This window comes from Triticum aestivum, chromosome 1A (assembly GCF_018294505.1).
Source record: "Triticum aestivum cultivar Chinese Spring chromosome 1A, IWGSC CS RefSeq v2.1, whole genome shotgun sequence".
Lineage (NCBI taxonomy): Eukaryota > Viridiplantae > Streptophyta > Magnoliopsida > Poales > Poaceae > Triticum > Triticum aestivum.
Window position 1 is genome coordinate 60,482,987 of NC_057794.1, and position 72,089 is coordinate 60,555,075.

General features: G+C 44.9%; 2 protein-coding genes and 1 pseudogene across 2 annotated transcripts; 1 reads left to right on the plus strand and 2 right to left on the minus strand.

The window, feature by feature from the left end:
• The first annotated feature begins 27,224 nt into the window (after nucleotides 1–27,224).
• On the plus strand, nucleotides 27,225–30,741 carry LOC123092917 (uncharacterized). The gene is made up of 5 exons (XM_044514838.1): nucleotides 27,225–27,343; nucleotides 27,432–28,373; nucleotides 28,459–28,684; nucleotides 28,762–29,836; nucleotides 29,918–30,741. The coding sequence occupies exons 4-5, from the start codon at nucleotides 29,603–29,605 to the stop codon at nucleotides 30,551–30,553; spliced, it is 870 nt and encodes a 289-aa protein (XP_044370773.1). The 5' UTR covers nucleotides 27,225–27,343; nucleotides 27,432–28,373; nucleotides 28,459–28,684; nucleotides 28,762–29,602; the 3' UTR covers nucleotides 30,554–30,741.
• An 840-nt stretch (nucleotides 30,742–31,581) lies between these two features.
• LOC123093095 (uncharacterized) lies at nucleotides 31,582–35,011 on the minus strand (annotated as a pseudogene).
• LOC123093027 (uncharacterized) lies at nucleotides 32,787–34,552 on the minus strand. The gene is made up of 3 exons (XM_044514935.1): nucleotides 33,853–34,552; nucleotides 33,542–33,767; nucleotides 32,787–33,464 (listed from the first exon to the last, which is right to left on the minus strand). The coding sequence occupies exons 1-3, from the start codon at nucleotides 34,390–34,392 to the stop codon at nucleotides 33,007–33,009; spliced, it is 1,224 nt and encodes a 407-aa protein (XP_044370870.1). The 5' UTR covers nucleotides 34,393–34,552; the 3' UTR covers nucleotides 32,787–33,006.
• Nucleotides 35,012–72,089: the final 37,078 nt, after the last annotated feature.

Below are 72,089 nucleotides of genomic sequence, written 5' to 3' on the forward strand. Positions count from 1 at the left end.
TACCACCGCAACTGTAAGCACGAGCAGTAGGAAGATTAGGAGTGGGGAAGCTTACCCTAAACAATGGTACCGCCGTCGTTCAGACGAGGGGAGCGGCGAGGGAAGCGTGGAGAACGGCGGGGAAGCGATGTCGCAACCACTGTCCTCCTCCTCTTGCGCTTCGGAGTCATCTCCGACTCGGTTGGAGGCTCCACAATCTGCAACGGCACCTCATGCACCATGGGTTCCTGATCCAGTGGATGTTCTACCCCGGATCTGAACGCCCACCACCTACGCCTGTCCCACGGGCTGGACGAATTGGCCTGATCCATCACCCACAGGAGGATCTCGATGTCGTGCCTCGGTTGTGCGGGCGGGGGAAAAGCTTTTTCTTCTCCCTGGATGTCATTTCCCTCAAAGTGGCCCTTGCCATCCAGTGCAACTGCCTTATGTTGTTAAACCAAGAACGGATCTCCATCAACCTGGCCATCTTTACCTGGTCGCCGCCGGCGATCTCCACGAAGTCGGCGTTCTTACCGCCGGCGATCTGCTCCTCTATCGAGGTTCTTGCGTGGATGGAAGAAGGGGTGGGATGTGGAAGAGGAGACGAGCAAAGTTGCGGCTGCGAGAAGGAGGAGAAGGAGAGGGAGAATATGTCGCGGTTATAATGGCGATGGGTGAGGGGAAGGACGATGGCGGCGGCGGTTCTGCATTGGATGAGAGGGGCGGCGGTTCTGCATTGGATGAGAGGGGCGGCGCGTGATTGTTTTCTTCCTATGACTTTTTTTGAGACAATTTTTTCCTATGACTAAAATGCCAGAGATTAAAACGGTTCCAAAAATTCCCAACCACTGTAAAACTTTGTATAATAAATATAGATAATTCGGGCCAACCAAAGCCCACAACATGAATTAATAGTACGCTTACAACTTAAATAACACCAAGTCAAATATAGATAGATAGATTTTTTAGCTAAAAAAGATAGATAGATAGATAGGTGGCCGCCGCTTCTCCACCAGGCTCCTCCTTGCTCCTCCTCCTTCGGGCGCCCTTCACTGCTCCTCCGCGGTGTTGTTGATGGGGTATGGCAGAGTGTGCATGCGCTCGTCGGTGGGGAAGACGTTGTCGTAGTCCGTGAAGATGTTATGGGTGGTGAAAGCTATGAACTCACAGCCACACCAGAACACGCGGCCGAGGAGGTAGAATGTGTTGAAGGGGTTAGTGAAGTGGGCAAGGATAGCAACCACAACCCCGTTGTGGATGACCTCCTCGACTCGGTACATCCTTGGAGATCCCCGAGGGAGGTGCCCGTAGCCGGCCCGAAGGAAGAAGTCGGTGAGCCCCCTTGCGCCCCTCCACCTTGACATCGCCCACACACGAAGGGTGCTCTCGACGTACACCCCGGCGGGGTAGAGCATCTCCGACACGGTGGGGGGTGGAAGCGGTAGGTTGGCCCGGTGTACTGCATGGCTGGGGTGGCTAGTTCTTGGGGTTGTTTGTGGTGAAGAAGAAGAAGGGCAGGCGTAGAATGCAGGTGGGAGAGTATGGGAGATGGATGAAGGGTGTGAGAGGAAGAGGAACATGATAGGTGACTTAAATAGCCACCGTGGCAGTAATGGGGTCAAATGTGAACAAATTTTTCACCCACCGCGGCATCGGGAGTGTACACGCGTGGGAAACTGTAGTGTGAATCAAAATGCGAAGTTTAAGTGCTGGCCTATGTGCCGTCGGTCGGGTCAACCGGGGACGGCTCTGCGGCGCGTGCTCCTTCGCTTATGTGCACGCATGCAACATAGGCTGAAGCGGACGCATGCATGCAACCGCATGCAACGTAGGCTCACTCGGGCGCATGCAACGGCGGCGGACAACGCTCGGTCCAACGGGTGGGCTTCTTTACACAGCCCAACGACAAGATGCATGGCAGCCCACCCTCGAGCGCAGAAAAAAAAACAGGCGCAGAAAAAAAACCGTAAGTATTAGTATGATTTATCGACGCGAAAGCCCTAGATAATCCTTACAATGTCAAAAAGCTACGAAACTTGGCAATGATGCTAGTCATGTTGGTACAAGGTTGTTGGTCCACTTCAAGGATGTCGACAAAAACATGCTTCGAGACGGACCATTCCCGTCCCGAAAGGCCTCCCATGAAGCAGGTTCAGAATGACACCGAATTTTGCCAGGACGTAAGTCCAATGAGATCAACACTTGTTCATGTTGGCCAATGTGGGACTGACCGTCGAAGGAGATAAAGATTGATACTTGTTCATGTGGGCCCATATTTTTTTACATTTGGTGTCGATAGAACACAAACGCCAAACATGACTATATGCTTTTAGGTCTTCACCCTCCCCAATTTGTTGGCCAACTCAGCAGGTTTTGCCTTAAGATGCCACCTCTTTCTGTAAGCTGCAATTGCTGTGGTTTTGGAATGCTGGTTCTCTTTCCTGCAGAACGGGTATTTATAGAGACCGCTACACCGGTACACAATCTTTGCAGCCATGAGCCACTTGAAGATTTTCTTTCTGAAAGCTTCCCTCAGTTGTAGGTAGTTCTCCCATTCTTCCAAATCTGCAATCTGGTATTAGAAGAAGAAAAATCTCATGCCAGCGAATTGTACATTATATCAAAGGCAGGTAATAGATTGTTTTTCTTTGTATTGGTTTCCTTAAACTTTGGTTATATGAAAGACAGGCATAAAATGGAATACAAATGATCCATTCATCTAAATTTGCAAACCCTAGGACTGATAACCGTACGATTAATCAAAAAAGGCGAACAGTACGATTGTCTATACGAATAGCGAGGAATAACAAGAGAGCAATTTCTAGGGTTAACCTCGAGAAGGCAAATTCTAGGGTTAATATCTGCAGACACTAACCGATTCGTCGTCGTTGGTGCTGTGTTGTACTAGCTGCGGCTGCGAATCGGCAGCGACGACGTCCTTGTCGACCAGTTCCTTCATGGGGTACACATCCGCCGCACGGAGCGCACCAGCCACGCACCCTCTCCCGGCAGGTAAGATCATCCTCGCCGGCAAGAATGTGGGCTTTTTGGCGGCGGCGAGTAGTGGGCGGCGGCGAGTAGTGGGCGGCGACGAAGACATGGGTGAATAGGCAGAGGCAATCGAGCGCTGGAGGCGGGAGCGAGATTTGGGGAGTGAAAATTCAATTTGATTGGGAGAGAGAGGTCAAGGCCGCACACAATTCGTCACTTTTGAAATTTAGGTACAAACATGCACGTATACGGCATCGTGCACACCCAGAGATTTGCCCGAACCAACCAATCAACTAACCAAGTAAAAGAAAAAGTGCACAATGTCGGTCCACAAACGTGGCAACATAAACCGAACACCAAAATAGTGTGTTAAAAAACAGCAAAATAGGAGGGACGTTTTTTTGTTTTGCGCAGTACTACTAAATACTAGAAGGGAGAACTACTGGAAAAAAATACTAGAAGGGACAGTTGGCACATTTAATTTCACATGGCATCTACTAGCTTTTTTGTTCATCGCTAGCTATGTTGTACCGGTTAGGTAAAATGAATGGATAATTATTAAACCCTAGCTATTGTCAAGGTTTATCGGTGTGTGTCTACGTGGCCAAGTGTGCTTGCACGATGTGGGTCCAGGTGAGTGTGATACACGGGACGGGCCTTTGTGGTTAGGGCCCACATGAAGCGGCACCGAAGTTTGAGGAAAGTGAAGGAACGAGCCCCACACACCGTCCGCATGCCGGACTTGTTACCTCCCATTGGCTATATCCAACATGCGATATGGCCTCGTTTACACTTACCCCGCGTGAGGGTTTATGCATGCCCCTCTCGGTGTTTGACCATACCCTTCATGGGTCATATGATGAGACCACGCCAGCCCCGTGATGCACCGCCTATGCACAAACCGGGCGCGTTACCTCTCGACAGCTAGATCCAAACCATGCACCCCCGCTGTTTAGACCGAAGTGGAGTAGCACCTAGACACATGATCCGCGACACTTGTGCTAGCCCCCGAACCATGCATTCCCGCCGTGTAGACTCACACGTGGACATGTGTGCATGCATGTTGTGGGTCCAGCTGAGTGCGATGCACGGGACAGACCTTGGTTACTAGGTCTAACATCACGCGGCACCGAGATTTGAGGCAAATGAAGGAACGGGCCCCGCACTCCCTTCACAGGACGGACGCATTCCCACTCTATGGCTTGATCCAGCGTGGGATATGGCCCCAGTTGCCCACATCCAACGTGAGGGCCTACGCATGCCGCTCTCGATGTTTTAGCACACTCTCTAGGGGTCGTATGATTACACTTGCGCTAGGTCCCATGAATTTTCGGCCCCTTAATAATTTGCATGGATTATAACGGCAGATGATGAGCATCATAGCCTAGAGAACGGCGTCGAGGCCACCCCTCCCTTTGGTAGCATATGGTGCATACATGGACCAAAGAGCTTAACATGGGGCTTTCATCCCAATCCTTGCTATGATTTCATGTGGCCGCCGTAGATCTTGAACTTTTGATGTTACAACCCTAGAAATGCGGTAAATGTCCCGAATATGGGAGGGAGGGGGAGGGGGGAAGGCCACGCAATAAACGATCCCCATAATTTTATGTTTGTTTTATCTGGCAAGACAAACAAGTTTTTTAAAATAAGGGTTTTTAGCATGTTTTAATAAGGATTTTATAATTTCACATTATAAGGTGCTTATTTTTTCCTAAAACAAATGTGTTGTAAACGCATAAAGCTCCACATTGAGCCTCTCACCATCACGTTCACGTTGAACGCACCCTAAAATGAAGGAGAGGTAGATCGAATCACCCCACGGGGGCAACCTCCAGCTAATAGCTAAATATGGTTAGTTGAGAATTTCTCCCCAAGTCGTTTTTTGAGGCAAAATCACTTTCTTTTTTTCCTCCAATATTGTGGCGAAATACATGGAAGAAAAATCGTGGGAGGCACGGTGGAACGAGTGCACCTGTTTTTCCCCTCCAAAAGTGCACTAGTTGCCATATTGCATGTGAACGTGTCACCTGTACAAACAATTGAATTGTCGTTTTTATTTTGTTAACAGTTCCTAAATATTGAATTTCAGCATGCCCCTACCCCATGTCAGTTAGGTCAAATTTGTTTTATCCAAGCTTCGCCAGCGACCGTGCAGATTCTTGTACCATGCACGTGCTGCTCCGGGCCTCTGGCGTCCGGTACCGGACAGGGGAATCTAGATGTGATGCAATACAATTCATGTTGACCCATATCATGCACCCTTAGCCAACCAAGCCGACAACATGCACTGCTAGCCACCTCGATGTAGACCATGCGGTAGTGTCCACGATGGGCAAAGATGCTCAGTTGGACATGTTTGGTGGCACTAGTGCATGATGCCCAATCTCGGTGTGCAAGACGGGTAGCCGTGTGTCACTTTGACATGCTTGGCTTACAGAGGGAGGGACTGGTTGGAGAACTAACGAACCGAGGTGGGGTCAAGGGTGGATGGATGGTGTGGGTCAACTTGGGTAAAGGGGAACGGTTTGAGGCCATTTGAATAATGGATGCCATGGCTATGGTCATGAGCTACCTCACTTGCCTTACCACGAAATTTTTCATGAGGGGACAGTGTAAACCTAAAAATTTGAGTTTTATTTTTGGATATCCTGTTTGTTACATTTATGGCATCGTGTACAACAAATTTGGGGTTATTTTGGAGATGGTCAAAAAAATTACTTCATTACAAACGGACCGTTTGGTCTCACTTAAGCGAGTTTTTCTAACAAGGTGGTTTTTTCGACCACATCCAAATCACCTGAAATTTTGTACACATGATCTTTTCATAAACATAGACGGAATTTGAAAGTTTTCCATTTTTTAGAATTTTATATAATTTATAGTGGCTCAGTGAAACTCAGGTACATACCTCTGACTTTACCCTAAGGGGACAGTGTAAACTTCATTATTGCTGAATTTTCTTTGATAATCATGTTTATTACATGGATGTGAGTGTGTTAAAAAAAATTGGGTGATTTAGAAAAGAAAAAGCCCACCAACTAACAGGAGATATCAAACCCCACGGCCTGCATACGACTAAAAACCTGACAACCATATGGGCCAGGATGCAGGCCCGTGGGATATTGATTTCTCCTGCTAGTAGGCCCCACAGGGCATACACAGAAGTGGATAGGGAACTTGCTGTTTCAGTGAGAGAGGCTCATAAAATTGGTGTCTCAGCCGTGTATATAAGTAGGTGCGTGCGCGTCTCGCTTGGCGAGGTGGGACTAAACTCCCACCACCCGTCAGTTGCGCCCGGTGCGTCTCAACGTTGGGCCAAATTTTGTTGGGCTGTCCCAGGCGAACCTCACCCGCGTGCTGGACCACGTGTCCCTGTAGATGGTTGGGCTGGCCCGTCATGTACGCATATCCTTTTTATTTTTTGTTTTTCACATATTTTCTTTCATTTATTATTATATAGTTCTAAAACAAAGGTTGTTATAAACGCACAAAACTCCTTCTTCAGCCTCTCACCATCACGTTCACGTTGAACTCACCCTAAAATCAAGGAGAGGTAGATCGAATCTCCCCACGGGGGACAACCTCCACGGAGTAGCTAAATATGGTTACTTCAGATTTTCTTCCCAAGTCGTTTTTTGAGGGGAAAATACATTTTTATTTTTTCCTCCAATATTTGTGGCGAAATACATGGAACAAAAATTGTGGGAGGCACGGGGGCTACCTATTTTCCCCCTCCAAAAGTGCACTTGTTGCTAAAATGCATGTGAACGTGTCATATTCCACATTTTCCTTAATACATGTTGTACACCTGCACAAACAATTGAATTGTCGTTTTCATTTTGTTATCAATTCCTAAATCTTGAACTTCAGCATGCACCTATCCCATGGCGTCTCATCCAAGCTCCCACATCAACCACGTAGATTCTTCTACCATGCATGTGTGCTGCTCCGACGTCCGGTACAAGAGAAGGGAATCTTGATCCGATGTGATGCGATTCATGTCTACCCATAGCATGCACCGCTAGGCAACCGGGCCGACAACATGCACCACTAGCCGCCTCGATCCAGATAATGGGCAAAGATGCTCAGCTGGACATGTTTGTTGGCACTAGTGCATCATGCGCCAATCTTGGTGTGCAAGACGTGTAGCCGTGTGTCGTTTTAACATGCTTGGCATACCGAGGGAAGGGACTCGTCGGGGATCCAACGAACCGAGGTGGGGTCAAGGGTGGATGGATGGTGTGGGTCAACTTGGCTAAAGGTTTACGGTGGGTGTCTACGTGGCAAGTGTGTATGCATGGTGTGAATCCAGCTATGTGTGATGCACTGGACAGGCCTTTTTGGATAGGGCCCACATGAAGCGGCAACGAATTTTGAGGAAAATGAAGGAATGGGCCCCACACTCCGTCTGCATGCCGAACTCGTTCCCTCCATTGGCTACATCCAGCATGCGATATGGCATGCCTTCCACATAGCCCGCGTTAGGGCTTATGCGTGCCGCTCTCCGTGTTTGACCACACCCTTCATGGGTCATACGACGAGACCATGCCAGGCCCCGTGAAGCACCGCCTAGACACAAACTGGACGCGTTACCTTTTGGTAGCTATATCCAAAGCACATGCAGACCCGCCATCTAGACCCACGTGTGGAGCATCACGTAGATGTTTAGACTCATACGTGGACATGCACCCTCTTGGTAGACATTTAGACTCATGTGTTACCTCTTGGTAGCTAGATCCAAACTGGACTCACACCACTTACGCCAGTCCCCGAACCATGCATCCCCGCCATTTAGACTCACACGTGGACATGTGTGCATGCATGTTGTGGGTCCAGTTGAGTGCGATGCACGAGACATGCCTTGGTTACTAGGTCTAACATCACGTGGCATCGAGATTTGAGGCAAATGAAGGAACGGGCCCCGCACTCCTTTCACAGGCCGAACGCATTCTCTCTTGATGGCACCACACCCGGTCCGGTGAATTTTTAGCCCCTCACGAATTTGCATTGATTATAACGACAGCAGACGGGCATCATAGCCGTAGAGAACGGCTTCGAGGCCACGCCTCCCGTTGGTAGCATATGGTACATATATGGACCAAAGAGCTTAACATGGGGCACCCATCCCATTCCCTGCTATGATTTCATGGTGGTCGCGTAAGATCTTGAACTTTCGAGGTTACAACCATAGAAATGCGGTAAATGGCCCGAATATGCGAGGGGAGGGGCGAGAAAGGCGATGGAATTACCTACCCCCATTATTGAAGTTTGTTTTTTCTGGAAAGAAACAATTTTTTATAAATAAGGAATTTTCAGCACTTATTAATAACAATTTTATAATTTCACATTGTGAGGTGCATTTTTTCTCTAAAACAAAGGTGTTGTAAACGCACAAAACTCCTGCTTGAGCCTCTCACCATCACCTTCACGTTGAACTCACCGAAAATGGATTTCCCCCTTTTTTATGATTTTACTTTGTTTTTGTTTTTTAGACAAAAGGATTTTGCTTTGTGTTTTTTGTATTAGTAACATAGGGTTTTACTTTGTGACTGGTAAGCAGCCTGTGGGCTTGTTTGGTTGTTTCTTTACGAACTGGACCCACGGGCCATTATTTTCTGTTCTTGACACGGATAGGGTCTGTGTCATCACCCCCATCGCCCACACACCCCCGCCCCCCTCACCCCCACCCTCCCCACAAACCACCCCGCCGCCTACTCGCCTGGACGCTCTCGACGGTTGGAGCAGAAGAGCGCGGAGTGAGGTTGGGAGGCCGTCAGCAAGCACCTAGCGACTACCGGCGACTAGTTGAAGTGAGAAACCCTAACTTGTAATCTTCGACTTCTTTGTTCCTTGTTGTGTTGCCGTTTCGGGAGTTGGATATGGTTTTCAAAGTCAGAGATTAGATAGTTAGGATTTTTAAATCGGAGTTTAGGTGGAAGGCGATGCAGAGATTGAAGGAAGTTTTCTACATCGGTGGCTAGCTGGGTAGTTTTTTTAGGGCTTCGGTATTCCAGGGTTTTCATAACAATGAACAAGTGCAGATGCGTAACACAATAGCAACAAATTTCAGCAAATAGTCCTTTAGAAACTTTAAAAAATATTGGCCTTGTGCAGTGGCGAATCTAGGAAGAAAGCAGAGGGTGGGCTCAAAACTTATAAGCTGGGCTAGTGGATTAAATTCCTTTTTAGGCCGAAATTAGGTTGGGTTTAGTAAGGCAGCCATTAACCTGTACTCCTAGATTGCAAGTCAACTAAACATTTCTCAGAATAATACTTACTGCAGTGTTTTTTTGCAGAATATGAAATTTTGATCCAAATATTTGTATCTTTGTAGGGAAATAACAATAAACTCTTAATTCTGTTGCCCAAATTAGTTCATATTTTAAAGATTATAAATGTGAGGGCATACAATATATCCGAGTTTTTAGGAATTATTTTAGTCTTTATTTTGTGTGGTTATGTAGTACCAGGAAAAAGTGAAGTAAGTTCATTTTCTCCAACATGACAGACAAGTGGCTAATTGAGTTGGTTACCCTGACGATCCTTCGTCCGTCCAGAACAGATTTTCTTTTCTTTTTCAAGGACCATATTGTTGGATGCGGATGTATGTTGATGGGCTGTATGTTGAAGGTGTGCGTGTGTACATTCGGGTGGGCCGAGTAACAGTAGTAGTAGGATTTATGTTTTCATAGGACTTTTCTCAGAGATTACTGCTCAGTCTCAGACACTACCTCAGTTGTGCTGCAGAGGAGGAGGGGCCAATGCCGTGCGTTGACGCTCAGGGTGAGCCCATGCTGCCGGTCGAGGATGAAGAGAAGGACATGTCTGAACAAGCTGTGGTGCGGCGGGCACGCGCTGCGTTGCGGGGTTATGAGGAGTGGAGGGCGAGCCACCCGCTCAGTTCAAGTGTATGATTGTTGATTACTGATGCAGTACCTTCGTTGATTATACTGTATGATTATTGCCTACTATGTTTACATGCATAAGCCCTTTTCTTAAATTCTCATCCTTTGCTTTTCTTCATTTTATTTTGTTTACACAGGTGGTGTGCATAACCTGTCGACAGGACTGCAACAGGCCCAATGAAGATGGGTTGGCATTTACCATCAGGCTAGATGGGGACACTTCAGCTTTGGTATAAATAATCATGTTAATTTTACTTGCACTATGTTTGCTCCCCTCTACTTTGAAGATTAACAATATGTAGGAAATAAATAGCAATTAAATTCTACATCTACAGATCATGCCATGCTACGCAAGGCACCAGTTCAGCGCCATCCCAGACAGTTCATTGCTTTTTCAGGCGAGAGGGAGTCGCATGTATGATTTTGGCATGTACAAAGGGAATTCAAGGGCGATCATCTGTGGTGAAAACTGGTGCAGGTTTTTTGAAGACTTCGACCTGCGAGAAGGCGACCTTGTCTCCTTCGATTTGACTGAAGACATTCCTATGGTGTACTGCTGCAACCTGCAAAGGACATGCGATCAAAACGAAGAGCGTAAAGATCCTCTAGAATTAGCTATCATAACGAAGGGAATTAATCTTACGAAGCAAGAGGAGCGTAACCTACATGACCTTTTGGCGATGAAGAAAGGTTATATAGGTGCATTTTTTGTCCACCGCTTCACCAAGTCGAACATAGGAGGAAAGACGATGGTATGTTTTTGGTGTACTAGTATTTTCTATTTTGTATGCAATTTTCTTTGTTTTTTCATGGAGAGAAAGTTTAATGATATGCTATTGTAGCTGAAACCCGTGAATAGATTGATGTGTGTTTTTGCATATCCTTTTGTTTCCCATAACCGAAGATCCTTACGTAATATATGTAGATGTAGCTGAAGATCCTTTTGTTTACTGCTCCTTCACATATTTGATAATTTTTCTTCCTATGACGGTGCATACAGAGATTACCGGTGAAAGTTGTCGACGCCCTGAAGACCCCAGGAGATGGGGAGATACCGGGAGATGGGCTTGCTGGCATTCGGCTGTGCAAGGACAGTTTGATGCCGGTCAAGTACCACAAGTGTGATGATGGCCGCATCATCTTCGACAAGGGATGGAGTGATTTTGTTGACAGTGAAGAGCTTAAGGTTCATAAAGCCATTCTTTTCGGTTTCAATACCACCACCCGTGAAGATCTTCAGATCGAGGTGGTTATGAACATGCTGACCAGGAGCCACAAATGTAGCACGACAACGCAAGAGTGTCCTTTACACTAGGTATAGTGCAAAAACTATTTTGATAGCAGTTATGCATCTATGGGGTTACGTCTTCATTATGTCTTGGGTGATGATGACTATGAGAGGAGGACATGTTGCAGTTAGAGTAAATGCTAGGATTCGGCCCTATTCAGGACTCAAAATAGGTCTTTCACAGGTGGTTGCTTTATTGGCTGCTGTTTCCCTGGCTATAATCATGAACGATGGTAATGCAAATGGAATCGTTAAGGGGTTTTTATTAATATTTTAAATCATGGAGTTAAGATGGTAGAACTACCTATGAGTGTTTGCGTGGGAGATGCGGGAAGGGCATCAGTTGTGTTCTTGACTCTTTGGCAATGTAGGAATAATGTGAGATTACAAAATAAATGGTATAGTGATCTTATGATTCTTGTTTAGCTAATTTTCTTGTGGATCATGGGATGGTCTATATTGCAGATGAAGGTGGTAAACAAAGAGGTGCTGATGTTGGGAGCAAAGAGGTGATGATGGTCTATATGCGCACGCTAGAGCATGTAGCAGGTGAATTGTACAGTTCATCGCAAGTGTGGAGTCATAGGGTACTGCGGTGTCGCCTGCGCATCTCTGCCGTAATTTTATTATTTGGACCTTCATGTTAAGTCTGGCTGGGCTTGCTACCATGTATGATTTGTGCTGCTAGTTGATTACTTTAGTTTCTAGCTGTAGTTTGTATCAGGGGCTTGAAAGACCATGTGTTTTCTGTTAATGGAAAATCAGAGGGGGCGACCCTTCTTTTGATTAAAAAAATGGACTTTCTCTATGCAATTAAAAAATAAAATTTCTCTATTCAAACCCAGTTGAGAACAGTATTCATTATAAATCTGAAATAATCTTTTGGAAAAAATGGCTATCGCATTCTGTGTATTCATTATAAATCTAAAATAATCTTTTAGTAAAAATGGCTATCGCATTCTGTATCATAGCTAGCGAAACCGAAACAAAATAAACATCTTAAGTGTAATATCTCGTGAACGTGGATCAAATTAGGCAAGACAGCTAGAATAAAGGATGATTCAACTTGCAGGAAATTTGAACCTACGACTTACTAGCAGTATAATAAAGTTTACAGACTATCAGCTAGATAAATAGAAGAAACATTTTATGTTGATTCATTCTTCCTTCTGGACTTCTTTGACCGCCTGGATGGTTTGGCGAGATGCTGGCGCTGACTCTCGAACCCCTTCTGGAAGTTCAACAACCGCCTGTATACGTCGTAGGTGGCATACGCGTCCATGGAAGCATAATAGATGTTCTTCAAGGGCAAGGGCGCTTCTGCCCATATATGGTGGTCATCTTCTGTGAGAATGCCCTTCATCTTGTTGTAGCTGCGGTGGATGATGGAACCAGCGTAGTCAGCCAAGCCATACTTTGGCTTAATCGTCATTGGATCAGGCACTCTCCAACATGCTTGAGTTTTTTCTTGTCATTCTCGATGTCCACCCCAACAAAGGTGTACTCCTCGTCGAGCAGGAAGGTGGCAAGCAGGCCGCAGTGCTCATCAGCAACGCTTATGTGGTAGACAAGGACGTAGATGCCAACGCATAACTGGACCACGGCCGCCATCTGTGTCGCACAACGAGGCCAGATGTACTCCACATCCAGTGCAACTATCTTCTGGTCGTCGTTCCGCAGCCAGTATTTGAATCTGCCAATACAGTACTCAACACAGCTAGCCTTGTTCATGTACTTCACACAAATTTCGGTATTTCCATCTGCCCTAGCATCATAATCATTCTCGAACGCCATGCCGAAGGACTGTAATTGATGAAACCAGTATAAGACATGAAGCATGACAATAACATGATAACAATAAGCCGAGATGAATATGACAGCAGATAGTATAGGAATTCTGGCGCTATTGAAAGTTTATGTAAACAAGTGCATGAACAATTTAAACTAAACAAGTACTCCCGCTGTAAATAAATCACTAAAGCAATGAACCAAAAGTTGTTATATTTCCTTGCAGAGGGAGTATATGTGAATTAACAATATAAATTTATGCTCTTGAAATATTTATCTAAACAACTGCATCAACAATCAAGAAACATGTATCTATGAATTGTTCATCACCCATGCAGATGAAATTGTGTGTACAAACTAAAGAAGCAGGAGAAAAACAAGAAATTGACAAGACAACGGACTAGATGTTGCATGCAGATGAATCTGTGTGCAAAATTCTCATAAGGCAACGGACTACATGTTGTAGGCAGATGAATCTGTGCGCACAAAATAAAGAAGCAGGAGAACAAGAAATTGACAAGAAGAAGGCCATCGTATGTGCTGCTACTGGAGAACTACTAACAAAATTGACAGGAAGGAGAAATCACCGTTCCAGAAGCCAGATTGTTGGGAGAGTGGGCGACGCAGAGGAAGAAGGAATTGAGAGGACGTAGAGGCAGAGGAACCGTTTTTGGAGAATCGTGGCAGTGAGGATGAAGCGCCCTCGCGCATGCCCGTCCTAAATAATTGGGACGGGGCTCGTCCCGCCTGCTGGAGTCCCCGCTTCCTTTGTCATGTTCACATTTAAAATGGGCTCACCCATAGGCCCGTATAAGAAAGCACAAGAAGCCCAAGTGCTTCATGGTTGAGATTACTGATCTAAACTTGCTAAAAAAATTTCAAAATAAAAATATAGCTAAAAACACTTTACGTGATCTAAAACTACCTCTTCGTGAGATCCCAAATTCCCAATATTTCCTTGTGGTGGGTTGTTAGAGAATCCCCTATACATAAACATTACGTGATCTAAAACTACCTCTTCATGAGATCCCAAATTCCCAATATTTCCTTGTGATCGGTTGGTAGAGAATCCCATATAAATACGAAGCTTTTCACGGCATAGATCGTATACTTCCACCCCACGCCTCCCACCCCATGCCGCCCATACCTAGCCTTCCATGACTACACCGAATTACCACCCCACGCTGCCCAAAGTAGCTCCCAGGTCGGTGAAGCCGACGGAGCCGTCATCTTCAAAGCCTGCGTCGGCGAATCCTGAGATGAAAGACAAGGGCATGTCAGAGAAGCCGACGAAAGATAAGGGCACGTCGGAGAAGCCGGCGAATCAAAAGATGAAAGCAAACGGCAATGGAGCCGGTCGCCATCGAGAGAATCCTCCGGTAATGATTGAGATCCTTGTATTGTGTATACACCCTCCTTCCCAAGTCTGCATGCAATCCCATTATTTACGGCGCACTACTTTTTGATCTCGTTTAGTTACAGCCATAATGAACTATCCCTATTTTACCGAAGGGAGATTGGTGTGTCTAGAAAGGCTTGCATGAATCTTAGCATAAAATCAATGACATAGGAATTAGATAAGAAATACTTAGAGCACATCTACATGTGCTTTAGCAAAACTTAAGGGAGATCGTGGATACCTTCCTCTCTTAGTTTTTAGTCGTGAATGCCTCTCTCTATAATGAAACTTGCGCTAATTTTCGTGCTAGAAATTTCTACGTGCAACGATATGGAAAGGAAGGACTAGTAATTCAACTTTGTTTAAAACCAGCAACCGAATCAACAAAATAATCGTAGTACTCCTAAATGCCTGATCAAATACGCAGTAGACAGAATACAAAGTAGTTTTGTACGTAAGTTGCATGCCTCACTTATTTGGCATTGAGAACATCAAATGTATGTACTATATTAAATTTTAGGTTGACGAGAAATAAAGGAGAAAACTAAAGAGAAAGATGGACAGTAGGATCACATGTCACATTCCTAGTATGGTGATTATCTATAAACTATTGATCTTGTGATCATGTATGCAATTATTTTCGTAAGCGTGACGCCTGAAACTTTAGTAGTGTACATAGAACAAAGTCTGCTCTTTGTACTAAAAATCTATACTATTATCAGTCAATTTGCGGACAGAGATAGCTTGTTTTTCTATGTCTGGTGTTCATTATATGGCCTAGAAGCTCTATAATTTCATGCAGCAATGTAGAGCACAATTTTGATATTGGCATAGATTACATCTAGTCGGTTCTATGCGTGTTTAAATGAATACCATACAAAATCTAATCACACTATTTGTACATTCAGGGAACTCAGGTTGCTTCATTGCTGCAATACGAGAAGTTCATAAAAGATTTAAACGCACAACAACTAACGTACATCAAGTTGATTGGACTGGGTGAACTTCTCAAGACTCCTGGCATGAGAATGAGACGTCTACTGTGCCAGGCCGTCGCTTATTCATATGATGCAGAGCAGGATGCCTTTATAATTAATGGGAGACCATGTAGGATCACACTAAAAGATGTGGAGCATATAACAGGCCTGCCCTGCATGGGGAAGAATCATGTCTCTTCAAATCACAACGATACTTTGGAGTTGTGGAAGGAACTGAAAGACCCCAATGACACAAAAGTAACTTTGAAAGGATTGCTAGCCAAGATGAAAGGCAACAGCACACCTAATTTTGTCAGTCCATTTGTCTTGTACACCATAGGCAAATATGTATGCCCGACAACACAGCAGTATGTGGACAACATATACCTTGGGATTGTTAGAAACGTTGAGACAATAAAGAGCACCAATTTTGGACAGCTTACACTTGACCATCTTATGACTAGTGTTAGGAAATTTGTAAATGGTGGAGAAAATCTGGAGGGCAACCTACCATTGCTGCAAGTAATACAATCATTATTAACATACAATACATTTAATTTTATGGAAAATTTTCTAAGCTATTTTTGTTGTAATGCAGACGTGGTACTACGAGAAGTGGAGGGTGCACCAATTGGACTCTACCATCTCGTATGCATCAAGGTTAAGGCCGTTGATCCAAAACTGGAGTGACGAGAAGGCACAGAAGGTTGACAACATAATCAACAAAAAAATATAGGGGTTGGAGAGGGAAAGTGTTAGTACCATGTGCCTGGATTATCTACCATATGTTTTGAATGATACTAACGACACTAACATACAGTATGTCGATGACCTGCTGCGGCCTTTCAATTCGCCACCAGTTGGGACGCCAGTCAAACCAAAGACTGACGGTCAGGTAAATGATGAACATCAGACACAAATATATATTGTAACTTTGCAAGTACAATCGAAGTCATATACTTCTAACTGCTTGTAATTTGCAGGATAAGGCACTCATGGGCCGTGTATTGGCTGATTTGAAAGAAGTTGCCTCCATTGTGCGGGAAGCCAGTGCACAACAATTTGATAGGATAAGCACCCTTGAAAAAAATGGACGAGTGCCTTAGGCGTACACTTGCGAATGGTAGACGCACGGACGACCTCATCACCGAATTCGATGTAAGTATACCATTATGAGTTTCTATAAATATTTTTACTATCAATACTCTCCACACTAACACATTTGTTTTAAAGAACCACCGCTATGGAATATTTGATGATGATCGCCCAGGAGTAGAGGACATACAGCTATCTGACCTGGGAGTACCTGCGGACCCAATGGAGGTCCCAGGAGAGAATACTACTCACCAGCAAAAACAAAAAAAAGATACGGAGGTCATTGCCAAAGGCATTTCTGCTAAGGGGATACAAAAAGATAACATGGATGCCCCCATGAAGAACGTAGCTGAAGATGTGCAGCCAGCTCCTAGTTTGCAATCGCGAAAGAATTCAAAAACCACCACAAGCCTTGAAGCTTTCATGGTGATACACATTTCACAGCTAACTGATTTTGTTTTAAGTTAATGAAGATTCGTAGCTAACAAGTGCTTTATTTCGAATCACCGGATCCTCTGAATTTGAGGCACAATGAGAATGTGCAAAAGGCTGAAGAAAGAAGAGATCAAGATGATGAAGATGTCAGTATTGAGGTGGGGGGAGAGGCAGGTACCAAAAGCAAACACCGGTCTGCCAAGGCTAAGGCAATAAGGGAGCCGGTAGAGACACATGTCTTCCCAGTTGATGAGGACAACTATGATGATTCTTTAGCAAAGCAGCGACAAGATAGCGTGGTTGATTCCATGCTACCAACTCGTACGAGCATCCGGAAAAGAGTGGCATCTTCATTATTGTGTAGTGAAGATTATGTTCTGTACGATAGTGATAAGAAGAGAAAGAGAAACAAGACTCCATCGGAGTCTACCAACGATTCCAAGGACACAAAGAATACAAAGAGGAAAAACCGTGCAAGCATTTTTAAAGATACAGACACAGGTGCTTCGAGGCTGGAGACCGACCTTGACAAGTTTCGACAGAATCACGTGGCCGAAATTGTCAACACCTCAGATATTGATAAACAATTGGTGGTAATTGATGACATTGTTCTGCTACAGAAGCATTTGCAATGCCTCACCATGACAGATGGAGTTTTAGATGACAAATGGTTGGGTGACGAAGTAAGATATTTGCCAAATTATTTTATCAATTTTCTTTTGCACAGTACAATTAACTTGAATTTTGTTTTAGTTGGTTGATGATGTGATTCAGATCATGCATCATGATCATCCTGAGGACATAAGGGACGGGCAACTGGTTTACATTGAGAGGGTGGCCGGCGTCGCTATGCTCGAAAAAGATGGTAAGGTAGAGAATTGCCACGAGGCCGCTTTGGCGGGCAGTCATGGAACAACAAAAGGAGACAACTACCTCGGACATGATCTGGTACCATCTAACCATGACATAAACACATTTATTTTTGTAATCATTATGCATGTTGATGTAATCATCTTTGCTGTCCAGGTTTTTCTACCTACGAACATGGCGAACACCCACTGGTTCCTTGTGGTCGTAAACCCCAGAAGGAGGGAGATTCAGATTCTTGATTCACTTTTCAGCTACGTAGTAACACAAGTGGTTCACGTGGTGAGATTTTAAACGTCTTTCAATATAACACAACATTTAGCATCATACCTAACCTTGAACCATGAGCAACTTCTCATACCATGGACTTTGGCAGATACGTGGGGTGGAAGCACATCTGAGAGCATCGCTGCGAATCAATGGACCACAAAGCCATGCATGGCAAGACATTAACGTGACCCAATGGACAGTAAAGCATGTTCATGTGCCAAGACAAGATGACAAGTCAGTCAACAGTATTAACTTCTCAATATGTTTTGAATTTTTAATACGTGAAATGGTGCTAACAGAATTAATTGTTGTAGTTCTCCTTGTGCAGTCTACATGCTGAAGAACATCGAATTCTTTATGGGAGAAGATCTTACGCTATGTTATGACCAAGTACGTAGAGTAACACCTAAAATTCTGTCAATTTTGTAAACATATGGAACGATACTAACATATCCTCCTATGCAGGAATACATTGACAATTATAGAAGAGAGCTGCATGTTGCCCTTCTTACTTCGCCCTACAACAAATTGAAGTCCATGAAAAGGCTGAAGACGTACATTGCTAGCCTATCAGATGCAGCTTCGATTGAAGATCATGAAGATGCAAGCAGTTAGTCCAGTAGTGGTTGATTCTTAGATCTGGAGTGTACACTTGGTTATGAAGCGGTAGAGTAGGGTGTGGTTTGGTTTTAGTCCCCAAGAAGGTTTCCTGGCCATGTTCATAGTCCAGTGCGGATTAATCAAGTTGTAATATTTCACAGTACTGGTTCCAAATACTATTCTTGAAATAAATTTGGTCTGCATGGGAGACGCTGAAACATATATTTGCTTTTTACAACTAGAACTTTTGAAGCTTTTTTTAACATTGCTAGTTAGAAGTTTCAGAAAAATTTCAGTTAGTGCTGAAATATTTTGGCTGAAAGGCAAATATTGCAGTGAGTGCTTAAATGAATGAAGTTCAGTTATTTCATCGAAATTTCACCGAAGTGAAAACCATGGTGTCGTGCCATCTTGAGCAGCAACAGAAATGATTCAGCGTTATTAACAAAATTTGGTCTCACAGATACGAGGAAAAAAGGTATGATTTTGAGCATGCAAGATCGGATGGGCAATAAAATAACTTCACAAGAGAGCCAAATACTATTCTTGAAGAATGTTTCCTAGCCATGTTCATAGTCCAGTGTGGATTAATCAAGTTGTAATATTTCACAGTACTGGTTCCAAACACTATTCTTGAAATAAATTTGGTCTGCATGTGAGACGCTGAAACATATATTTGCTTTTTTCAACCAGAACTTTTGAAGCTTAGGAAGGTTAACTGAATTCTTAAATTTATATTTAAGTATCGTCGGAGTCTGGACAAGATTTAGAACAATTACATCGCTAGTTAGAAGTTTCAGAATTTTTTAAACATCGCTAGGTAGAAGTTTCGGAATTCTTTTAACACCGCTAGTTAGAAGTTTCAGAAAAATTTCAGCGAGTGCTGAAATATTTTGGCATCGCTAGTTAGAAGGTTCAGATTTTTTTAACATCGCTAGTTAGAAGTTTCAGAAAAAATTTCAGCGAGTGTTGAAATATTTTGGCCAAAATTCAGTGAGGCTGAAATATTTTGGCCGATTTTCAAAGAAACGGGAACAATATCTTTTTGATGATCGTGATTCTCAGGAGACCTACGTGTTGTTACGCAACTTACCTTGGTTTTTTTAAACCATAACTTACCTTTGCTAAACTCTCCACGCCCCCCTAATATTCAACCAGGTAGGTCCCCTCCCTTGATTTCCTCCAACCAAAGAAATCTATACGTAGATATATGTCCGGGTTGTTACGATCCCTATAAATAGGGATCCTTTGAAACCTCGTAGATCATAGTTCGTCCTTCTGCGCCGCCCAAACCAGCAAGACAGAAGGACGGAGCAACCCAGGAATCCAGCAAGACCGAACGACGGAGCCAAACATGGGTCCTCTGGTAACTCCCCACGATCTCAGCCGCTGCTATTTTTCGTGCCACGATCTTCCTCGCATGATCTTTTGCTGCGACCCCACTCGTTGTTTGCATATTCATGTAACTCAGCATGTTTTTAAACAAATTAAGTTGGGGGCGTTAGGGGAGGGCGCTAGGATTTGTTTCCTACCAGATTGGCAGTTCATTGATTAATTCCAGGCTAAATCTTAGCGTCTGGTCTTGTCGATGCCAATTAGTGCAGCGGGCGCCTGCATTCTTTTTTTCCTTCCGCACGAGTCATGGAAGGCATCGATGGCCCATGTTTTAATTCCATACTACTGACCATGATTAGCGCCTAGAGTTGAGGAGACCACGGTTGGATAGTTTTTTTATTTTCCAATGTTTATTTTATTTCAGATAAGTGCCTTGCAATGAAGATTACCTTAGATGACCGTTCAAACATAATCAAGCTGAATCACATGATAGTATTTGCACATACATGGAACTCATCATGCTTGTACCTCATGCAGTAGCGTAGAGCACAATTTTTGTGTTGGTATATATAAGATGTATTCGTCTGTATGAGTGTTTAAATTGTATACCATGCTGAATCTAATCACACTTGCACATCCATTGAACCCAGGATGCTTCTTTGCTGCCATATGAGGAGTTCATAAATGGATTAAACACGCAGCAAAGGATGTACATCCAGTTGATAGGACTGGGTGGACTTCTCAAGACACCTAGCATCAAAATTAGACATGTACTCTGCCTGGCCATCGCTAATTCATATGATGCAGAGCAGGATGCCTTTATCATCAATGGGAGACCATGTAGGATCACACTAGAAGATGTAGCGCATATAACAGGCATGCCCTGCCATGGGAAGAAGCATGTCCCTTCAAATCTTGATGATAATATGGAGTTGTGGAAGAAACTGAAAGACCGTAATGACACCAAAATAACTTTCAAAGGATTGCTAGCCAAGATGAAAGTCGACAGCGCACCAAATTTTGTCAGGCCATTTGTGTTGTACACCATATGCAAATATGTATGCCGAACAAAAGAGGAGTATGTGGATAACAAATATATTGGGATTGTTAGAAACGTTGAGACGATAAAGGGCACAAATCTTGGACAGCTAACGCTTGACTATCTTATGGATAGCGTGAAGAATTTTGTAAATGGTGAGGCAATTCTGGAGGGGAATCTACCACTGCTGCAAGTAATTTGTAGTAGTACAATTATCAGTTACCTAACATACATTACATAATGTACGGGAATGTTTGTAAACTGCTTTTGTTGTCATGCAGACATGGTACTACGAGAAGTTCAGAGTGCACCAATTGGACTCTAGCATCTCGTATGAATCAAGGTTAAGGCCGCTGATCCAGAACTGGAGCGAGGAGAAGGCAAAAAAGGTTGACAATATAATCCAGAATAATTATCTGAGAGTTGGAGAGGTAAAATGTCAGCACATTGCCTGGATTACGTAACATATATATTTTCTAAATCATACTAACAACACTAAACTGCAGTATGTTGAGGACCTGATGAGGCCTTTCATTCCAGCACGAGATGGTACGCTGGCCAAACCGAAGACTGGCACTCAGGTAAATGAGTTACATAAGGCACAAATATATATTGTAACATTCCAATTAGTATGAAGTTATATGATTCTAACTGTTTCAAAGTCTCAGATTAAGGTACTCGTCGGACGTGTATTGACTGATTTGCAAGAAGTTGCCTCCCTCGTGCGGGAATCCGGTACAGAACAAAACCATAGGATGTGCACCCTTGAAAAGAAAATGGATGAGTGTTTTAGGCGTACCCGTACAAATGGCAAGCTCACGGAGGACCTCATCAAAGAATTGAAGGTAAGCCTAGAATTATGAGATTAGTATATATAATTGGAAATTTACGTGTACAAGTTTTTTTCTAATTTAGTTTACTATCAAAACACCCCAGACTAACATGTATTTTTTTTAAAACACGATGGAATATTTCCAGGAGTGGACGACATACATCTATCTGACCTCGGGGCTCCTTCACACCCATGGAGGCCTCTGTTCAGAATGCTGAGCAGGCTTCTGACCAGGGGAAACAAAAGGATGTCACGGAGGTCGATGCTAAGCACGATTGTAAGAAGGGAATAAAAAATGATGACATGAAGCCCCCCATGAAGAACCTTAATGAAGATTTTGACGTACGCATGTTAACTTAATTATGAAACAATCATTGTTGTTTCAGAAATAACATTTGATCTTCCACGTACAGGATGAAGCATTCGAAAGAGCTGCTGCAAATATCAAACAGGATCTCAGTGGTATTCATAAGCTTCTGAAAGAGGTGGATGATATCCAGGGAGCTCCTAGTTTTGATAACAAAATGCATTCCAAAGCCACCACAAGCCTTGAAGATTTCCAGGTGATGCACATTTTACCTATAATTGAGCAAGAATCTGCTAAAGGCTAACACACGTTTATTTCGTCTGACAGAATCCGTTCAACAGACGGAGTAAGCAGCACTCTGTGAAGGCTACGGGATCGCAAGATCCTGAAGAGCCCCGTGCCTTCACAGATGATGACAGCCATGATGAATCCTTGAAAAGCAGCAACAAGTAAGTGTGGTTGGATCGACACCACCAAATCATGGGGGCGAAAAGAAAAGGGTGGTATTGCAATTATTTAAGGATGACGAGTATGCTTCGTACGACACTGAGAAGAAAAAAAAGGAAAAAAAAGACTCCATCAGAGTGTACAAATGATTCTGAGGACACGAACAGTAAAAAGAGGAAAATTGGCTCTAGCAACTTAAAAAAGAGGTCAGAAGTTCCTGAAACCCAGAGGGACCAGCTAGACGTGGTTCGACAGGATTTCGTGGCGTCACTGATCAACACTACAAATCGTGAAAAACAAATGGTGTTAGTTGATGACATTGCCGTGCTATCAAAGCATTTGCAATGCCTCACCCATAAAGATGAATCTGAAGATGGCGTATGGTTGGGTGACGAAGTAAGATAGTATTTCACAAATTTGTTTATGAAGTTTCATTTTTGTACAATACAATTAACTTGATTATTTTTGTAGGTGGTTGATGCTGCGATCTAGCTCATGCGTAATGATCAACCAATTGACACAAGGGACGGCCAACTTGTTTACATTGAGAGGGTGGCCGGCGTCGCTAAGCTCGAAAGAGATGGTAGGATAGAGGAATGCTACGAGGACGCTTTGGTAGGCATTCCTGGAACAACACAAGGAATCACCTACCTGAAACATGATATGGTATATTAAGCTGACGTAGAACAGATTTTTTTATTACTATGCACGTTGATCTAATTATCTGTGCACTCCAGGTTTTCCTACCTACGAAAAGTTTATACACCCACTGGTTCCTTGTGGTCGTAAACCCCATAAGAAAGGAGATTCAGGTTCTTGATTCACTTTTCCACTGTATGATACCCAAAGAAGTAAATAACATGGTGAGAATTTCAACATATTTAATTATAAGAAAGGATTTAACATCGTATGTAAGTATTAGTCGTAGGCAACTTCTCATCCCATTGGGCTTGCAGGTACGTGGGATGGAAGCACATCTGAGAGCAGCGATGCGAGTCAATGGGATTGAAAGCAATGCATGGGAAGACATTAACGTGACGCAATGGCCAGTACGGAATATTAATGTGCCAAAATCCGATGAGACGTCAGTCAACAATATTAGCTTTTGTTTTTGTTTTAGATTGTTAATATCTAAAATGCTGATCTAACAACATAAAATGTTGCAGTTCTTGTAGTGCACTGTACATGCTGAAGAACATCGAATTATTTATGGGAGTAAAACTAAGGTTGCAATATGACGAAGTACGTAAAGTAACACCTAAAATTTTGTCATTTTCTAAAACATATGGAACGATACTAACATATCCTCGCATGCAGGCCTACATCGAAAAATTCAGAAGAGAGCTACCCGTTGTGCTTGTCGATTCACCCTACAACAAAATGAAATACGGGACTAGGTTCAGGCAGTACCATGCTAGGCAATCGGATGCAGCTGCGGTTGAAGACGACGAGGATGCAAGCAGTTAGTCCAGCATTGTGGTTCATTCTTACATGTGGAGTGTACACTTGGCCATAAAGCGATAGAGTAAGGTGTGGTTGGGTTTTAGTCCCGAAAAAGGTTTCCTAGCCGTGTTATTAGTCCATTGCGCATGAGTCAAGTTGTAAAACTTCAATAATATTGGTTACTATATTTTGCTTGAAATAAATTTGGTCTCTAGGGGATCTCGTAGAAATCTATATTTGCTTTTTACTACCATGTGACAATAATGGTTCTTGGGGAAACCCTAGAAGAATAATGGATTATGATATGTCTATTTTCATACGAGAGAAAAATTTATTAAAGCATGAGCATAGCCTCACAACAGAAGTCAAAAATACTGCCTGATTCAACACGCAATCCCAGCTATGTCTCGTAGGCAGGCCGCAAAGCCAAAAAAAAGAGCATATGATAACAAGAGTAAAAGCACGTACCATAGGGGGGCTCTGCAGGTGCTGCAACGCTGAATTGAAGCGATCACCTTCAGGAGCACAGTGGTGTGGACATGGTACATCCATCCTGCCTCAGGAAATCACATAGCATGTTCTGTCATAGCCCAGCAAAACAGAGGAAAAATTACTACTTGTACTAACCTTGTCAAGTGTGTGCATGTAACAAATGTTGGACATAACTAAACGCGAAAGAATGATATGCAACATATGGAAGAATCGAATGCTCATTCCTTTCTCTCTGCTTTTTGCGAGGACCATTACTCTCCCTTTAACAAGGCTAAAACATCATAATAAGACTTAACAGCAATCTTGAAAAGGTGGATATCCCATGTGAATCTAATTTTTCATATAAAGCACATGCCAAGTCTGTTGATCCCAGTCCAGCAATTGCACAAGAAGAAGCGAGCGTCATAAATATTGAGCAACATAAGCTATGAATTGTTTATAGTACATTCCAAAATTAATAGCTTATCATCTCCATTGATCTCCAAATCTCACCTATCAGCCAAATTGAAAGAATACATGTTGAATGCAACGATTGAATGTTCGTAGATCGAGCAGTCGGGGGTGGACGAATGGGGCTGGCCGTCGAGGCTGGCAGCCGGCTTCATCTAGTCCCGCAGAACATGATCCATACCCAACCACCTTGCCATCGGACGAGATGCATGACCAGATAGAAGCTGCAGCCATGGCTGAGAAATGATATGTAGAGGACGCAAACAACCAATTGGGGTGTGGGAAAGAGGTTGCCTATAACCTTGTGGCTATAGGCACCCGCATGGAGAACTGGGAGGTGGGATGGCGCTGACTCTTGCCGGCGGCCGCCGCGGGGAGGGCAGTGGGCCTCCTCTCGTGTTCGTTGAAAATGCGGTGCGAGATCGCGAGGGAATTGGGGTGGAGGAAGGGAAGGGCCGCGACGCGCGGCTAGATCCTGCCGGCGACGAGGGAGGGAGGGGCCGCGACGAGCGGCTAGATCCTGCCGGCGACGAGGAAGGGAGGGGCCGCGACGAGCGGCTAGATCCTGCCGGCGAGGATCAAAACCGTAGCGGCGGCGAGGCATAAACCCTAGCGAACGGGATAAATATCGAACCAAAAATAGCCCTCAAATTCATACCGAGAATACCCTCGAAATATTTGGGAGGGAAAATCAGATCAGTTCGAAATATTTTTTTTCTCCCGAAAATGCCCCTCGGAGTCTGATATAATACACGTGACATCAGTGTATTGCATCGGATCTGGACCGTCGATTTCGCTCCGACGAACGGTCCATATCGTCCGGATGCACTGTAAAATGACTCTAAAAAAAGTTGCATATACACTCCCCGTCTAGGAATAAGTCTACAAATAAATTTTTTAGGATAAATTATAAAGTAGAGTAAAAAATGCAATGGAAAGGTGCAAGACACCATCTCTCTCATCTTTAATTACCTCATCCCAATATTTTTTACTAAGAAGATATAAATACATTTTTTTGTGAACAAATTTTAAATGCTAAATGTACGCTTATTTATGAACGGAGAGAGTGCTGCTTATTGTGCGCGCATCTGCAGGCCATTGTACATGCCACCGTTCTAAGGAAGCGTAATGAAGGCTCTGCAATCTCTAATGCGGCCGAAATTAGGGTTGAGGCAGAGGCGTACCTGCAAGTCATGGTCAAAAGGATGATGCACGTGGAATTGCCCTCCTTTCAAGGTGCTACAGCTGACATCAGCTACGAAATGAACCGTTATCTCTACTCGGTGAGACATAAAATATATCCTCTCATACATGCATGTAATTATATTATTCACTGAGAAAAAACAGCATCCTGATTATTTCTGTCTTTGTTGGGCAATTATTGCATCGCCTGTCAGACTATTGTGCAAGCCAGCGTCGTTCAGAAGCGCACAAAGGTCATCGAGACAATATCCACCATGGATGGCAAGATCGTCACAGACATGAGGACGGAGAACACCACAACGGACATCGAAAGAACTTTCGGTGACCGAGACGACGTCCACAGACCTCGATGGAACTTCAGAGAAGGTGACGGAGAAGACGTCCACAGATTTCGAAGGAACTTCAGAGGAGGTGACGGAGAGGACGTCAACAGACGAGAGGACGTCCATAGACTTGGAAAGAACTTCCAAGGTGACGTCGGCGGAGTTGGAGAGGGCAAGGGCGCGGATCACGGAGCTGGAGCAAAAGCTACAGGAGAAGGAGACCCTTGTCGTCCAGGTCGCAAAGCTGGAGCTGCAGCTGCGGGACAAGGAAAGCCTGGTGGTCCGCCTCACGGAGCACAAGGAGACCCTGGTCGTCCGCATCACCGAGATGGAGCAGACGCTCCAGCAAAGGGAGAGCGTGCTGGTAAGCCTCCGTTCGGAGCTGGAGCAGCAGCGCAAGAGCTGCGAAGAGAGGTGCACCGTGTGCGACGCCAGCGTGAAGAGGTGTGGCCAGATGGTCGAGATGTGGAAGGCCCGGGTGGTGGAGCTGCTGGGCGCCGTGGAGGAAGACAAAGGGGCTGTTTGGATCCCAGCCTAAGCGTGCCACGCCTAAGGTGAGGCGTGCCACAGCCCCTTAGGCGTGCGTTTGGTTCTGAACAAAAGTTAGGCTCGCCATAACGTCAAGGGTCGTCCGCCGCTGAAATTTCGCCAAAAAGTGTGGCGCTCGTTTCGCCCGCCACACTCGCCGCGGCGCGCCAACTGAGCCACAAAAATCCCCGCGAACTGATAAAAGTCACCGCTTTCCTGTTCGTCCTCAGTCCAAAAATCCCTCACCCCTTCAGTCTTGACCCCATGGCTGAGAGCCCTTCTCTCTCCCCTTCCAGATCCAGCTGAGGACGACCTTGCCGCCGCACTCGATCTGCTCCTCCCTGGTACGAATCCTCATCACCGCAGCATCTATCTCCTCCACCTCCTCCATCTCCTCCATCTCATCACGTCAGATTCATCTCATACATGCAGATCTGGGCGTCCTTGATTTTCTCAAGAGAAAAATACCAGCTTTCTTCCGTGATTTGTGGGATTTCCCGTTGCTTGTTCCTGCCCTTGTTGCATCCAGACTAGGAACTTCCATCTCATAGTGAAAGGTCAACTATTTGTTAAGAGGAAAGGTAACACCGTAATCCCCCTTTGCAATTGTTGCATGCTTGTACGAGTGAGATTATAAGTTAGTAATTTCTTGTAACTATGTGGTGTTGATGTAAGATTTGACATCTCTCTGTGTTCTTTTCTTAGATATGTATTGTACAATTTATTGTCTGAGTAATATACTGTCCTCTGTATAATTTGCGTTGGATAAAAAATTTATATATAGTTCCACTCACTGATGTCATCTGATTTTTTAATGCTATTATTGTTTCATAGATGGACCAAAGAACATTATGCTTACAGTAGTACATGCATTATTATCACTACTACATGTGGAGGAGAAGATTGCTTGCTGCCATTATTGTGTGTTTAGGGATGTACTGGTACAAGATTAATGTCCGAAAAAGGAAGAGAAAATCTATAACTTATGCTCCCATGTTCGAACGAGATGTTGAAAGGATGTCACGCCTGAACCGTATGTATTATGGAACTGAGGCTAATTGCATAAGTGAGCCGCGCATGCGGAAATTTGTTTTTCACAAATTGTGTGCCAACCTGAGACGTCGTGGTCTACTGGTAGACACATTCCATGTAACTGTGGAGGAGCAAGTTGCCATGTTCATCCATGTTGTGGGTCATAACTGGAAAAATAGATCGATTGGTTTCGAGTTTTATCGATCGGGCGAGACTGTTAGTAGGTACTTCAATGCTGTTTTAGATGCCCTGTGTCTCCTTGCTCGTGATGTCATATGCATCAGAACCATCGAAACACATTCGAAGATAACAAGTAGCTCCAGATTTCACCCTTACTTTGAGGTACATCCAAAATTATTCACAAGTATCTGCAATGTATTTATAGGTTCCATTCAGTCTGTTTGAAACTGGTTCTCTCTTTTCGTAGGGATGCATAGGAGCTCTGGATGGTACTCATATACCGGCATGTGTGCCAATCCACATGCAAGATAGGTTTAGGGGTAGAAAGTCCTTTCCCACACAAAATGTGCTAGCAGCCGTTGATTTTGACCTAAGATTTACATATGTTCTTGCTGGATGGGAGGGATCGGCTCATGATTCTTATGTGCTCCAAGATGCCCTATCACGTCCCAATGGCCTTAAAATACCAGAAGGTGGGATTCTAACCCATGGCTTCAAACTGAAACTTTCTTTAGTTCTTAGCTAATGTGTTAGCATCATCATGATGTAGGTAAATATTTCCTAGCGGATGCGGGATATGCTGCAAGACCCGGTATACTACCCCCATATCGTGGTGTCCGATATCACCTAAAGGAATATAGGGGAAGTAGAGAGCCTGAGAACCCAAGGGAGTTATTCAGCCATCGCCATTCCTCACTTAGAACAACCGTCGAAAGAGCATTTGGTACCTTGAAGAATCGATTTAAAATATTTGCAAGTCAGCCATTCTTCCCTCTAAAAACACAAGTAAAAATTGTGTTTGCTTGTTGTGCGCTCCATAACTGGATCCTAGATGATGGTCCTGATGAGTATGTCTATGATGATGCTACTTGGTACTCGGCCCTTCCACGGAGTAGACGACACCGTCGTGACGTCTACCAGGAGAGCCAGGCATGGGCACACAAAAGGGATGTACTAGCTCAAAAAATGTGGGAGGATAATTTAGCAGCTCAAGATCAAGATGATTAAGAAGTTAGTATGTAAGGCTGATGTTGATGGGTTCAATTTTAGGTTCCATTCAGTCTGTTTGAAACTAGAGTTCTGCCTTATTTCTATGTATCAAACATGAGTGCTATTTTGTTACATTTGGTCATTATGTATGTGATTCATGTGAAACTATGTTGGTTGTACCTCTGTAAACTTATATCACTTATTTTATCTTTAGTAAATTATTGGTTGTTTCATGCTTATTTGCCTCACCTATTATCTTTTAATTAAAATGGCTCACTGTATGAGAAACAACGATGGCCAAGGGAAAGGGGAAGTCTGATGGTGATGGGTGCTCTCGTGAGAGGACTATTTTCTGGGTTGATGATCAGACCAAGTTTATGTTGGATTGGTGCATTTAATACATGAAGGAACAATATGCGGGATTTAGGTTCAGGAAGCATCATCTTTTGAAGTGTGCTGATGCTTTAAATAGAAAATTTGCTATGGGGGTGACACTTGCTCAAGTTGATCGTCACTTCAGGCACTACAAAGAAAATTGGAAGTACATTGCCGCCGCAATTAGCAAGAGTGGCAATGTTTTCGATGATATTAGATGTGTGATAACTATCTCCGAGTCTGAAAAGTCTTGCCTCAATGTACGTATAATTTAGTTTCTTTTTAAAACTTAATATGGCTAATTTAATTAGGATCTTAATGTGTGTGTGCTTGTAATGCAGGATAGAGCAAGGCGCTTGCTTTCTAAGCCCATCAAGTTCTACTATGAGATGCAGGACCTATTCACAGGCACTAGTGCTGATGGTTCTTTGGCCATGGACCAGCATACATGCACAATTGATTCCGATGACTCGGACAATGATGAAGGGTTGTATGATCTCAACTGCTATCCACAGTATGAGGGCCCTCTTGAGGAGGATTCTGACACTTTGCCAACAACACATTGTCCTAAAAGACCTCCAGTACCTGTAGGTGGTGATAATTCAACATCTCGCACTAGCCGAGTTGGTAAGAAGCGCCCAAGAGGTAGCAAGTCACCTACTAAGAAGCCACTAAGAACCAAGAGTCGTTTCATGGAGTCCGCTGAAGAAATCAACTCTACATTGAGGTCACTCCAGCAATCCCTTGCTGCCGCTCCTCCTCCAATGCCCCAAGTTGTTGATCCTTATGCTAGTTTATGGAAGAGGTTGAAGGACCTCCCAATTACCACAGATCAAAGAATTACTGTTGGTGTGCACTTATCTTGCAAGGACAATGAAGGTTTGTGTGGTTGGTTATGCAGTGCAAGTGAAAAAACTTTTGAAACTTGGGTTTGCAAGTTCTTTGCTGACAAAGATCATGTTTATAGCAACATGTGAAGTTATCTAGTTGCTAACTTGTCATGTCTAGAAGTTGGCAACCTGTGAAGTTTAAAAGATGGCAACTTTTGGTATTTAGGAGATGAACTTGTGCTACGGCTACTGCTTTTGGGAAGTAGATCTTTTGATGTGTGGTGAAACACTTTAATGTAACTTGGCCAGAACTTGTGTCATTGCTATGAATGACTATCACTTGACTTTATAATGATGGACGAAACTTGCACGTATCTATCTTATTTTCTATCTTGATTATGAGTTTGCATTTTGAATTATTTTGTACAGATGGGATTAATAGAAAATGCTCCATGTTACTTTTTATGGTTATTATTATTGCGACAAAATCTTCTTACATTTACTGGAGCATGTTGTAGTATGATTGCTTTGCGAGACAAATGGCAAGTAATCTCATCACCGTGGAGTCTAGCAGTAAGGTGATTCTAACCACCTGTGGCAGGAAACCGTGGCAGAAAACCAAACGCAAACCATAACTTTTTGACAAACATTTGTGGAAGCCATCCAAACACACGCCACACAAAATCTGCCACACCTAACCTAAGGCATGGCTACCAACCAAACAGTTTGATTTTGCCACACATTATGGCAAGCCACAGGTGTGGCTAGTAGGAAAAAAGTTATGGTTGCGTTTGGTTTTCTGCCACGGTTTCCTGTCACAGGTGGTTAGAATCACCTTACTGCTAGACTCCACGGTGATGAGATTACTTGCCATTTGTCTCGCAAAGCAATCATACTACAACATGCTCCAGTAAATGTAAGAAGATTTTGTCGCAATAATAATAACCATAAAAAGTAACATGGAGCATTTTCTATTAATCCCATCTGTACAAAATAATTCAAAATGCAAACTCATAATCAAGAAAGAAAATAAGATAGATACGTGCAAGTTTCGTCCATCATTATAAAGTCAAGTGATAGTCATTCATAGCAATAACACAAGTTCTGGCCAAGTTACATTAAAGTGTTCCACCACACATCAAAAGATCTACTTCCCAAAAGCAGTAGCCGTAGCACAAGTTCATCTCCTAAATACCAAAAGTTGCCATCTTCTAAACTTCACAGGTTGCCAACTTCTAGACATGACAAGTTAGCAACTAGATAACTTCACATGTTGCTATAAACATGATCTTTGTCAGCAAAGAACTTGCAAACCCAAGTTTCAAAAGTTTTTTCACTTGCACTGCATAACCAACCACGCAAACCTTCATTGTCCTTGCAAGATAAGTGCACACCAACAGTAATTCTTTGATCTGTGGTAATTGGGAGTTCCTCCAACCTCTTCCATAAACTAGCATAAGGATCAACAACTTGGGGCATTGGAGGAGGAGCGGCAGCAAGGGATTGCTGGAGTGACCTCAATGTAGAGTTGATTTCTTCAGTGGTCTCCACGAAACGACTCTTGGTTCTTGGTGGCTTCTTAGTAGGTGACTTGCTACCTCTTGGGCGCTTCTTACCAACTCGGCTAGTGCTAGATGTTGAATTATCACCACCTACAGGTACTGGAGGTCTTTTAGGACAATGTGTTGTTGGCAAAGTGTCAGAATCCTCCTCAAGAGGGCCCTCATACTGTGGATAGCAGTTGAGATCATACAACCCTTCATCATTGTCCGAGTCATCGGAATCAATTGTGCATGTATGTTGGTCCATGGCCAAAGAACCATCAGCACTAGTGCCTGTGAATAGCTCCTGCATCTCATAGTAGAACTTGATGGGCTTAGAAAGCAAGCGCCTTGCTCTATCCTACATTACAAGCACACACACATTAAGATCCTAATTAAATTATCCATATTAAGTTTTAAAAAGAAACTAAATTATACGTACATTGAGGCAAGACTTTTCAGACTCGAAGATAGTTACCACACATCTAATATCATCGAAAACATTGCCACTCTTGCTAATTGCGGCGGCAATGTACTTCCAATTTTCTTTGTAGTGCCTGAAGTGACGATCAACTTGAGCAAGTGTCACCCCCATAGCAAATTTTCTATTTAAAGCATCAGCACACTTCAAAAGATGATGCTTCCTGAACCTAAATCCCGCATATTGTTCCTTCATGTATTCAATGCACCAATCCAACATAAACTTGGTCTGATCATCAGCCCAGGAAATAGTCCTCTCACGAGAGCACCCATCACCATCAGACTTCCCCTTTCCCTTGGCCATCGCTGTTTCTCATACAGTGAGCCATTTTAATTAAAAGATAATAGGTGAGGCAAATAAGCATGAAACAACCAACAATTTACTAAAGATAAAATAAGTGATATAAGTTTACAGAGGTACAACCAACATAGTTTCACATGAATCACATACATAATGACCAAATGTAACAAAATAGCACTCATGTTTGATACATAGAAATAAGGCAGAACTCTAGTTTCAAACAGACTGAATGGAACCTAAAATTAAACCCATCAACATCAGCCTTACATACTAACTTCTTAATCATCTTGATCTTGAGCTGCTAAATTATCCTCCCACATTTTTTGAGCTAGTACATCCCTTTTGTGTGCCCATGCCTGGCTCTCCTGGTAAACGTCACGACGGTGTCGTCTACTCCGTGGAAGGGCCGAGTACCAAGTAGCATCATCATAGACATACTCATCAGGACCATCATCTAGGATCCAGTTATGGAGCGCACAACAAGCAAACACAATTTTTACTTGTGTTTTTAGAGGGAAGAATGGCTGACTTGCAAATATTTTAAATCGATTCTTCAAGGTACCAAATGCTCTTTCGACGGTTGTTCTAAGTGAGGAATGGCGATGGCTGAATAACTCCCTTGGGTTCTCAGGCTCTCTACTTCCCCTATATTCCTTTAGGTGATATCGGACACCACGATATGGGGGTAGTATACCGGGTCTTGCAGCATATCCCGCATCCGCTAGGAAATATTTACCTACATCATGATGATGCTAACACATTAGCTAAGAACTAAAGAAAGTTTCAGTTTGAAGCCATGAGTTAGAATCCCACCTTCTGGTATTTTAAGGCCATTGGGACGTGATAGGGCATCTTGGAGCACATAAGAATCATGAGCCGATCCCTCCCATCCAGCAAGAACATATGTAAATCTTAGGTCAAAATCAACGGCTGCTAGCACATTTTGTGTGGGAAAGGACTTTCTACCCCTAAACCTATCTTGCATGTGGATTGGCACACATGCCGGTATATGAGTACCATCCAGAGCTCCTATGCATCCCTACGAAAAGAGAGAACCAGTTTCAAACAGACTGAATGGAACCTATAAATACATTGCAGATACTTGTGAATAATTTTGGATGTACCTCAAAGTAAGGGTGAAATCTGGAGCTACTTGTTATCTTCGAATGTGTTTCGATGGTTTTGATGCATATGACATCACGAGCAAGGAGACACAGGGCATCTAAAACAGCATTGAAGTACCTACTAACAGTCTCGCCCGATCGATAAAACTCGAAACCAATCGATCTATTTTTCCAGTTATGACCCACAACATGGATGAACATGGCAACTTGCTCCTCCACAATTACATGGAATGTGTCTACCAGTAGACCACGACGTCTCAGGTTGGCACACAATTTGTGAAAAACAAATTTCCGCATGCGCAGCTCACTTATGCAATTAGCCTCGGTTCCATAATACATACGGTTCAGGCGTGACATCCTTTTAACATCTCGTTCGAACATGGGAGCATAAGTTATAGATTTTCTCTTCCTTTTTCGGACATTAATCTTGTACCAGTACATCCCTAAACACACAATAATGGCAGCAAGCAATCTTCTCCTCCACATGTAGTAGTGATAATAATGCATGTAATACTGTAAGCATAATGTTCTTTGGTCCATCTATGAAACAATAATAGCATTAAAAAATCAGATGACATCGGTGAGTGGAACTATATATAAATTTTTTATCCAGCGCAAATTATACAGAGGACAGTATATTACTCAGACAATAAATTGTACAATACATATCTAAGAAAAGAACACAGAGAGATGTCAAATCTTACATCAACACCACATACTTACAAGAAATTACTAACTTATAATCTCACTCGTACAAGCATGCAACAATTGCAAAGGGGAATTACGGTGTTACCTTTCCTCTTAACAAATAGTTGACCTTTCACTATGAGATGGAAGTTCCTAGTCTGGATGCAACAAGGGCAGGAACAAGCAACGGGAAATCCCACAAATCACGGAAGAAAGCTGGTATTTTTCTCTTGAGAAAATCAAGGACGCCCAGATCTGCATGTATGAGATGAATCTGACGTGATGAGATGGAGGAGATGGAGGAGGTGGAGGAGATAGATGCTGCAGTGATGAGGATTCGTACCAGGGAGGAGCAGATCGAGTGCGGCGGCAAGGTCGTCCTCAGCTGGATCTGGAAGGGGAGAGAGAAGGGCTCTCAGCCATGGGGTCAAGACTGAAGGGGTGGGGGATTTTTGGACTGAGGACGAACAGGGAAGCGATGACTTTTATCAGTTCGCGGGGACTTTTGTGGCTCAGTTTGCGCGCCGCGGCGAGTGTGGCGGACGAAACGAGCGCCACACTTTTTGGCAAAATTTCAGCGACGGACGACCCTTGACGTTGTGGCGAGCCTAACTTTTGTTCAAAACCAAACGCACGCCTAAGGGGCTGTGGCACGCCTCACCTTAGGCGTGGCATGCTTAGGTTGGGATCCAAACAGCCCCTGAGTCTCCAACCAAACAGCCCCAAAGTGATCCAGCAGACCGTCACCAACTGAGGTCAAAGTGTCTTGCATGCGGCAGGCCACTCTTTTCTGTAATTCTATTTTGTGTGATGTTTTCCTTTCCTTCAGCTTGCTTGAACTTGTGTAACTTATCATGGTGTGGACCTTTTCATGTTATCTATCAGTAAAACTTATGGTCGGTTCAGTATCAGTCGTTTAGGCCCCATTTGGTCTGCAGGAATTTTTATAGGTCTGGTTTCTCTCGGAAAAATAATCTATGATGTGTCCGATTTGAAGGAACGTCCTCGCTCATTCCACAGAAAAGTTTACCCATCCTGTACTTTTCACGGGAATGAAAAAATCTACTGCAACCCAATGTTTGGGCCGAAGCCCAATGCAAGGTGTCAGTCGGCCGTATTTAAAAATCCTTGCATGTGAGTGTCAAACGGGCGGCCTGCATGTACAGCTAAACATTTATATTTTCATATAGTTGGAGACAAATGCATTCACTCGCTTTTATCCTCATATTCATTGGGTTTTACTCGTTCACGTGCAGCAAAATTCTACTCCTAATATAAAAGCATTTTTTACACTAAATTAATGTTGGAAATATCGTTTTTACACTAAACCTAAGTTGAAAATGCACTTATATTATGATACGGAGGAACTACGTCCCTGTGTTTCACGTTCCAAGGTTTCCCCTAGTCAGGACTCAGGGGAAGCACATTTCTGTGAAGTTTTCAATTCCCTTGTTTTCTACCCCCTCCGCTCCGAATGGAGCTTAGTTTTTGTTTTTTGTTCATTTTTTTGGATATTTTTTCGTTCAGTAGAACTAGAAATGCAAGAACACCGCTACCACTTTTTCTCTGATTTGAACTACGGTGGCTGCCCAGTTGAAATAGTTACAGTTTTGAATCAATCAAATTGCCGCGCGCCAGATTCAAGCCATTTACTGCCGATTCGTCGAGGGGTTTTCTGGGCGGTGGATAGAGGTGAATCCTAGTTTGACGCCCGTGGAGGCAATGCCCGCAGGGTGAGCCACTTGGGTCGGCCCAGTTCTACCATTTTGTTGCACGCTGGGTTCGTTCACTGTGCCATTTTATATGGCAAATGATAACTAGAAAACTTTCCCTGCATGGGGGGATCCTGTTTGACGCATAGGTTGCTAGTTAGCGACCGCCCTTGCCACTACGCACAGTTTGGGAAATACTTGCGGTTTTTCTCTTTCTTTAGGTTTTTTTCTACTTTTTATTTTTCGTTCTTTTCTTCCTTCTTTCATTTAAGTGTTTTTAGTTCTTTTTTATTTTATTTCTAGTTTTCATTTTATTGTACTTTTGCTTTTGTTAATTTTTATTTTTTGAAACCTTGAACATTTTTAAATCATGAATATGTTTGCACCCGCCAACATTCTTATGAAATCAAGAACATTTTTTCAAATTAGCTACCATTTTCTAAAATTCGTATTTTTCTAAATCATGAATTTTTTCAGTTTGCGATCATTTCTTACAAATTTGAAAACATATAATAAAATTCTGAACATTTTATACGAAACTAGTGAACATGTTTTGAATTGACGAACAATTATTGAAATTCATGAATATTTTTTGAATTGATGAACTTTTTTATAACTCACAAGCATTTTTTTTATTTTGCAAATATTTTTCGAATTCCGAACATGTTTTCAAATTCATGAACACTTTTTGATTACATAAACATTCATTAAAATCATGAGCAGTTTTGAAAAATGATGAACATTTTTAATTTCCCGAAAATTAATTTTTTTAATCATGAACATGTATTTAAATCACAAAAAAATCCACAAATATTTACGATTTCTTGGATATTTTTGTTAAAATTATTTAGAATCCGAATTATTTAAAGAATAAAAATACAATAACAAAAAGCAAAAACAATAAATTTAAAAAGGGTGCCCGCACTTGGCTGACCCAAAACGGGCGCGCTGGGGGCATGGGGTTGCGCATTGGCTCATTCGCCAGCGCCTAGCGCCAGGTCCAGGGAATCCCAACAACCCTTGGATCCAGACCACGTGGTGGCAATTTTTTAAAGAAAATCACAACAATTTTATGCACTACTTGGCAAGTTTCGCTTTTCGATCAGGGAAAGCTTTTGTAAAGTTGCCTTGCGTTGGAATGGCGAAGATCTTCGACAAAGTGTTGGCGCGCCGCCTTGCGCTGGAGTTGCCGCACCTGGTGGGCATTCATCGAAGCGCGTTTGTCAAAGGGCAAGCTCTGCATGATAATTTCATGATGGTTCAGAGCACCGCAAGACAGCTACAAGCACTTCGTCAGCCTGCAATCCTGCTAAAGCTAGACATCTTAAATGCATTTGATGAAGGAAATATGTCATAGAGGCAGTAATAAAGTTGTTATTTATATTTCCTTATATCATGATAAATGTTTATTATTCATGCTAGAATTTTATTAACCGGAAACTTAGTACATGTATGAATACATAAACAAACATAGTGTCTCAAGTATGCCTCTACTTGACTAGCTCGTTAATAAAAGATAGTTAAGTTTCCTAGCCATAAACATGTGTTGTCATTTGATGAACGGGATCATATCATTAGAGAATGATATGATGGACAAGACCCATCTGTTAGCTTAGCACTATGATCGTTTAGTTTATTGCTATTGCTTTCTTCATGACTTATACATGTTCCTATGACTATGAGATTATCCAACTTCCGAATACTGGAGGAACACCTTGTGTGATATCAAACATCACAACGTAACTGGGTGATTATAAAGATGCTCTACAGGTGTCTCCGATGGTGTTTGTTGAATTGGCATAGATCGAGATTAGAATTTATCACTCCGTGTATCGAAAAGGTATCTCTGGGCCCTCTCGGTAATGCACATCACTATGAGCCTTGCAAGCAATGTGACTAATGAGTTAGTCACAGGATGATGCATTACGGAACGAGTAAAGAGACTTGCCGGTAACGAGATTGAACTAGGTATGATGATACTGACGATCGAATCTCGGGCAAGTAGCATACCGTTGACAAAGGGAACAACGCATGTTGTTATGCGGTTTGACCGATAAAGATCTTCTTAGAATATGTGGGAGCCAATATGAGCATCCAGGTTCCGCTATTGGTTATTGATCGAAGATGAGTCTCGGTCATGTCTACATAGTTCTCGAATCCGTAGGGTCCGCACGCTTAACGTTCGATGACCATCGATATTATGAGTTTATGAGTTTTGATGTACTGAAGGTAGTTCGGAGTCTCGGATGAGATCACGGGCATGACGAGGAGTCTCGAAATGGTTGACACATAAGATTGATATATTGGAAGACTATATTCGGACACCAGACTAGTTCCGAGGTGTATTGGGTATTTTTTCGGAGTACCGGGGGGTTACGGAACCCTCCGGTGGGTTATTGGACCTCATGGGCCTATTGGTGGAAGAGAGGAGGCAGGCCAAGGCAGGGCGCGCCCCCCTAGCCCAAACCGAATTGGACTAGGGGGGCCGGACCCCCTTTCCTTCTCTTCTCCCTCACCTTCCCCCTGCTCCTTGTTGGAATAGGAAAGGGGGTGCCAAATCCTACTTGGAGTAGGATTGCCCTCCCCCATGGCGCTCCTCCTCCCCTTGGCCGTCCTCCTCCTCCCTCCCCCTTTATATACGTGGGAGGGGGGCACCCCAAAGGCACACCAAAGTTTCTCTTAGTTGTGTGCGGTGCCCCCCTCCATAGAAACACACCTCGGTCATATCGTTGCAGTGCTTAGGCGAAGCCCTGCGCTGGTAAATTCATCATCATCGTCACCACACCGTCGTGCTGACGAAACTCTCCCTCGGCCTCAGCTGGAACAAGAGTTCGAGGGACGTCACTGAACTGAATGTGTGCAGATCGCGGAGGTGTCGTGCGTTCAGTACTTGATCGGTTGGGTCGTGAAGACGGTCGACTACATCAACCGCGTTACTTAACGCTTCCGCTTTCGGTCTACGAGGGTACGTAGACACACTCTCCCATCTCGTTGCTATGCATCTCCTAGATAGATCTTGCATGATCGTAGGAAATTTTTTGAAATACCACGTTCCCTAACATTGGCATCTGAGCCAAGTCTATGCGTAGACGTTATATGCACGAGTAGAACACAAAGAGTTGTGGGCGATAATAGCCATACTGCTTACCAACATGTCATACTTTGATTTGGCGGTATTGTTGGATGAAGCGGCCCAGACCGAGATTACATGACCGCGTTCATGAGACTGGTTCTACCGCCGTGATTCACACACAGGTGGATAGTGGGTGTCTGTTTCTCCAGCTTTAGTTGAATCGAGTGTGACTACACCTGGTCCTTGTAGAAGCCTGTATTTACAAGAAAGTGAGTAAGGCAAAGGCATTAGGGATGCCCAGTCCCGAAATGAAAAATTAATTTACTTTATGTTGTCAAATAATAAATTTCTTGGAAAGTGTTGGTATGGAAGGCACCCGTGGATCCGGCTAACCATGGAAAGTGAAAGTAGGGTGGAAAAAAGAATAAACTTTATTTTCTATTTGGGAACCGGCTATGATATATCTATCATGGAAAGTGTTGGAAACTCTAAGTCATTTTCGTTGGTGGGAAGGACACACCTCCCAAAATGTTTTTATCTCTAAGTTTTTCGCTTTGAGCTCTAGACCTCTACAAATCCCTACTTCCCTCTATGAAGGGCATTTCTTTTACTTTATGCAATTTTTATTTTGAATTTGAGTCTCCATCTTCTCTTATAAAGCACCAATTAGGAGGCACTATGATCGTACTTGAGCATTGGGTGTAGTTAATATGCGAGTGTGTTTCATGAATGGATCAATGATTAAGCGTGATGGGCTAGGGATAGCTTATTTTAGCGTTGATATTTTGAAATACATGGTTGCTTGTTGATATGCTTGAGTATTTAAGTTGTCATGTCAAAACTAGGCTATTGCTTTGAACAATATAAAAGTCCAAATGTCCATGCTATAAAGAAAAGAAATATGAGATGACATGTTAGGCAGCATTCCACATCAAAAAAATTATTTTTATCACTTACCTACTCGAGGACGAGTAGGAGTTAAGCTTGGGGATACTGATACGTCTCCAACGTATCTATAATTTTTTATTGTTCTATATTGTTATATTATTAATTTTGGATGTTTTATAATCATTTTATAGTCATTTTATATCATTTTTTAGTACTAACCTATTGACATAGTGCCAAGTGCCAGTTGCTATTTTCTGCATGTTTTTTGCATGGTAGGAAATCGATACCAAATGGAGTCCAAATGCAAGGGAACTTTACGGAAATTGTTTATGGACCAGAAGAGACCCAATGGGTCAAGGCAACGCCTGGGGGTGCTCCGAGGGTAGCACAACCCACCAGGGCACGCTATGAGGCCCAGGCGCGCCCTGGTGGGTTGTGCCCACCTCGGGTGCCCCCTGGACCACCTCTTTGCTTTACAAATACCCCAATATTTCAGAAAACCTAGGGGAGTCGACGAAAATCAATTCCAGCCGCCGCAGAGTCCAAAACCACCGAATCCAATCTAGACACCATCACGGAGGGGTTCACCACTTCCATTGGTGCCTCTCCGTTGATCCGTGAGTAGTTCTTTGTAGACCTCCTGGTCCGTAGTTAGTAGCTAGATGGCTTCCTCTCTCTCGTATGATTCTCAATACAATGGTCTCTTGGAGATCCATATGATGTAACTCTTTTGTGGTGTGTTTGTTGGGATCCGATGAACTTTGAGTTTATGATCAGATCTATCTTTTTATATCCATGAAAGTTATTTGAGTTTCTTTGATCTTTTATATGCATGATTTCTTATAGCCTCGTATTTCTTCTCCGTTTGAGTTTTGTTTGGCCAACTTGATCTATTTATCTTGCAATGGGAAGAGGTGCTTTGTAGTGGGTTCGATCTTATGGTGCTTGATCCCAGTGACAGAAGGGGAACCGACACGTATGTATCGTTGCTACTAAGGATAAAATGATGTGTTCTATCTCTACATAGATAGATCTTGTCTACATCATGTCATCATTCTTATTGCATTACTCCGTTTCTCCATGAACTTAACACACTAGATGCATCCTGGATAGCGGTCGATGTGTGGAGTAATAGTAGTAGATGCAGGCAGGAGTCGGTCTACTAATCTTGGACGTGATGCCTATGTAATGATCATTGCCTGGATATCGTCATGATTACTTGAAGTTCTATCAATTGCCCAACAGTAATTTTTTTACCCATCGTTTGCTATTTTTCTCGAGAGTAGCCACTAGTGAAACCTACGGCCCTCGGGTCTCTTTCTCATATTATTTGCCTTTGTGATCTACTTTTCCTTTTTTTATTTTCAGATGTATTAAACCAAAAATACAAAAATACCTTGCCGCGTTTTATTCTTATTTATTTTATTTGGCGTTTGATCTATCAATCTACTACAATTTTATTCAAGTCTGTTTGCCTATCTTGAAGCGCCGCTACCCGAAAGGGATTGACAACCCCTGTTACACGTCGGATTGAGAGTATTTGTTATTTGTGTGCAGGGGCTGTTTACGTTGTGTTGCTTGGTTCTCATACTGGTTCGATAAACTTGGTCTCATGATTAAGGGAAATACCTACTGCCGTTATGCTGCATCACCTCTTCCTCTTTGGGGAAATACCGACGTAGCTTCGAGCCACCATCAGATACCCTAATGAAACTATTGGGTACACCTTCTACCACAGGTCCAAAGGCAAGATCTGTGTTGCTAAGAATGGGTCATTTCTAGAGAATGAGTTTCTCTCGAAAGAAACGAGTGGGAGGAAAGTGGAACTTCATGAGGTAATTGTACCTTCTCTCGAATTGGAAAGTAGCACATCAGAGAAAACTGTTCCCATGATGCCTACACCAACTAGAGAGGAAGCTAATGATGATGATCATGAAACTTTGGATCAAGTAACTACTAAACCTCGTAGGTCAACCAGAGTGGTACGGTAACCTTGCCCTGGAAGTCATGTTGTTAGACAACGACAAACCTACGAACTATGAAGAAGCTATGATGAGCCCAGATTCCGACAAATGGCTTGAGGCCATGAAATCTGAGATAGGATCCATGTATGAGAACAATGTGTGGACTTTGGTGGACTTGCTCGATGATCGGAGGGCCATTGAGAATAAATGGATCTTCAAGAGGAACACGGACGGTGATGGTAATATCACTGTCTACAAAGCTTGACTTGTCGCGAAAGGTTTTCGACAAGTTCAAGGAGTTGACTACGATGAGACTTTCTCACCCGTAGCGATGCTTAAGTCTGTCCGAATCATGTTAGCAATTGCCGCATTTTATGATTATGGATTCTGGCAAATGGACGTCAAAACTGCATTCCTTATGAAGACTTTGATCCATATGAGGATTTGAAGAATAATGCACATATTCATAAGCCTTAGATCTTCCCTGTGAAACAGAAGTGTTAGCATGATGATGTTCATATGAGGATCTGGATCCATATGAGTAATTTGGTCCATATGAGGACTTGGATCCATATGAAGACTTTGGTCCATATGAAGAATTTGATCTGGGGTTCCTATTCTTCACAGGTGGTGTCATGATGACATTCACCTGGATACTTTCAAGGCACCTTTTGGGAACCCAAATTTTCTTCATAGGGGGACCGTTCCTGCAGTTAGTGCCAACATATCTAGCAAATACTTCACCATTCTTATTTTTGAATAGTTTATAGTTGGAGCCAAATGACTCATCAAAAGAATATGAAGATTCACATGTAATGCCAGATAGGGTAGCTAGATCCACTAAAGGTCCCTTAGCAGCAACCCATGAGGTTTTGGGATACTGCTCAGGTTTCCAGTAGGTCTCATCAGCATTGATTTTCCTCTCAAAGGCAATACCCTCTTTCCAAGGTTTCATGTTGAGGATCTGCTTTTTAAGCACATCACAAAGAGCTTGATGCCCTTTGAGGCTTTTGTACATGCATGCTACATACAATTCCTTCAGCCCTGCATGGTCAGTGATACTAGCAACATCCTCAGGCGAGGAATTAGTGATAGCAGAGACAGTTGGAGAATTTGCAGCAATAGAAGCATTTGAACTTTTAGGTGAAGAATTAGCAGATTCACGTTCAATGCATTTCAAACATGGTGGCATGAATTCTTCCTGAGCAGCGCTGATTTGTTGAGCAAGTAATGAATCACGCTCCTTCTGAAGATCTTCATAACTCACCCTTAGCTGCTCAAGATCTTGCTTTCTTTGAAGAAATTCATAAGAAAGCTTCTCATGATTAGATAAGAGAGTGTTATGATGACTCTGAAGATTATCAAACTTAGTCTGAAGTCTCTGAAGATTTTCAGTCAAAGTTTTAGTACGAGCCATTTCTTCACCCAACATATCATTGCTTTTGTCTAGCATATTTTGAACCTTTTCAAGTGCCTTTTGTTGTTTCACAGCAATCTTAGTAAGTTTAGAATAGCTAGGCTTGAGGTTTTCATCAGATTCATCCTCACTTGATTCAGAGGAGGGATATTTGAGTACTGTCGGTGTCAAAACCGGCGGATCTCGGGTAGGGGGTCCCGAACTATGCATCTAAGGCGGATGGTAACAGGAAGCAGGGGACACAATGTTTTACCCAGGTTCGGGCCCTCTTGATGGAGGTAAAACCCTACGTCCTTCTTGATTTATTCTTGATGATATGAGTATTACAAAAGTTGATCTACCACGAGATCAGAGAGGCTAAACCCTAGAAGCTAGCCTATGGTATGATTGTATGTTGTCCTACGGACTAAAACCCTCCGGTTTATATTGACACCAGAGGGGGCTAGGGTTACACAAGGTCGGTTACAAAGGAGGAGATATACATATCCGTATTGCCTAGCTTGCCTTCCATGCCAAGTAGAGTCCCATCTGGACACGAGACGAAGTCTTCAATCTTGTATCTTCATAGTCCAACAGTCCGGCCAAAGGATATAATCCGGATGTCCGGATACCCCCTAATCCAGGACTCCCTCAGTAGCCCCCGAACCAGGCTTCAATGACGATGAGTCTGGCGCGCAGTGTTGTCTTCGGCATTGCAAGGCGAGTTCTTCTCCATCCTTCGAACGTTGGTAAAGCAGTGTCCGGTCCCATAAATGTTTGGACCCCTTGGCTTCTGTGCCTAATAAGGGTTTTCTCCCATGCGTCGAATGAATGCAAGGCACCAAGGTGTTTTTACATCCGCCCCCCTAGCTAGATAAATAAATTGTCTATTAAAGGGATGGGGATCCTTAGATCCAATCCATACCATCCTACCCCAGCGAGAATCCACCAGAGCGCGTTCCGGAAAGATCCATTCCAGCATGGCCGACCTTCGCAGCTCCTCCTCCCGCCCCCGAAGCCCTAAGCCCGGTGATTGGGAGAGGTGTTCAGTCACACAGTCGATTAGTCGAACTGCAGACTAAGGGATTTCTCCCTCCGGCGTATATGGTGCCTGTTCAAGCCGGGCTTGCCACCTACAATGGCAGGAGCAAGCGGAGAGCTTTCCCTGTCCCTCTATGGGGGAACGGGGTCTGCCTTGTTCCCTATTTATTAAGGGGACTCGGATTTCCAATTCATCCGTTCCTCCGCGGGCTCCTGGAGTTCTACGGCCTCCAATTACACAATTTTACCCCTGCCTCCATCCTACATATCGCCGGCTATGTTCCTCTCTGCGAGTTATTCCTGGGCTGCGAGGCTCACTTCAAGCTGTGGAAAAGGCTATTTTGCCTCGTCCCTCACACACAGAGGGGGTCACTTTATCAAGTGGGCGGAGCCGAAATATGGCGCATCACCGATATCGGATACCTGTCCGATACTCTGAAGAAGTCATCCGAAGACTGGCCTTCAGAATGGTTTTATATGGAGGACGTTCCCCTTCCGGACCCTGTTCGGCAGGGTCTTCCTGAGTTCAACAATGCACCTCTGAAGAAACACCGAAGTTGGCGCCCACGGAGCCCCCAGGTGGAAGACAATGGAGAAGTCCTCTATCTGATGAACCGGATTAAAGCACTGGCTCGATCAGGATTGACAGTAATCGAAGTTATGTCGATTTGCATAATGCGGGGAGTGCAACCACTTCAATATCGTGGGCACCCCTTGTGGTGTTTTAACGGGGCGGATGACGCCACCCGCTGCGGGCGTAAGGGTTCGGACAATGCTGCCGCTTTAGCGAAAATTCTATCCTAATTGTTCAAGGGTGAGGAAGAGGAGTTCACCCGCATCAAGCCACGGGACGGATTCTCCATGTACAATCCTCCAAGCTGGGTAAGTTATATCTCCCTACTCCCATTTTTCCCGCATTCTTTGTCGTAAGTATTCACCTTGCCACTTTGTGGCAGGAACTGCGAAAAGCCATAAAGGAGGTCAGCAGCCCTTCTCCACAACCAGAGGACCCTGACCGGGCCCTCGACTCCAGACTTGAAGAAGATTCGATTACATTCGTGGAGTTGATAGACCAGCAGTTCTGCCAGTTAAGCTGCGATGATGCCATGGTGGCCATTACGACCGACTATCCCGGACTGCTCCCTGCAGCGCATGTAAGAAAAACCAAAAATTCCAACTCCAAAACTAGGATCCCCTTTTAGACACTTCACTCAACATATACACATGGCATTTTATAGGGAAGGCATTCGGGACGCCCTACCGAACCCGCAGCAACGCGCCAACAAGAGGCACCGAGGCCGGGTAGGCTAAAAAGGAAGGTGGTCAGGACGGAGACGCCGGCGCAAAGGTATGACAAACCCCTCCCCATGGTTGTCGTCTTTCTCGAAATATAATGACGTCCGTGTTTCTTTAACAGAAAAAACGCTCGCCGGAATATGTCCGGCGATGTTACTAATCACGCTTCCACCAGCCGGGCGCCAGGACCGGACATAGAGGCGGAAGCCGATATGGGGCGGGCGCCGGATAATCCCCCTACAGAGGATGCGGATAGATTATCCGCTACAAACTCAGAAGTGGAAAGCGCCATGAATCATAGGCGCCGCCGGGCCGTACTCCGTGACGCTTGTTTCTCACCAGAGGCATTTGATGCCTTCAATTCTGGAGAGGCGTATCTCTGAGCTGCTCAAGATGGTCTAGCCAGAGCGACGGATCAGTATGTAAAGGATGTATGGGTAAGTAAATCTGACGATTTATATGTATCGGTAGCCCCTGAGACTTGAAACAGTTAACATAACTGATTTAAGGATCATCTTTATTGTGTAGGTTCTTACAGAGAAGAATACTAGGCTGTCACAGGAGCTAGAGGAATGCAAGACCCAACTGCGGGCTGCTATTGTCGCATTGCAGGAACCGAAAAAGTCACCCGCTGGTAACATTTACTTTAAAGAATGATGGTGACCATATAGCGGCATGGCTGCAGATCTAACAATAGATGTTGCAGATGAATCCAGAGAAAATCCGGAGGACCAGCATGTTATGCGACAGCTAGAGGTTGGCAAACGCGTGCTGACTAAGGTTAGGCGGGAGAAAAACAATCTCCAAGACGCCAATATCAAGCTGAGCGTGGAACTAAAAGACATTCGAGCCCGGCTTGCAGACTCCGAGAAGGAGAATAAGCGGCTTCGGCGCGGCATTTTCAGTAAGTGCTTGAACGAATCCTTTTAAAGGAGTTCGGCGAAGAAGCCGACTAACAACGTTTTATCTGTAGGTATGCTGACAGGTCGTCCCGTGGAGGAAATGCCCGGGTCTGCGGGTGATCTTCTATCCAAGCTCTCACATCTGCATGAACAAGTTCGGCAGGTGATGCAAGGTGTTGCCCAGGCCTTGTGGCCATCCATCTCCCTGCCAGAGGGCGTTGCAGAGCTTACGGAGAAGCTCAAGAGAGCACGGCGGCACTTCCAATTATGGAAGATATCGGCCTGCCTACAGGGTGCCAGAGAAGCCTGGGCCATGGTGAAGACGCGGTATACCAAGGCAGACCCAAATCACATGGCCGAGGTCGGACCTGTGGGGCCCGGCGGAAAAGAGATCCCCGTTAGCTTAGTTTATGGGCAAGTAGAATTAGCCACAAAGTATTCCCAACAGGATTGTAAGCTAGACCGCCTGTTAGATGGCATAGAAGAGGAATTTAGTCAGTCTGCATGACTATGTAATTAAAGTGACATGTATAATGCCTTCTAGCCGGATTGTAGATCATTTGTCTTGGTGGACCTTTTTGCTTCAACCTCGGGACCCGATAGTCCGGAGTGTATCCGAATACCCGCTCAATTATATAAGAACCGGGGTATGCATGGAGACCAGGCATAGGGGTCATTAGTGCTTGAACAGACAAGTGTCCAACTAGTTATGTTATATTACATGGGTAGTAAGAAACATCTTCCAGGGAGAATAGTTCCGTTAAGGGTTCCTTTCCCTGGGTAAGCATGCCCTAAAGTGCATGTCCGGACTGCGATAGGAAACGCAGAAAAAACATCTGGGGGCAGATATGGATAATAAATAAAAATCATCTTTTGTTCATTGACCGAATATTCCCTTAAGAACGCTAGCTTTCCGCTTCACCCAGTCTGAGGTACACATCTGGCTGACCCGCAGTAACAATCGCAGAGGTGCTCCCCTTATGCCCTAGCCGAATTAACGGGAACGTAGGGCATAAATACAAGATCCAGGCAACCCATCTTGGCCAAAACTTAAGTCATATCGATGCATATAATGGCGAAAAAAGGTACATGCGGAAGCATGACACATGTGCGGGGCCTGAGACCTAGATAAATAATTAAGCTTCTGTGAAAGAAGTGTTGGGGAACGTAGCAGAATTTTAAAATTTTCTACGCATCACCAAGATCAATATATGGAGTCATCTAGCAACGAGCGAGAGAGGAGTGCTCAAGAGAACGGGGTTGATGGAGTCGTACTCGACGTGATCCGAATCACCGAAGATCCTAGTGCAAAACGGACGGCACCTCCGCATTCAACACACGTACGGAGCGAGGGCATCTCCCGCGCCTTGATCCAGCAAGGAGGAGGGAGAGGTTGAGGAAGAGGGCTCCAACAGCAGCATGACGGTGTGGTGGTGATGAAGCTGCAGTACTCCGGCAGGGCTTCGCCAAGCTCTTATGGAGGAGGAGAGGTGTTGGGGAGGGGAGGGGCTGCGCCTTGGATGTTGTCTGCAGCCCTCCCCTCACCCCTCTATTTATAGGGGAAAGGGGAAGGGGGCCGGCCCCCTCTAGATGAGATCTAGAGGGGGGGCGGCGGCCAAGGGGAGGGGGGCTTGCCCCCCAAGCAAGGGGGCGCCCCCCTTAGGGTTTCCCCCAACCCTAGGCGCATGGGCCCTAGGGGGGTGGCGCCCCAGCCCACTTGGGCTGGTTCCCTTCTCCATACAGCCCATAAGGCCCTCCGGAAGAGGTGGACCCTCCCGGTGGACCCCCGGAACCCCTCCGGTGGCCCCGGTACAATACCGATATGCCCCCGAAACTTTCTGGCGACCATATGACAACTTCCCATATATAAATATTTACCTCCGGACCATTCCGGAACTCCTCGTGACGTCCGGGATCTCATCCAGGACTCCGAACAACATTCGGTAATCACATACAAGTCTTCCTAACAACCCTAGCATCACCGAACCTTAAGTGTGTAGACCCTACGGGTTCGGGAGACATGCAGACATGACCGAGACGACTCTCCAGTCAATAACCAACAGCGGGATCTGGATACCCATGTTGGCTCCCACATGCTCCACGATGATCTCATCAGATGAACCACGATGTCGAGGATTCAATCAATCCACATACAATTCCCTTTGTCAATCGGTACGTTACTTGTCCGAGACTCGATCGTCGGTATCCCAATACCTTGTTCAGTCTCGTTACCGGCAAGTCAATTTACTCGTACCGTAATGCATGATCCCGTGATCAACCACTTGATCACATTGAGCTCATTATGATGATGCGTTACTGAGTGGGCCCAGAGATACCTCTCCATCATACGGAGTGACAAATCCCAGTCTCGATTTATGCCAACCTAACAGACACTTTCGGAGATACCTGTAATGTACCTTTATAGTCACCCAGTTACGTTGTGACATTTGGCACACCCAAGGCACTCCTACGGTATCCGGTAGTTGCACAATCTCATGGTCTAAGGAAATGATACTTGACATTCGGAAAAGCTACAGCAAACGAACTACACGATCTTTGAGCTAAGCTTAGAATTGGGTCTTGTCCATCACATCATTCTCCTAATGATGTGATCCCGTTATCAATGACATCTAATGTCCATAGTCAGGAAACCATGACTATCCTTTGATCAACGAGCTAGTCAACTAGAGGCTCACTAGGGACGTGTTGTGGTCTATGTATTCACACATGTATTACGATTTCCGGATAACACAATTATAGCATGAACAATAGACAATTATCATGAACAAAGAAATATAATAATAACCATTTTATTATTGCCTCTAGGGCATATTTCCAACAGTCTCCCACTTGCACTAGAGTCAATATTCTAGTTACATTGTGATGAATCGAACACCCATGCAGTTCTGGTGTTGATCATGTTTTGCTCTAGGGAGAGGTTTAGTCAACGGATCTGCTACATTCAGGTCCATATGTACTTTACAAATCTCTGTGTCTCCATTTTGAACACTTCCATGAATGGAGTTGAAGCGACGCTTGATATGCCTGGTCTTCCTATGAAACATGGGCTCCTTGGCAAGGGCAATAGCTCCAGTGTTGACACAGAAGAGGGTCATGGGGCCCGACGCATTGGGTATGACTCCTAGGTCGGTAATGAACTCCTTCACCTAGACTGCTTCTTGTGCTGCCTCCGAGGCTGCCATGTACTCCGCTTCACATGTAGATCCCGCCACAACGCTTTGCTTGCAACTGCACCAGCTTACTGCCCCACCATTCAAAATATACACGTATCCGGTTTGTGACTTAGAGTCATCCAGATCTGTGTCGAAGCTAGCATCGACGTAACCCTTTACGACGAGCTCTTCGCCACCTCCATAAACGAGAAACATTTCCTTAGTCCCTTTCAGGTACTTCAGGATATTCTTGACCGTTGTTCAGTGTTCCATGCCGGGATTACTTTGGTACCTTCCTACCAAACTCACGGCAAGGTTTACAACAGGTCTGGTACACAGCATAGCATACATGATAGACCCTATGGCCGAGGCATAGGGGACGACACTCGTCTTTTCTCTATCTTCTGCCGTGGTCGGGCATTGAGCCGTGCTCAATCTCGTACCTTGCAATACAGGCAAGAACCCCTTCTTTGACTGATCCATTTTGAACTTCTTCAATATCTTGTCAAGGTACGTACTCTGTGAAAGACCAATGAGGCGTCTCAATCTATCTCTATAGATCTCGATGCCTAATATATAAGCAGCTTCTCCCAGGTCCTTCATTGAAAAACACTTGTTCAAGTAGGCCTTTATGCTTTCCAAGAATTCTATATCATTTCCCATCAATAGTATGTCATCCACATACAATATGAGAAATGCTATAGAGCTCCCACTCACTTTCTTGTAAATGCAGGCTTCTCCATAAGTCTGCATAAACCCAAACGCTTTGATCATCTCATCAAAACGAATGTTCCAACTCCGAGATGCTTGCACCAGCCCATAAATCGAGCGTTGGAGCTTGCACACCTTGTCAGCATTCTTAGGATCGACAAAACCTTCCAGCTGCATCATATACAATTCTTCCTTAAGGAAACCATTAAGGAATGTCGTTTTGACGTCCATTTGCCATATCTCATAATCATAGAAAGCGGCAATTGCTAACATGATTCGGACGGACATCAGCTTCACTACGGGTGAGAAAGTCTCATCGTAGTCAACCCCTTGAACTTGTCGATAACCCTTAGCGACAAGCCGAGCTTTATTGATGGTCACATTACCATCCGCGTCTGTCTTCTTCTTAAAGATCCATTTATTTTCTATGGCTCGCCGATCAACGGGCAAGTCAGTCAAAGTCCATACTTCGTTTTCATACATGGATCCTATCTCGGATTTCATGGCTTCCAGCCATTTGTCGGAATCCGGGCCCGCCATCGCTTCTTCATAGTTCAAAGGTTCACCGTTGTCTAACAACATGATTTCCAAGACAGGGTTGCCGTACCACTCTGGTGCGGAATGTGTCCTTGTGGACCTACGAAGTTCAGTAGCAACTTGATCTGAAGTTTCATGATCATCATCATCAACTTCCTCTCTAGTCGGTGCAGGCACCTCAGGAACATTTTCTTGAGCTGCGGCACTTACCGGTTCAAGAGGTAATACTTCATCAAGTTCTACCTTCCTCCCACTTATTTCTTTCGAGAGAAACTCTTTCTCTAGAAAGGACCCATTCTTGGCAACAAAGATCTTGCCTTGGGATCTGAGGTAGAAGGTATACCCAACAGTTTCTTTAGGGTATCCTATGAAGACGCATTTTTCCGACTTGGGTTCGAGCTTTTCAGGTTGAAGTTTCTTGACATAAGCATCGCATCCCCAAAGTTTTAGAAACGACAGCTTAGGTTTCTTCCCAAACCATAATTCATACGGTGTCGTCTCAACAGATTTCAAAGGAGCCCTATTTAAAGTGAATGCGGCAGTCTCTAAAGCATAGCCCCAAAATGATAGCGGTAAATCGGTAAGAGACATCATAGATCGCACCATATCTAATAGAGTGCGATTACGACGTTCGGACACACCATTAGGCTGAGGTGTTCTAGGTGGCGTGAGTTGTGAAACTATTCCACATTTTCTTAAGTGTGTGCCAAATTCGTGACTCAAGTATTCTCCCCCACGATCTGATCGCAAGAACTTGATTTTCCTGTCACGTTGATTCTCAACCTCACTCTGAAATTCCTTGAACTTTTCAAAGGTCTCAGACTTGTGTTTCATTAAGTAGACATACCCATATCTACTCAAGTCATCAGTGAGGGTGAGAACATAATGATAGCCACCGCGAGCCTCAACACTCATTGGACCGCACACATCAGTATGTATGATTTCCAATAAGTTGGTTGCTCGCTCCATTGTTCCTGAGAACGGAGTCTTGGTCATCTTACCCATGAGGCATGGTTCGCACGTGTCAAATGATTCGTAATCAAGAGACTCTAAAAGTCCATCTGCATGGAGCTTCTTCAAGCGTTTGACACCTATATGACCAAGGCGGCAGTGCCACAAGTATGTGGGACTATCATTATCAACCTTACATCTTTTGGTATTCACACTATGAATATGTGTAGCATTACGCTTGAGATTCATTAAGAATAAACCATTCACCATTAGAGCATGACCATAAAACATATCTCTCATATAAATAGAACAACCATTATTCTCGGATTTAAATGAGTAGCCATCTTGTATTAAACGAGATCCTGATACAATGTTCATGCTCAAAGCTGGCACTAAATAACAATTATTGAGGTTTAAAACTAATCCCGTAGGTAAATGTAGAGGTAGCGTGCCGACGGCGATCACATCGACCTTGGAAACATTCCCGATGCGCATCGTCACCCCGTCCTTCGCCAGTCTCCATTTATTCCGCAGCTCCTGCTTTGAGTTACAAATGTGAGCAACTGCACCGGTATCAAATACCCAGGAGCTACTACGAGTACTGGTAAGGTACACATCAATTACATGTATATCACATATACCTTTCGTGATGCCGGCCTTCTTGTCCGCTAAGTATTTGGGGCAGTTCCGCTTCCAGTGACCACTTCCCTTGCAATAAAAACACTCAGTCTCGGGCTTGGGTCCATTTTTTGGCTTCTTCCCGGCAGCTTGCTTACCGGGCGCGGCAACTCCCTTGCCGTCCTTCTTGAAGTTCTTCTTACCCTTGCCTTTCTTGAACTTAGTGGTTTTATTCACCATCAACAGTTGATGTTCCTTTTTGACTTCTACCTCTGCTGATTTTAGTATTGAAAATACTTCAGGAATGGTCTTTTCCATCCCCTGCATATTGATGTTCATCATAAAGCTCTTGTAGCTCGGTGGAAGCGACTGAAGGATTCTGTCAATGACCACGTCATCCGGGAGATTAACTCCCAGCTGAGTCAAGCGGTTATGCAACCCAGACATTTTGAGTATGTGCTCACTGACAGAACTATTTTCCTCCATCTTACAACTAAAGAACTTGTCGGAGACTTCATATCTCTCGACCCAGGCATGAGCTTGAAAAACCATTTTCAGCTCTTCGAACATCTCATATGCTCCATGTCTCTCAAAACGCTTTTGGAGCCCCGATTCTAAGCTGTAAAGCATGCCGCACTGAACGAGGGAGTAATCATCAGCACATGTCTGCCAAGCGTTCATAACGTCTTGGTTCTGTGGGACGGGTGCGTCACCTAGCGGTGCTTCTAGGACATAATCTTTCTTGGCAGCTATGAGGATGATCCTCAGGTTTCGGACCCAGTCCGTATAGTTGCTGCCATCGTCTTTCAGCTTGGTTTTCTCTAGGAACGCGTTGAATTGAGGACAACATGGGCCATTTGATCTACAAGACATATTGTAAAGATTTTAGACTTAGTTCATGATAATTAAGTTCATCTAATCAAATTATTAAATGAACTCCCACTCAGATAGACATCCCTCCAGTCATCTAAGTATAACATGATCCGAGTTAACTAGGCCGTGTCCGATCATCACGTGAGACGGACTAGTCAACATCGGTGAAGATCTTAATGTTGATCGTATCTTCTATACGACTCATGCTCGACCTTTCGGTCTTCTGTGTTCCGAGGCCATGTCTGTACATGCTAGGCTCGTCAAGTCAACCTAAGTGTATTGCGTGTGTAAATCTGTCTTACACCCGTTGTATTCGAATGTTAGAATCTATCACACCCGATCATCATGTGGTGCTTCGAAACAACGAACCTTCGCAATGGTGCACAGTTAGGGGAACACTTTCTTGAAATTATTACGAGGGATCATCTTATTTAAGCTACCATCGTTCTAAGCAAATAAGATGTAAAACATGATAAACATCACATGCAATCAAATAGTGACATGATATGGCCAATATCATTTGCTCCTTTGATCTCCATCTTCGGGGCTCCATGATCATCGTTGTCACCGGCATGACACCATGATCTCCATCATCATGATCTCCATCATCGTGTCTTCTTGAAGTTGTCTCGTCATCTATTACTTCTACTACTATGGCTAACGCTTTAGCAATAAAGTAAAGTAATTACATGATGTTTATGTTGACACGCAGGTCATAAATAAATAAAGACAACTCCTATGGCTCATGTCGGTTGTCATACTCATCGACATGCAAGTCGTGATTCCTATTACAAGAACATGATCAATCTCATACATCACATATATCATTCATCATTCATCACAACCTTTGGCCATATCACATCACAAAACACTTGCTGCAAAAACAAGATAGACGTCCTCTAATTGTTGTTGCAAGTTTTTACGTGGCTGCTATAGATTTCTAGCAAGAACGTTTCTTACCTACGCCAAAACCACAACGTGAATTGCCAATTTCTATTTACCCTTCATAAGGACCCTGTTCATCGAATCCGATCCGACTAAAGTGGGAGAGACAGACACCCGCCAGCCACCTTATGCAACTAGTGCATGTCAGTCGGTGGAACCGGTCTCACGTAAGTGTACGTGTAAGGTTGGTCCGGGCCGCTTCATCCCATGATGCCGCCGAATCAAGATAATACTAGTAACGGCAAGCAAATTGACAATATCGACACCCACAACTACTTTGTGTTCTACTCGTGCATCGTAACTACGCATAGACCTAGCTCATGATGCCACAGTTGGGGATGTAGCAGAATTTTAAAATTTTCTACGCATCACCAAGATCAATCTATGGAGTCATCTAGCAACGAGGGAGAGAGGAGTGCATCTACATACCCTTGTAGATCACGAGCGGAAGCGTTCAAGAGAATGGGGTTGATGGAGTCGTACTCGACGTGATCCAAATCACCGAAGATCCTACTGCCGAACGGACGGCACCTCCGCGTTCAACACACGTACGAAGCGAGGACGTCTCCCGCGCCTTGATCCAGCAAGGAGGAGGGAGAGGTTGAGGAATAGGGCTCCAACAACAGCACGACGGTGTGGTGGTGATGAAGCTGCAGTACTCCGGCAGGGCTTCGCCGAGCTCTTATGGAGGAGGAGAGGTGTTGGGGAGGGGAGGGGCTGCGCCTTGGATGTTGTCTGCAGCCCTCCCCTCACCCCTCTATTTATAGGGGAAAGGGGAAGGGGGCCGGCCCCCTCTAGATGAGATCTAGAGGGGGGGCGGCGGCCAAGGGGAGGGGGGCTTGCCCCCCAAGCAAGGGGGCAACCCCCCTTAGGGTTTCCCCCAACCCTAGGCGCATGGGCCCTAGGGGGCGTGTGCCCCAGCCCACTTGGGCTGGTTCCCTTCTCCATACAGCCCATAAGGCCCTCCGGAAGAGGTGGACCCTCCCGGTGGACCCCCGGAACCCCTCCGGTGGCCCCGGTACAATACCGATATGCCCCCGAAACTTTCCGGCGACCATATGACAACTTCCCATATATAAATCTTTACCTCCGGACCATTCGAGAACTCCTTGTGACGTCCGGGATCTCATCCGGGACTCCGAACAACATTCGGTAATCACATACAAGTCTTCCTAACAACCCTAGCGTCACCGAACCTTAAGTGTGTAGACCCTACGGGTTCGGGAGACATGCAGACATGACCGAGATGACTCTCCGATCAATAACCAACAGCGGGATCTGGATACCCATGTTGGCTCCCACATGCTCCACGATGATCTCATCAGATGAACCACGAGGTCGAGGATTCAATCAATCCGTATACAATTCCCTTTGTCAATCGGTATGTTACTTGTCCGAGACTTAATCGTCAGTATCCCAATACCTTGTTCAGTCTCGTTACCGGCAAGTCACTTTACTCGTACCATAATGCATGATCCCGTGATCAACCACTTGATCACATTGATCTCATTATGATGATGCATTACCGAGTGGGCCCAGAGATACCTCTCCGTCATACGGAGTGACAAATCTCAGTCTCAATACGTGCCAACCCAACAGACACTTTCGGAGATACCTGTAATGTACCTTTATAGTCACCCAGTTACGTTGTGACGTTTGGCACACCCAAGGCACTCCTACGGTATCCGGGAGTTGCACAATCTCATGGTCTAAGGAAATGATACTTCACATTCAGAAAAGCTACAGCAAACGAACTACACGATCTTTGAGCTAAGCTTAGGATTGGGTCTTGTCCATCACATCATTCTCCTAATGATGTGATCCCGTTATCAATGACATCTAATGTCCATAGTCAGGAAACCTTGACTATCCTTTGATCAACGAGCTAGTCAACTAGAGGCTCACTAGGGACGTGTTGTGGTCTATGTATTCACACATGTATTACGATTTCCGGATAACACAATTATAACATGAACAATAGACAATTATCATGATCAAAGAAATATAATAATAACCATTTTATTATTGCCTCTAGGGAATATTTCCAAAAGTCTCCCACTTGCACTAGAGTCAATATTCTAGTTACATTGTGATGAATCGAACACCCATGCAGTTCTGGTGTTGATCATGTTTTGCTCTAGGGAGAGATTTAGTCAACGGATCTGCTACATTCAGGTTCGTATGTACTTTACAAATCTCTGTGTCTCCATTTTGAACACTTTCACGAATGGAGTTGAAGCGACGCTTGATATGCCTGGTCTTCCTGTGAAACCTGGGCTCCTTGGCAAGGGCAATAGCTCCAGTGTTGTCACAGAAGAGGGTCATGGGGCCCGACGCATTGGATATGACTCCTAGGTCGGTAATGAACTCCTTCACCCAGACTGCTTCTTGTGCTGCCTCCGAGGCTGCCATGTACTCCGCTTCACATGTAGATCCCGCCACAACGCTTTGCTTGCAACTGCACCAGCTTACTGCCCCACCATTCAAAATATACACGTATCTGGTTTGTGACTTAGAGTCATCCAGATCTGTGTCGTAGCTAGCATCGACGTAACCCTTTACGACGAGCTCTTCGTCACCTCCATAAACGAGAAACATTTCCTTAGTCCTTTTCAGGTACTTCAGGATATTCTTGACCGTTGTCCAGTGTTCCATGCCGGGATTACTTTGGTACCTTCCTGCCAAACTCACGGCAAGGTTTACATCAAGTCTGGTACACAACATAGCATACATGATAGACCCTATGGCCGAGGCATAGGGGACGACACTCATCTTTTCTCTATCTTCTGCCGTGGTCGGGCATTGAGCCGTGCTCAATCTCGTACCTTGCAATACAGGCAAGAACCCCTTCTTTGACTGATCCATTTTGAACTTCTTCAATATCTTGTCAAGGTACGTACTCTGTGAAAGACCAATGAGGCGTCTCGATCTATCTCTATAGATCTTGATGCCTAATATATAAGCAGCTTCTCCAAGGTCCTTCATTGAAAAACACTTGTTCAAGTAGGCCTTTATGCTTTCCAAGAATTCTATATCATTTCCCATCAACAGTATGTCATCCACATACAATATGAGAAATGCTACAGAGGTCCCACTCACTTTCTTGTAAATGCAGGCTTCTCCATAAGTCTGCGTAAACCCAAACGCTTTGATCATCTCATCAAAACGAATGTTCCAACTCCGAGATGCTTGCACCAGCGCATAAATCGAGCGTTGGAGCTTGCACACCTTGTCAGCATTCTTAGGATCGACAAAACCTTCCGGCTGCATCATATACAATTCTTCCTTAAGGAAACCATTAAGGAATGCCGTTTTGATGTCCATTTGCCGTTTCTCATAATCATAGAATGCGGCAATTGCTAACATGATTCGGACAGACTTCAGCTTTGCTATGGGTGAGAAAGTCTCATCGTAGTCAACCCCTTGAACTTGTCGATAACCCTTAGCGACAAGCCGAGCTTTATAGATGGTCACATTACCATCCGCGTCTGTCTTCTTCTTAAAGATCCATTTATTTTCTATGGCTCGCCGATCAACGGGCAAGTCAGTCAAAGTCCATACTTCGTTTTCATACATGGATCCTATCTCGGATTTCATGGCTTCCAGCCATTTGTCAGAATCCGGGCCCGCCATCGCTTCTTCATAGTTCGAAGGTTCATCGTTGTCTAACAACATGATTTCCAAGACAGGGTTGCCGTACCACTCTAGTGCGGAACGTGTCCTTGTGGACCTACAAAGTTCAGTAGCAACTTGATCTGAAGTTTCATAATCATCATCATCAACTTCCTCTCTAGTCGGTGCAGGCACCTCAGGAACATTTTCTTGAGCTGCGCCACTTACCGGTTCAAGAGGTAATACCTCATCAAGTTCTACCTTCCTCCCACTTATTTCTTTCGAGAGAAACTCTTTCTCTAGAAAGGACCCATTCTTGGCAATAAAGATCTTGCCTTCAGATCTGAGGTAGAAGGTATACCCAATAGTTTCTTTAGGGTATCCTATGAAGACGCATTTTTCTGACTTGGGTTCGAGCTTTTCAGGTTGAAGTTTCTTGACATAAGCATCGCATCCCCAAACTTTTAGAAACGACAGCTTAAGTTTCTTCCCAAACCATAATTCATACGGTGTCGTCTCAACGGATTTCGACGGAGCCCTATTTAAAGTGAATGCGGTAGTCTCTAAAGCATAGCACCAAAATGATAGCGGTAAATCGGTAAGAGACATCATAGATCGCACCATATCTAATAGAGTGCGATTACAACGTTCGGACACACCATTACCCTGAGGTGTTCCAGGTGGCGTGAGTTGTGAAACTATTCCACATTTTCTTAAGTGTGTGCCAAATTCGTGACTCAAGTATTCTCCCCATTGATCTGATCGCAAGGACTTGATTTTCCTGTCACGTTGATTCTCAACCTCACTCTGAAATTCCTTGAACTTTTCAAAGGTCTCAGACTTGTGTTTCATTAAGTAGACATACCCATATCTACTCAAGTCATCAGTGAGGGTGAGAACATAACGATAGCCACCGCAAGCCTCAACACTCATTGGACCACACACATCAGTATGTATGATTTCCAATAAGTTGGTTGCTCGCTCCAGTGTTCCTGAGAACGGAGACTTGGTCATCTTACCCCTGAGGCATGGTTCGCACATGTCAAATGATTCGTAATCAAAAGACTCTAAAAGTCCATCTGCATGGAGCTTCTTCATGCGTTTGACACCTATGTGACCAAGGCAGCAGTGCCACAAGTATGTGGGACTATCATTATCAACCTTACATCTTTTGGTATTCACACTATGAATATGTGTAGCATTACACTCGAGATTCATTAAGAATAAACCATTCACCATCGGAGCATGACCATAAAACATATCTCTCATATAAATAGAACAACCATTATTCTCGGATTTAAATGAGTAGCCATCTCGTATTAAACAAGATCCTGATACAATGTTCATGCTCAAAGCTGGCACTAAATAACAATTATTTAGGTTTAAAACTAATCCCATAGGTAAATGTAGAGGTAGCGTGCCGACGGCGATCACATCGACCTTGGAACCATTCCCGACGCGCATCGTCACCTCGTCCTTCGCCAGTCTCCGTTTATTCCGCAGCTCCTGCTTTGAGTTACAAATGTGAGCAACCGCACCGGTATCAAATACCCAGGAGCTACTACGAGTACTGATAAGGTACACATCAATTACATGTATATCACACATACCTTTCGTGATGCCGGCCTTATTGTCCGCTAAGTATTTGGGGCAGTTCCGCTTCCAGTGACCACTTCCTTGCAATAAAAACACTCAGTCTCGGGGTTGGGTCCATTCTTTGGCTTCTTTCCGGAAGCTTGCTTACTGGGCGCGGCAACTCCCTTGCCGTCCTTCTTGAAGTTCTTCTTACTCTTGCCTTTCTTGAACTTAGTGGTTTTATTCACCATCAACACTTGATGTTCCTTTTTGACTTCTACCTCTGCTGATTTCAGCATTGAAAATACTTCAGGAATGGTCTTTTCCATCCCCTGCATATTGAAGTTCATCACAAAGCTCTTTTAGCTCGGTGGAAACGACTGAAGGATTCTGTCAATGACCGTGTCATCCGGGAGATTAACTCCCAGCTGAGTCAAGCGGTTATGCAACCCAGACATTTTGAGTATGTGCTCACTGACAGAACTATTTTCCTCCATCTTACAACTGAAGAACTTGTCGGAGACTTCATATCTCTCGACCCGGGCATGAGCTTGAAAAACCATTTTCAGCTCTTCGAACATCTCATATGCTCTGTATCTCTCAAAACGCTTTTGGAGCCCCGGTTCTAAGTTGTAAAGCATGTCGCACTGAACGAGGGAGTAATCATCAGCACGTGTCTACCAAGCGTTCATGACGTCTTGGTTCTGTGGGACGGGTGCGTCACCTAGCGGTGCTTCTAGGACATAATCTTTCTTGGCAGCTATGAGGATGATCCTCAGGTTCCGGACCTAGTCCGTATAGTTGCTGCCATCGTCTTTCAGCTTGGTTTTCTCTAGGAACGCGTTGAATTGAGGACAACGTGGGCCATTTGATCTACAAGACATATTGTAAAGATTTTAGACTAAGTTCATGATAATTAAGTTCACCTAATCAAATTATTAAATGAACTCCCACTCAGATAGACATCCCTCCAGTCATCTAAGTATAACATGATCCGAGTTAACTAGGCCATGTCCGATCATCACGTGAGACGGACTAGTCAACATCGGTGAACATCTTCATGTTGATCGTATCTTCTATACGACTCATGCTCGACCTTTCGGTCTTCTATGTTCCGAGGCCATGTCTGTACATGCTAGGCTCGTCAAGTCAACCTAAGTGTATTGCGTGTGTAAATCTGTCTTACACCCGTTGTATTCGAACGTTAGAATCTATCACACCCGATCATCACGTGGTGCTTCGAAACAACGAACCTTCGCAATGGTGCATAGTTAGGGGGAACACTTTCTTGAAATTATTACGAGGGATCATCTTATTTAAGCTACCGTCGTTCTAAGCAAATAAGATGTAAAACATGATAAACATCACATGCAATCAAATAGTGACATGATATGGCCAATATCATTTGCTCCTTTGATCTCCATCTTCGGGGCTCCATGATCATCGTTGTCACCGGCATGACACCATGATCTCCATCATCATGATCTCCATCATCGTGTCTTCTTGAAGTTGTCTCGTCATCTATTACTTCTACTACTATGGCTAACGCTTTAGCAATAAAGTAAAGTAATTACATGACGTTTAGGTTGACACGCAGGTCATAAATAAATAAAGACAACTCCTATGGCTCCTGCCGGTTGTCATACTCATCGACATGCAAGTCGTGATTCCTATTACAAGAACATGATCAATCTCATACATCACATATATCATTCATCATTCATCACAACCTTTGGCCATATCACAATTGTTGTTGCAAGTTTTTACGTGGCTGCTATAGGTTTCTAGCAAGAACGTTTCTTACCTACGCCAAAACCACAACGTGAATTGCCAATTTCTATTTACCCTTCATAAGGACCCTGTTCATCGAATCCGATCCGACTAAAGTGGGAGAGACAGACACCCGCCAGCCACCTTATGCAACTAGTACATGTCAGTCAGTGGAACCAGTCTCACGTAAGCGTACGTGTAAGGTTGGTCCGGGCCGCTTCATCCCACGATGCCGCCGAATCAAGATAAGACTAGTAACGGCAAGCAAATTGACAATATTGACGCCCACAACTACTTTGTGTTCTACTCGTGCATAGTAACTACGCATAGACCTAGCTCATGATGCCACTGTTGGGGAACGTAGCAGAATTTTAAAATTTTCTACGCATCACCAAGATCAATCTATGGAGTCATCTAGCAACGAGGGAGAGAGGAGTGCATCTACATACCCTTGTAGATCACGAGCGGAAGCGTTCAAGAGAACGGGGTTGATGGAGTCGTACTCGACGTGATCCAAATCACCGAAGATCCTAGTGCCGAATGGACGGCACCTCCGCGTTCAACACACGTATGGAGCGAGGACGTCTCCCGCGCCTTGATCCAGCAAGGAGGAGGGAGAGGTTGAGGAAGAGGGCTCCAACAGCAGCACGACGGTGTGGTGGTGATGAAGCTGCAGTACTCCGGCAGGGCTTCGCCAAGCTCTTATGGAGGAGGAGAGGTGTTGGGGAGGGGAGGGGCTGCGCCTTGGATGTTGTATGCAGCCCTCCCCTCACCCCTCTATTTATAGGGGAAAGGGGAAGGGGGTCGGCCCCCTCTAGATGAGATCTAGACGGAGGCGGCGGCCAAGGGGAGGGGGGCTTGCCCCCCAAGCAAAGGGGCGCCCCCCTTAGGGTTTCCCCCAACCCTAGGCGCATGGGCCCTAGGGGGGTGTGGCGCCCCAGCCCACTTGGGCTAGTTCCCTTCTCCATACAGCCCATAAGTCCCTCCGGAAGAGGTGGACCCTCCCGGTGGACCCCCGGAACCCCTCCGGTGGCCCCGGTACAATACCGATATGCCCCCGAAACTTTCCGGCGACCATATGACAACTTCCCATATATAAATCTTTACCTCCGGACCATTCCGGAACTCCTCATGACGTCCGGGATCTCATCCGGGACTCCTAACAACATTCGGTAATCACATACAAGTCTTCTTAACAACCCTAGCATCACCGAACCTTAAGTGTGTAGACCCTACGGGTTCGGGAGACATGCAGACATGACCGAGACGACTCTCCGGTCAATAACCAACAGCGGGATCTGGATACCCATGTTGGCTCCCACATGCTCCACAATGATCTCATCGGATGAACCACGATGTCGAGGATTCAATCAATCCATATACAATTCCCTTTGTCAATCGGTACGTTACTTGTCCGAGACTCGATCGTCGGTATCCCAATACCTTGTTCAGTCTCGTTACTGGCAAGTCACTTTACTCGTACCGTAATGCATGATCCCGTGATCAACCACTTGATCACATTGAGCTCATTATGATGATGCATTACCGACTGGGCCTAGAGATACCTCTCCGTCATACGGAGTGACAAATCCAGTCTCGATTCGTGCCAACCCAACAAACACTTTCAGAGATACCTGTAATGTACCTTTATAGTCACCCAGTTACGTTGTGACATTTGGCACACCCAAGGCACTCCTATGGTATCCGGGAGTTGCACAATCTCATGGTCTAAGGAAATGATACTTCACATTCAGAAAAGCTACAGCAAACGAACTACACGATCTTTGAGCTAAGCTTAGGATTGGGTCTTGTCCATCACATCATTCTCCTAATGATGTGATCCCGTTATCAATGACATCTAATGTCCATAGTCAGGAAACCATGCCTATCCTTTGATCAACGAGCTAGTCAACTAGAGTCTCACTAGGGACGTGTTGTGGTCTATGTATTCACACATGTATTACGATTTCCGGATAACACAATTATAGTATGAACAATAGACAATTATCATGAACAAAGAAATATAATAATAACCATTTTATTATTACCTCTAGGGCATATTTCCAACAAGAAGCCCCCAGGTATGATGAGCACGGCTAGCGCATCTATAATGTGCAAGCGAGGCACAAGTTGGCCCTTGAAGGCCTAGAGAAAGAATAAAAGAAAGGAAAAAAGAAAAACAAGATAGATAATGTATATGCAAAAAATGGACAAATGGAGGGGACGAACATAGAGTCCGGTGCTAGGCGTAGAATCTTCGGAGCCTGGCTGCGTTCCATGGGTTCGGCTCGAGCCGACTAGTCGATGCATCCCGTAGTCGGTACGCTCCACCGGTCAGAACTTGGTCAATAATGAAGGGACCTTCCCATTTGGGCTCGAGCTTGTTATTTTTCTTATCCGGAAGGCGTAGAACTAGTTCGCCAACGTTATAATTTTTGGCCCGTACTTCTCTGGTTTGGTATCTGCGAGCCTGTTGCTGATAAAATGCGGAACGGGCTTTGGCTATGTCGTGCTCCTCCTCCAGGGTGTCCAGGCTGTCCTGCCGATCGAGCTCGGCTTCTCTTTCTTCGTACATGCGCACTCGAGGTGAGTCATGAATTATGTCATAGGGCAAGACTGCCTCTGCGTCGTACACCATAAAGAAGGGTGTATATCCGGTACTACGATTCGGCGTGGTCCGCAGCCCCCAGAGTATGGAGTCGAGCTCCTCTAACCAGTGCATGTTAGACTCCGTTAAGGATCGCACTAATCTGGGTTTAATGCCGCTCATTATAAGACCGTTTGCTCGCTCGACTTGGTCGTTGGTTTGTGGGTGATAGACTGAAGCATAATCGAGCTTGATGCCCATTTTGCTGCACCAGAGTTTTACCTCATCGGCTATGAAGTTTGTGCCGTTGTCAGTGATGATGTTGTGGGGGACGCCATAACGGTGTACGACCCCAGATATAAAGTCTATCACTGGTCCAGATTCGACTATTTTAACAGGTTTGGCCTCTATCCATTTGGTGAATTTATCCACCATGACCAGTAAGTATTTTTTCTTGTGGGTTCCCCCTTTAAGGGGTCCAACCATGTCAAGCCCCCAGACCGCGAAGGGCCACGTAATGGGGATTGTTTTGAGGGCGGTGGGTGGCATGTGGCTTTGATTTGCAAAGAGCTGGCAATCGGTGCAACGTTGGACCAAGTCCTGTGCATCTGCCCGGGCCGTTAGCCAATAGAATCCTGTACGGATGGCCTTGCTTACAAGAGCCCGGGCTGCGGCGTGGTGACCGCCGAGTCCGGCGTGGATTTCTGCCAAAAGGTTCCGCCCTTCCTCTTCGGAGATGCACCTTTGAAGGACTCCGGTAGCGCTTTTTTATACAATTCTCCCTCGTGGACCCTGTAGGCCTTAGATCGCCGCACTATGCAGCGTGCCTCGTTTTGATCCTCCGGAAGTTCCTGCCTAGTTAGGTAGGCTAGGAATGGTTTTGTTCACGGGGCTATAATGGCCATTATTACGTGGGCTGAAGGTGTTATTTCGGTGGCGGAGCCTCCGATTGTGTCCGAGTGTTCGGTATCGGGCATTTTGGCCGGGTCCGGACTACTGTTACCGGTGTCCCCTTCCCATACTACGATGGCTTGAACAGCCTTTCCAGAAATATGTTGGGGGGCCGCATCGCGTTTTGCGCCGATGCGGGCGAGGATATCCGCCGCTTGATTGTTTTCCCGGGCCACATGGTGAAATTCGAGCCCCTCGAACCGAGCTGACATTTTTAGGACGGCGTTTCGGTAGGCCGCCATTTTCGGATCCTTGGCGTCAAAGTCTCATTTATTTGGGATATTGCAAGGTTTGAATCCCCACGCACCTCCAGGCGTTGGATGCCCATGGGGACTGCCATTCGAAGACCATGCAACAGAGCTTCGTATTCGGCTGCGTTGTTGGAGTCTGTATACGATATTTGTAGTACGTACTGAACGGTATCTCCGGTTGGGGACGTTAGGACGACGCCAGCCCCTAGACTAGCTAGCACTTTAGAACCGTCGAAGTGCATGATCCAATTGGAGTATGCGCCATACTCTTTAGGGAGTTCGGCCTCCGTCCATTCGACGACAAAGTCGGCCAATACTTGCGACTTAATGGCTCGTCAAGGTTTGTATGTTATGTCGAACGGGAGGAGCTCATTGGCCCATTTAGCAATCCGGTCTGTAGCATTGTGGTTGTTTATAATATCATTAAGTGGCACTTCCGAGGCTACTATAATCGAACACTCTTGAAAGTAGTGTCGCAGCTTCCGGGATGCCATGAATACCGCATAGGCTATCTTTTGATAATGTGTGTACCGTGATTTGCATGGAGTGAGCACAGTGGATACATAGTATACCGGCTTTTGAAGAGGGAATTTATGTCCGTCAGCTTCTCGTTCGACGACGAGCACTGCGCTTACAACTTGATGAGTTGCCGCAATCTACAACAGCATTGGTTCGCCGATGTTTGGCGCGGCCAAGATTGGGTTCGTTGCCAAAATGGCCTTTATTTCTTCCAATCCGGCTATGGCAGCGTCCGTCCACTCAAAGTGTTCGGTGCGCCGAAGGAGGCGATAAATGGGTAAAGCCTTTTCTCCTAAGCGGGAGATAAAGCGGCTTAGAGCCGCCACGCATCCTGTTAACTTTTGGATTTGTTTGAGGTCTGTTGGGGTAGCCAACTGTGACAAAGCTCAGATTTTGGCCGGATTAGCTTCAATACCTCTACTGGAGACAATGAAACCCAGGAGCTTTGAGGCTAGTACGCCGAAAACACATTTTTCTGGATTGAGCTTAATGTCGTATGGTCGGAGGTTGTCGAATGTGAGCCTCAATTCGTCTATCAAAGAGTCGACGTGTTTGGTTTTGACGACCACATCGTCTACGCATGCCTCTACTGTTTTGCCGATTTGTTTCTCCAGACATGTCTGAATCATGCGTTGATATGTTGCGCCGGCGTTTTTGAGTCCAAAAGGCATTGTGTTGAAACAGAAGGGACCGTATGGTGTGATGAATGTTGTTGCGGCTTGGTCGGACTCCCCCATCTTGATTTGGTGGTAACCGGAGTATGCGTCGAGGAAACACAATGACTCGTGTCCTGCGGTAGCATCGATAATTTGGTCCATGCGGGGGAGGGGGAAGGGATACTTTGGGCAAGCTTTATTGAGGTCCTTGAAATCGACACAAAGGCGCCAGGATTTATCCTTCTTTGGTACCATCACCAGGTTTGCTAGCCAATCCGGGTGTTTTATCTCTTTGATGAATCCGGCCTCCAATAACTTGCCTAGTTCCTCTCCCATGGCCTATCTCTTAGGTTCGGAGAAACGCCGAAGAGCTTGCTTGACCGGCTTGAACCCCTTTAGGATATTGAGGCTATGCTCGGCCAGCCTGCGTGGGATTCCTGGCATGTCTGAGGAGTGCCAGGCGAATATGTCCCAATTCTCGTGCAGGAACTCTCGTAGTGCGGTGTCCACGACGGGGTTTAACTGTGCCCCGATGGAGGCTGTTTTTGTATGGTCCGTTGGGTGGACTTGGAATTTGACTATTTCATCCGCTGGTTTAAAAGAGGTGGACTTGGATCTCTTATCGAGTATCACGTTGTCCCTGTCCACTTTGGAGCGTAGCGTGGTTAGTTCCTCAGCCGAGAGGGCTTCGGATAATGCCTCGAGGGCTAGTGCGGCTGTTTTGTTTTCGGCGCGGAGTGCTGTGTCCAGATCACTAGCGAGGGTGATGATTCCGTTGGGCCCGGGCATTTTGAGCTTCATGTACCCATAATGGGGTACGGCTTGGAAGATCGTGAACACCTCACGTCCTAAAAGGGTGTGGTATCCACTTCTGAACGGGGCCACTTGAAATGTAATTTCTTCGGACCTGTAATTCTCTGGCGTACCGAATACCACATCTAGTGTGATTTTCCCAGCGCATCGTGCCTCTCGACTGGGTATGATTCCCCTGAAGGTTGTGCTACTTTGCTCAATGCGGTTCCAGTCTATTTCCATTTTTTGAAGAGTTTCCTCATAGATGAGGTTTAATCCGTTGCCGCCGTCCATGAGTACTTTGGTGAGTCGAAATCCATCCACAATTGGAATGAGGACCAGTGCAGCTGGTGCTCGGGCTGTTCGGAATTTAGGTTCATCACTGGCATTGAAGGTAATAGCCGTGTCACTCTGTGGATTTATTGCTGCTACGTGGCAGATTTCGGCCATGCCGCGGAGTGTTCGCTTGCGCCTATTATTTGACGCAAAGGTCTCAAAGATTGTGAACACCGTATTGTTATCCACGGGATGGTGCTCTGTGGCATTTGGGATAAGAAGATCCTCACCACTTTTGGCCACCTGCTGGAGTATCCAACATGCTCTAAGGCTGTGTGTTGGTATTGTATCCGTTGTACTATGAATTTTGCAGGGTCCGCTATGCCATCCCTCCAGTACGGTTCCATGCCCTGTAGAGGGTTTTGTTTCTTTGCAACTAGCTCGGGTGTCTTATGATAGTGCACCCTTTTACTTCGGACTGGGTGTATATTCGAAGCCGGATTATCCCAAATTTTCGTTTCGGTTTTCCAAGCGCTTTCCATCGCATAGTACTTTCGTACTATGGACGCCAAGTCAGCGAAGCGTGATATGTCACGGCGACTTAAGGCGTTAAGGATTCCCTTGTCCATGCAATTATTGCAGAAAAGTGAGACTGCATCTTCCTCGCGATAGTCCTTACCCTTGTTCATCACAAGGAGGAATATGGCCCAATAATGATGTATTGTTTCATGGGGCTCTTGCCTGATGTGGGAAAGATCGTTTATGTCTGGGTGGGTGGGTGGATTTGAGTCCGAACACCTACCCGATCTGAGACCCAGGGGCCGAGGAGTTTCCAATCTTGAAAGTTTGGGTTCCGGAGTGTTACCCGATAAGTCTGGCCCGCTGCCTGATTCTAGGTTCAGGGCTTGGGTAATGTCCTCCCGTAAGCGGGTATCCGGCTCGGAGAGCTCAGGAATCCGGACATAGTTAGTCCTCAAAATAGAGGAAGAGTTGCCGCATTGTTCCTCCTCCATCGCAACGTGATGGGTGACCGATGGAGAGTTAATCTCCCTTTGATCGGGTTTAAGCCCAATCTGATCATAGTCCGTAGCGACTCCCAAGGCGGCGATGCGATCCAAGAGTTCGTTTAGGGAAGAGAGCTCCATTGGATCCATCTGCTCGGTGACTTCCGAGCCGGCGTGGAGGCTGTTTTTGATGACCCGAGAAGTCATCGTCGGTGCAGCGGCCGAACCGGCAGTCATGATGAAACTGCCTAGCCGGAGAGTTTGGCCGACAGCCAGAGCTCCCCTGGCAGTAATGTTGCTTTTAACAACGAGATGAGGCATCCTTCCTTACGGTGACGTCACAGAGGAACTCTCAATGAAAGCACCAATGTCGGTGTCAAAACCGGCGGATCTCGGGTAGGGGGTCCCGAACTGTGCGTCTAAGGCGGATGGTAACAGGAAGCAGGGGACACGATGTTTTACCCAGGTTCGGGCCCTCTTGATGGAGGTAAAACTCTATGTCCTGCTTGATTTTTTCTTGATGATATGAGTATTACAAGAGTTGATCTACGACGAGATCAGAGAGGCTAAACCCTAGAAGCTAGCCTATGGTATGATTGTATGTTGTCCTACGGACTAAAACCCTCCGGTTTATATAGACACCAGAGGGGGCTAGGGTTACACAAGGTCGGTTACAAAGGAGGAGATATACATATCCGTATTGCCTAGCTTGCCTTCCACGCCAAGTAGAGTCCCATCCGGACACGAGACAAAGTCTTCAATCTTGTATCTTCATAGTCCAAGAGTCCGGCCAAAGAATATAATCCGGCTCTCTGGATACCCCCTAATCCAGGACTCCCTCAAGTACCTTAGCACTCTTTGCCATGAAGCAATAGGTGGGAGACTAGTCATCATCGTCGTTGTCAGTAGTGTTGGGGAGGTCATTTTCCTCAGAGTTGAAGATGGACTTGCTGACAAACGCAGTAGCGAGGGCTAGGCTCGCCACACCAGAGTCTGACTCCTCAGATGCCTCCTCTTCCTCATTTTCCTCGGATTCAGCCTCAGAGTCCATTTCCTTGCCAATGAATGCCCGAGCCTTCTTGGAACTGCTCTTCTTGTGAGATGAAAACCTTGAAGGTTTTGATGAAGAGGACTTTGAAGATTTCTTCTTCTTCTTTGAATCATCAGAACTGTAGTCCTTGTACTTCTTCTTCTTTGATTCCTTTTCCCACTGAGGACAATCTTGAATGTAGTGACTGGGTTTCTTGCATTTGTGGCGAAGTCTCTTCTTGTAATCATGGGATGAGGAATTTGATCTTAAGTCATCACTTCTTGAGGATTTTCCAAAGCGACCACGTCTTGAGAACTTCTGGAATTTCCTCACGAGCATTGCTAGTTCCTAGCTCAGTTCTTCAGGATCACCAAGGCTGCTACCAGAATCCTCACCTTCAGATTCAGACACTGCCTTGGCCATCAGAGCACGTGATCTGCCATAGCTTGGTACATAGAGATCTCTCTTCTCAGCAAGCTGGAACTCATGAGGGTTTAGCCTCTCGAGGATATCGGCAGGATCAAGTGACTTGTAGTCTCCACGTTCTTGTATCATCAGTGCAAGGGTGTCAAATGAGGAATCAAGCAATCGAAGCAATTTCTTCACCTCCTCATGGTCGGTGATGTCAGTGGCACCAAGTGCTTGAAGCTCATTTGAAATGTCAGTGAGGCGATCGAAGGTTTGCTGAACATTTTCATTGTCGAGTCTTTTGAACCGGTTGAAGAGATTGTGAAGAATGTCAACTCGAGAGTCACGCTATGTTGAGACTCCTTCATTGACCTTCGACAGCCTATCCCAGATAAGCTTTGCTGTTTCCAAAGCACTCACTCTGCCATACTGCCCTTTGCTCAGATGGCCACATATGTGTTGGAAATATGCCCTAGAGGCAATAATAAAATGGTTATTATTATATTTCCTTGTTCATGGTAATTGTCTATTGTTCATGCTATAATTGTATTAACCGGAAACCGTAATACATGTGTGAATACATAGATCGTAATATGTCCCTAGTAAGCCTCTAGTTGACTAGCTCGTTGATCAATAGATGGTTATGGTTTCTTGACCATGGACATTGGATGTCATTGACCGGAGATGAGTCTCGGTCATGTCTACGTAGTTCTCGAACCTGTAGGGTCCGCACACTTAATGTTCTGTGACGATTTGTATTATGAGTTATGTGATTTGATGACCGAAGTTTGTTCGGATTCCCGGATGAGATCGGGGACATGACGAAGAGTCTCGAAATGGTCGAGACGTAAAGATCGATATATTGGAAGGCTATATTCGGATATCGGAAAGGTTCTGAGTGATTCGGGTATTTTTCGGAGTACCGGAGAGTTATGGGAATTCGTAATGGGCCATACGGGAAAGGAGAGAAAGGCCTCAAGGGTGGTCGCGCCCCTTCCCCATGGACTGGTCCGAATTGGACTAGGGAAAGGGGGCGCCCCCTTCCTTCCTTCTCCTTCTCCCTTCCCTTTTTCCTATTCCATGTGGGAGGTGGAATCCTACTAGGACTAGGGAGTCCTAGTAGGACTCCACACTTTGGGCGCGCCCTATGAGGGCCGGCCTCCTCCTCCCTCCATCCTTTATATATGTGGCCAGGGGCACCCCATAGGCACACAAGTTGATTGTTTTTAGCCGTGTGCGGTGCCCCCCTCCACCATAATCCACCTCGGTCATATCATCGTAGTGCTTAGGCGAAGCCCTGTGCCGGTAGCTTCATCATCACCGTCATCACACCGTCATGCTGACAAAGCTCTCCCTCGACACTCAGCTAGATCGAGAGTTCGTGGGAGATCACCGAGCTAAACGTGTGTAGATCGCGGAGGTGCCGTACTTTTGGTACTAGGATCGGTCGGATCGTGAAGACATACGACTACATCAATCGCGTTGTCATAACGCTTCCGCTTACGGCTACGAGGGTACGTGGACAACACTCTTCCCTCTCGTTGATATGCATCACCATGATAGATCTTGCGTGTGTGTAGGAATTTTTTTGAAATTACTGCGTTCCCCAACATGTAGGTGTTTGGTTTGGGGTTTGGGGTTTTTCCTCACTTGATGATTTTCGCTCAAAGTCCTCAGAGGATGGGATGCTCTTAATGACAAGTGTCAGTTTCTCGCAGAGCAGCCAACCAGCTAGTGGTTGTAGGGGCGGCTATTTAGCCTAGGGAGCAACCCGACATGATAAGACATAATTGCCCCTCAATGATATGGCCGTTAGGTGGATAAGATATTTTGGGACAGCTGACGCATAGCACAACAACGGTTGGAAATTTGAGGTTCAAATTCCTCAGGGCTATCATGTTCCTCACTTGTAGGCAATCTGCACTGGCGAATTCCTAACTCCTCAGTCAGGACAAATTCCTCAGAGACAAGAAAAACTTCATCTCTGTTACTGAAGAAATTGACTGAACTGTATGAGATTTCCAATGGCTTCACTCGAA

Excerpts from the sequence above, each read along its gene's own strand:
- LOC123092917 (XM_044514838.1), top strand. The coding sequence starts at position 29,603 with ATGAAGGAACAATATGCGGGATTTAGGTTCAGGAAGCATCATCTTTTG. Across the intron at positions 29,837-29,917 it reads CTGAAAAGTCTTGCCTCAAT|GATAGAGCAAGGCGCTTGCT; the intron begins GTACGTATAATT and ends CTTGTAATGCAG.
- LOC123093027 (XM_044514935.1), bottom strand. The coding sequence starts at position 34,392 with ATGGACCAAAGAACATTATGCTTACAGTATTACATGCATTATTATCAC. Across the intron at positions 33,768-33,852 it reads GATTTCACCCTTACTTTGAG|GGATGCATAGGAGCTCTGGA; the intron begins GTACATCCAAAA and ends CTCTTTTCGTAG. Across the intron at positions 33,465-33,541 it reads TGGCCTTAAAATACCAGAAG|GTAAATATTTCCTAGCGGAT; the intron begins GTGGGATTCTAA and ends ATCATGATGTAG.